General features: G+C 41.1%; 2 protein-coding genes across 2 annotated transcripts in view; both read right to left on the bottom strand.

The window, feature by feature from the left end:
* Positions 1-106, bottom strand: part of ARL4A (ADP ribosylation factor like GTPase 4A) — a 1,776-nt gene extending 1,670 nt beyond the window's left edge. The window contains exon 1 of the mRNA XM_009821493.2: positions 1-106. This exon is cut by the window's left edge and continues 1,670 nt beyond it. Coding sequence (XP_009819795.2) covers positions 1-27 — 27 coding nt within the window. The 5' untranslated portion in view covers positions 28-106.
* A 17,407-nt stretch (positions 107-17,513) lies between these two features.
* Positions 17,514-68,639, bottom strand: SCIN (scinderin). Its single transcript, XM_059818478.1, has 16 exons — positions 68,441-68,639; positions 63,883-64,037; positions 62,193-62,354; positions 49,798-49,947; positions 32,065-32,157; positions 29,439-29,571; positions 27,588-27,676; positions 27,171-27,386; positions 25,830-25,951; positions 25,555-25,645; positions 23,129-23,299; positions 22,449-22,626; positions 21,845-21,966; positions 20,039-20,116; positions 19,018-19,078; positions 17,514-17,647 (listed from the first exon to the last, which is right to left on the bottom strand). Exons 1-16 carry the CDS (start codon positions 68,637-68,639, stop codon positions 17,514-17,516), a joined length of 2,154 nt encoding a protein of 717 aa, XP_059674461.1.
* Positions 68,640-72,089: the final 3,450 nt, after the last annotated feature.

The following is a 72,089-nucleotide window of genomic DNA, read 5'->3' as shown; positions in this document are numbered from 1 at the left end:
CGTCTGGTCCGAGAGTCCATTCCCCATCGCCAGAAGGGAAGGTGACAGCAGGCTGCCACGAGCAGAGGCCAGCTCCCACGGCTACGCTCGCCGCCGCGCTAGGCTGGGATCCTGCCAAGGACACAAGCGGCGTTAGCCCACGGCTGATCCGGCTCCACCTCGGCCGGGCTTTCGCGGCCACAGCGCGCCGGCCAGCGCCGCCGCCTCGGCTGCAGAGGCGGCCGCAGGCAGCGCGACACGGAAGGCCACGCGTCCCCCGCCCGGCTCGGCGGGCTCTGCCGCCCCGCGACGCGGCGGCGGCCGCCACCGACACTGCAGCTCGCCGGGCACCCGCGCCCCTCACCGCCACCGCGGCGGCCGCCGCCGCCGCCCCGCCAACCGCCGCCCCTCCCCTGCCCTCCCCTACCGCTTGGCCTCGCCGGCGGGCACGTCCCTCAGCGCGGAGAGGCGAGAGCAGCCCGCGACCCCATGCCCGCGCGCCGCGTCCACCGCACGCGCCACCGCTGCTGCCGCCACCGCTCCTGCCGCCGCGACTCCCCCGCATCTGGCGGCGAAGCGCCTCCCAGCCCGCGCCTAGCCCCGCGCGCCCCGCCCCGCGCTCCCCATTGGCTCCGCCACGCGGCGGGGGCGGGGAAGAGGGCGCGCTCCGCCTCGCCGATTGGTCGGCAGCACCGGCCACTCACCGGAGAACCCGACTTTTACCGTCCTCAATCGAACGCTGGGGCCGAGCGCGGCCGGGGAAAGGGCCGCGGCCTCCGCAGCGGCAGAGGGGGCGCACCGCTCCTCGCCCCCGCCCTGCCTGAGCGACCCCACTCCTCCCTCCGCGGGGCGGCGTCACTGCTTCACACGGCCCCCTCGGGGAAAGCCGACGCTGCCGCGCCCTCCGCCCACGGCGCGCGGGCCCGTGCCCCAAGGGACGGCCTTAGCGCCCCGCCCCTTCGCCAGAGGCGCGTGCGTTCTTTGAATGTGGGTGCTGTCACTCTAGCCCCGCCCCCTAGCGGCGTGGGAAACGGCGCGGCGGCGCGCAGCCCTCGGGGGGCCGGCGGCAACGCCCCTCTCCGGCCGCCCTTTCCCGCTGAAAGTCCCCCAGGAAAGCCTCCCAGCGCGCGGCAGACGGGGCCTCCCCGGGGCGGCAAGGGGGCGCCGGTAGCGCTGCTCCGCTCGCCCGGTCGTTGCGTCATCCCTCCTCTACCACCGGCCGCTCCAGCAGGCACCGCGCGCCCTCCCGTCGCCTAGCAACGGGCTTCAAAGCCGCAGCTCGCGGGCCGCCGTCCCCCAGCTGCGGCCCTGCCCACGTGACCCGCCGCGGCCTGCGCTGGCGGGGCTCCGCCCGCCCCGCGCGCCGTCGGTCCGCGGCGCCGGGGAGGTGCCGCCGGGGCGCGGCTGTTTCCTCCTCTGGCGGCCCCCTCGGAGCGGTTCTGGGGAGGCCCGGGTGAGGAGCACTGCCCGGGAAGGCGGGGGTGCTGCAGTGCGGTCGGCACTGCTGTCAGAGCCTCAATAAATTGCCTTACAGCTCTTAGTCTCTTGGAGTGACGCAGCAGGTGTCCCCGGGTGTAGGCCACCGTCGCGCCTCAGCAGCAGTGGAAGAGCCCGTCGGCTGCCTCACCCCACACCCGGGACCTCTGCAGACACTGACGGGGGCGAAGTGAGAGGGGAGGGAAGTGCTGTCCGCGGGGTTTCTTGCGGTTGTAGCATAAACAGGAGCGAGTGGCCCGAGGCCCCAGCCCCGGCTGTGTGTGCTCACGGTACTCCGCTTGCTTTTCGTTCGTCCCCGGGAAAAAAGGCAAACAGTTCGGGAGGAGCTGGGAATAACTGAGTGGATTAAAGCGTCCTGTTAGACGCCTGGCACGTAGAGATAGCAGCAGTGCTCACGTCTGAATTAACATAAATGTCACCTAGCTTAGTTACAAGGAAGGTTTCCCGTAGCACAAGGATATGTTAAGTGATTCTGCATTTTAATATCTAAGCCTGATTTGAGCAGTGAAGTCTTTCAAACTCAGAACTAATTACTAGCATCTAATTAGACATTTTTGTATGTTACTGTTTCCAGAACATACAGGTTTTAGAGGAGGCGTATTTTAGAGGAGGAGTATTTTCTCTCAGATGTTCTTGCTGTCTCTCCATTGTTCTGTTCCTTCCCACTGCTCTCTTCACTTACTGCATTTGACGCTAGTTTTTATTCAGATGTGGCAGTGTAGATGGCTCCTTCTGCCTGTGTTGGATGTACACCAGCTCGGTGTAAAATACCAATAGCACACAAAAGGATCAGATATGCTGACTTCAGAGCAGGGCATACTAGAAAAGTCTTCATCCAAAACCCTTGGATAAAAATTATATAAATTAATCTTTTTGATAAAAGCATGCATTCAAATGCTAACTAAAGCTATTGTGCTACTGAAGTCTGCTGTTCCAAGTGTAAGTTTTCTCTACTTTGTACTACAATTAGCCAAGTCTTTGACCAGCTGGGCGCCAGGAAAAGAGAAAAGGGGGCATTTTCAATATTAACCTTGCATTTTTTCTAGCAGACTTTTAAAATTTCTTGATGTGGCTGCTGAAAAGGGATGAATTTTCAAGAATATTCTAGCAATCATATTTAGTTTCGCTTTGAAAACATTGTATATTATATTTTAAATCACAAAGAATTATGATGTATACAAGAGAAGTAATTTAATAGTAAAAGGACATTGTATAGCAACAAAAATTCCACAGTGTGTTGTAGGCAAGGTTTCATGTTATTAAAATGTTAAGATACTCATTATAGTTCTACTAAAAATAGCCAAAGTTTCATTTGCTTACATCTGAGATTAATGTTTCCCTGCTTTTATGTGTGTTAGTTATTTACATCCTGATCTTGCAGATGACTCTCTTTGGAGGAAGTGGCCTGTTTGTATAGGAAAGTGATTTTACATCTATGGAAAAGTAGGGGTAAGTTAGTACCCCTAAGGCCGACTAGTAAGGTTTCTGATTTGGCAGCATTTTACACTACTTTTGCATAGTAGAAAGAACTGCAGAGCATATAATGTAATAGAAAAGCATTTATAGTGACAGTAGAAGTGGGCCTTAATTATTCCATGGATGGTTTTCAGCAATTTAAAATTGGTGGAAACCAGATAGAAATACCTTGTTAAGGACTGTTACTAGAGATAATAGGTTTATTCATAAAACTTGACAAGCTGAAATAAATCAAATTGACCTTTATCTCAACCTACGAAATTATGTATTCCCTATTTTTAATGGAAGAATAAGCCTATTAGATATTACAGTCTTGTAAACTTTAATGTCTGATTGTTACCAGGATCTGTTCACACTTTAATACAGCTTTATAATAACATATATTACGATAAATTCCACAAGGAGGGATATGGGCCAGCTCCTAATTTCGTTGGGAGTACTTAAATTTTAAACGTAAAATGCGGAACGATTGCCTTTATCTCTTGCTCTGCTGAAAAGCAGTCAATACATAACAACAGATTTCGGTGCCTTTGAAAAGGGAGGGGTACGGAACTGATGATTTTCTAGAGTAGAGCATATCCAACACACTAGGTGGAGATTATAGATTATGTGTTTCTTTGGAATAAGAGTTTTACGATGTCAGGGAGATCATTTTAGGATTTGAGAGAAATTAACATCTTCAGCAAAATAAGCGTATCTGTATCTGTAAATATGTACATGAAAATGATCCACACTGTCCTGAAAAAGCTTGGAGACATAGATTGTTCCACTTCTGTTTCCTTCTGTACGGTTAATTTATTTCATCCACTTGTTGTAACTTGCTATAAACTGAATTACGAACTCTCTGGGGCAGGGACTATTTTTCATTGCAAGTCTTCTTAGTGTTTAGCACCTTGATCTTAATTAATGCCTGTAGGCATTTCTGCAAAACAGCTATTAAATAACAATCCAAGTTGATCAACTCCTCCCATGCACTTCATGCTACTTTAGAAGTCAAAGGTGCACACAGGGCAGGTGTTCCAGGTGTTATGAAGGCAGTAATGGTATCTAAATTAGTGGGAGTGTAAGAAAGCTTGACACATTCAACCTCTGATAATTGAAGGTGAGGGTGAAGCGAGGCTTTGATTATCCTGTAGAAGCTTTGAATGAAGGAGGTGTACAGCAACAAGTATACTTACTTTCTTTTCAAGTATGTAGCTAAATCGGGGGGTGGGAGGGCTGTTATTAGATGTCAGGTGACAATAACTGCAAGATACATGTATGAGGAAACAATGGAAAAAGGCTTGAGCCATGTGCACACTTCGTAATGCAAAATTAAGGAGGTGCCTAATTTCTGTGTTGGGGTTGTTTTGCCTGCTGATACTTTTCTCACTTCCTATCTAACTTGTCTACATTTCTGAGTTCTTTCTGGCTCAGCATTCCTTACTTCATGAAAACAACTGCAACCTCAGCTTCTCTGGGCTAAAAACCTTTTCCCCTTTCTTTGATACCAATTTACCAGGGTAAATGGTAATATATTATTTTCTACATATGTTTCATACATATTCTATATGTGTTTTCCACATAGAAAAGGTAGCCTGGGACAAACCTTTGTGTTTCAAGAGAAAGAAGCACCATCTGCATAACATGTGGCTTCTTCATTATGGTACAATAGGATTTTTTTTATTCCAAAATGGTCCAGGAATCATTTTGGTTCAGGGCAGGTTAAAGCTGCAGCCGTTATCTACCTCTGTGAAACATCATAGATAGTCCTTATTAGGGAAGTGGACCATGAAACTGATAGTGGTGAGAGAGAGGTTGAAAACATTGCCAAGAAAGAATCGTCATAGAGTGGAAAGAGAAGACTCTTGGAAATTTTAATATTATTACCCAACAGAGACTTAGGTTACCTTTTAATATGTATCACCTCATGTGCTGCAGGAGCTATCTCACAGTGCCCAGATAACAACAAAAACACAAAGGATCATCAAATGTCCACTTGCAAGGCTGCACGCGTACTTCACAAGAAATAGTCTTTCATATGAAAACAGCAATTCATGGAAATTAAAAGCTAGCAGTTCACGAGAGTTTCACTGTGGCCAGACATTAAATCAGAGCTTTCACTTAGTGCTGCTCGTTTTAAAGGTAAATTCCATTCAAGTAGATACGATTTTGTTGTTATACAAGCACACTAGTGACACAGCAGATGAGAAATTCTTTCCAAAGTGAAGCCAGTGGGCTTGAATTTCCTTGGCCACATAAGCACAATATTCCTTTTGTTTTGGCTAAATACCATCATTCTGTAGAACAGGCTAATTACATTTATTATCCAGTTCAATAACTAATCACCTTAGCAGTTATTTTTTGTGTGAGAGTTGTGTTGTGAATAGCATGCAAATCAAATGAAGAGTGAAACATAAGACAAACGAACCAAATCCCATATACGGCAGATGCAGAGGGGTATGGCCAGAAGTATAGAACGGTAAAGAACAGAAGCAAATATGAGCAAATGCAGAAGGAGGGAGAGGAAAAAAACAGCTGCATCACAGAGCTGAATTAGTTGTAAAACACAAAGGAATGAAGTCACAAGGAGAATGAAATCATTGCAAGGGCAATTCACTGCCAGCTACAGGTAACTGGCACGTAGTGATGGGATCCCAACACCCTGTCTTCATGAAAGAGACATGTTAGCCACCTCACACTACCAATTCTTGCCGCTCCGTGCGGAATCTGTGTAGATTTCTCAGTGTATCTAGAAAAGAAAATCAATTGCATTTCAGCACAATGACATGGCAGGCCTAGGCTAGGGTAATATGTACTAATGTATTAGTAATAATAATAATAATTATTTTTACAGTAACCAACTGTAGCTCGGTTGTAGATTTAAAATTGAAGTTAATGCTCTTCAACTATACCTTAGATCTAAGATCAGAGCTAAAAAAGTATTGCTTTGAGATGCTGTTATATGGTTCTAAAAGAAGATCAAGTTCTTACATAAAATACTACAGCAGTTTCACCATGGATTTTGAGAAACCCCTTGAAAATAAACCGTAACAGTGAAATCGCTGACAAATTGCAACACATGAAGTTCTGCTCTTAAGACTGTCTCTTAAATTGACATACAAAATGTTTTGCACAAAGAAGCCTTTTATCAGCTTTGCTACGTCTGCTGAATTCTTTTATGATAACTTACATGCTGCATGAATGATTTTGCTTTGATTATTAAAAAGTAGTTGGTGGTAGAAAATCTAATTTATTTCCTCACAGTAAATAACAAAGCTTAGAGCAGTAGGAGATGGAGTCACTGTGTTACAATTTAAGTTACCACTCTGTTTAGACCACTTAATTAAAGCTGTTTTCATTTCATACATACCTTCACATGAAGTCTAACATTTACATTTTACTGCTTTCATTTTCATAAATAAACATGTCATATAGCAGGCTAACAAACAAAAAACCTTGTTCTTTGATACTGACAGTCACACTGAGTTGCATCTTGAATGCTGTTAGGTGTGTTAGCTGAAAAAAAGCGGTACTAGCGCATAAATTTTCCTGGTCATACTGAGCAAGTGTTGTCTCAGGGTGACTAGAATTCTAATCTCCACCTTTCAAGTTCTGTGAATTTTGGTTGCTTCATCCTCTGGTAGGATGGCTGTAACGGCAGTGACTCCAGGTTTGCAGAGCACAGGGAACAGTCAGCACTTTCTGTACGTGTGATACTACGTATGAGCTTTACAGCCTTGGCTTGCATATTTTCTTCAATGGTTTTACACTGATCAAAGACACCTGTACTTGCATTCACCACAGCCACAGGTTCCCCCCCACCCCCTAAGTTCGTGACACCTTTTTTTTTTTTTTTTTCCTAGAACTGCTGACTCGAGTCAAACACGCTCTTTTGCTGAGAATGTTGGGCAGCTCAGTGCTACTGTTCGAAAATCTTGCCAGTTACAGCACTGGTTCCAAGAGCTTTTTTTCCCCAATATTTTTACCCTCAGAAAAGCCATGGGCACTTCAGAGCTTTTTTGGATGCCAGAGTTATTCTATATAGTTTAAAATTCTGTCAAGTTGAGATTTCAACATCAGCTACCATCTCCTCACAATGCTTCCTTTGAAGGGCGTTGCATAATTTTTAACTATATCACTTTAATATAATGGAAGCAGTTTGCAAGCAGATTAAAAGTACTACAATTTCAAATACAAGGCAGTATCTGTTGTATTTTGTTCCTGCATAGCTAGATTTAATACGTGAAAGTATTTTCCCCACTCCAGAGTAATAATGGAAGTATTAGTAGTAAATCAGATACTGCTGTTTGCTTTGCAATGTTGCTAGCAGAGTAATGGTGAAGAAAAGAGAAAAATACAATTAAATTTTTGCTTTTCTAAAGAACTTTCTAAATATTGTATTTAACATTTATAAGGGTGCTGAGATTTGCTGGAATTAGAAAGGATTGGATAAACAGACCTTGAACATCAGAACTAAGAAGGCTTATTTTTGGTGAATTTGTATCTCAGTTGACTGTAGTGGAAAAAGAAATGCAAGTTCTGACTGAGACTTCTGACTAAGTGTTTGTGGGATGAAGCATTCATTTAAGATAGTTATTTCATAATAATCCATCCACTTGCAACAGTTAGTTACTTATTTAAAAGCTAGGCTTTGTCCTTCAGGTACTGCATGTCTCCAAAAAGAAGTGCAAGGACGGAAGAAGTGTGTAGCACTTTGTTCACCGAGTAGGACTTGCCCTACAGTTAATGAAATACTTAAATGACAAGTACAGTGCGCTGAAACCTGCTATGAGAGAATTTCAAAGATGGTCACAAAAGACACAGCGCTGCAGCTCCACTAATGTACAGGGACCAGCCTGTCCCTGCGGCTGGCAGGGGCAGGGAGCACGTGCCTCTATGGTGTGTGCACAGCTAGCTCTTGGATGTGTTCTGACCCTTTTGGCGACGGCCGACTGAAGATGCCCATCCAATATACAGGGTCCACTGTCAAAACGAGCAGGCTGTTGATCTGTAATAGCTTTGTGTAAATCAAGTGCACACCTTGAAGAGGAAATTCAGTTGCTCATCTCTCCTAAAAAAGGCGTAACAGCAATAGAAAAAGATTTCACAGAGATTACAGTGTGTGGAAATAAAATTTTATGGGAGATATGCCTAAACTCCCAGGAGGACTGTGAAAAATCTAAAGTCTCTGCTTCAGTGTATAATGTTGTAGGTAGTACAGTGATAGTGTCACAGCTCCTTGAGCTTGGTGTTCGGAGGCAACAGCTAATCTAAGTCCCTCCTGAGACAGTGAAATAGAGCACAAATAATTTGTTTGATGTTCTCCAACCACTGTTCTGTGATTTATCAGTGCTCCTAATAATAGGAGCTTGTGAGTGCTCCTTATAACTCTTGGTCACCTACAGAACAAATATGTATGGAATATAGTTAGTATCTGGCTTTCCGAAAGCATCTGTTTCTTAGATGAGTAAAAAGAAGGACCTGCTGTGCCCTAGATACGGGGCAGGGGAGGTTATTTTTATTTTTTAAAGAAGGCAACAATTTATTATGGATTTTAGTCAGATAACTGAGCTCAGGTGTAGTTGTAATTTCTTTAACGAGGTAATTAATAGCTTAACAGTGTTCCTGAAGATAAACAACACAATATATACTTTAACAGATAAATTAACTTGGTGTTTTGTAAACCATAGAAAACACATAAAGTTCACTGAGCATTTGTGCAGTCCAGTGGTCTCATCCTCTGTAGTGCTTACTTCACTTCCTACCAGAAGTCTTCCCCAGTCACTTCATTTTAGCAGTATAGTTGTGAGGCATTTGTGAGGAGTTTTCAAAAACTGTGTCACTGGACAGATCTTTTAGTCTGTCTTTTGGTCAATAGGTGTCTGAAGTGCACAGAGGAAAACACTTCATCTAGCCCAGCAAAACAAAGCGTACATTTGCACTCAAATGATACATGGCCCAATTCATTGCTTGCAAGGAAGGACAGACTTCTGACATTCACAGATTTACTGGGGTCTAGGAGTTTTGAGCTAAGACTTATTTGCATTTTCCCTTCTTCCAAGCCAACAGCACTCGAAGGTGTAGCATGCACAAACCGTGATGTAGTAGCAACTGTGCAGGTCTGCAGCTTTTCCAGGTGTGTGGTAGCTGCATCCAGCCCCTGAACATGTTTGGATTTTGACCAATACATTAAATTCTGCTTTGGATCAGAAAGGTAGTAAAAAAAGTCATCTTTACAGGAGGGAGCGGAAAGAGCAAATATTCCCTTGCTTTGATTTCTAGCACTGAAAGTAGACTTCAGTCAGCAGGATATGAACCAGAGCTAAGCATTCTAGATGGGATTTTTCTCAAGCCTAAACAGAGTTGTTTGGCTGCAGGTGATAAGAAGTACAAAGTTTCAGCTCAACCAGAGGAGTTCTTTCCCCCAGGGTCATGGGCAGTTTCACCAGCTAGCCTAATTGCTGCATGAAGGTTTCAGTCTCTTACGTGAACACACAATGGGCATCTAATACTTGTGTAGTACTGGATATTTGTTGCAGTTTCTAAAATTTCAGAAAAAAAATGTAATTATTTTTCTCAGTCACAATAGTTAAGAGTTTCAGTGAGAAATCCGAGCCTATTGTTATGTGCTATATGAACATAGCAAAAGGAAAACCAACCCTTATCCTAGGGAACTCACAAGCTTGCATTATGGTTCGGTGAAAAAAGGAGGAAGAAACAAGAGAAAAGAGGAGGATGAAAGAACAAGGTTTCAGGAAAGACAAACATTGTGTGGGTGGGGAGCAGTAATTTCAGCTCATTGCTCAGCTGTAGTCTAAAATTTTTTAAGTCTTACCGGCTCACCATGTCTTCTTTTTAAGTTAACAGTAAATCTCAAAATTATTTCAATGAATGCAAGATTGGGCCACTGTTTGCTAAAGTTTAAAAGCTAAGTCAATTGAAAATTTATTTGAAAGCTGATCACGAGTGTGCTAGGCAGAAGGCTTTCTTTTGCGCTTCTGGGTTTCAATTCTTGGATGGAAACAACAGTAAACTCACTTGGAAGACCTTATAAAAGCTGTCTTTGCAAAATCATTTTTGCTTTCATCTCACAGAGAATATGATTCAAACAAACCACATTATACATTCCGGTTTCATAATATTGAAAAAGAGTAGAAGTCTTTCAGAGAATCTGGCACCTAACAGCTGTTGCCTCTAGAGTTGTAAACTCTACTTATGTAAAAACCTGCCAAAATATTAATTTTTAAATACATACACCTTTAAGCCTTAAGTTAACATCACAGCTTTTTATCAGAATATAGGTTTCCCCTGTTCTGGCTCTCATGGCCATGCCACGCTACTTAGCAGGCTTTGAACAAAGTAAGGAAGGCAGATAAACAAACTTTGGGAGGAACAGATTGGTTAGCTGAGATTTGAATCACATCACTTAATTCCAGTGGATGGAGACAATGCCGCAAGAGCCAGTAATTCTGCAAGAGTAAGCTCTGCAGTTCTCATCTCGTCTTTGAAGGCCTTCTGACTAAAGGCCCTCTACACCTCTGCCAGCACAGGACACAGAAAGAAGATTAAGGAAGAGTCCAGGCAGGACTCTAGGAAGCAGAAGCAGCAGCGGGATACTATAAACATAATATTTTTTTCCAATTTACTTATTCCATTCAAGGCCTCTCTACTACTGGGCTATAAAAGGAACATAAAATAAATAATACCTCTTTATGTAAGAAAAAAAACAAGCACAGAAATACTGTAAGCAGAAAGAGACTATTTAGGGAATTCTTCATGCTTTGAAGTCTTTGGATTTCAGGTGGCGAGTAATATGATAGATACATGATTCATACAGCCCGTGAGTGCATGCAACCCCAATCTGAATCTTCAAAGCAAGCATCAGAAAGCTTTAAAGAGGACAAACGGTTGCATCCCTTCCTCCTGTTTTAAATATGGAAGGCCTCTGAAACAGTAGGTCATTCTGCGAAAGCCTGTTACTAAGTCTTGGAGATCCTACCTGCTGAGTCTCTCTTCAGAGTCCAGCACTTTTGTTTAGGGACACCAACATTTGCACGCTCGTTCTTCTTAGCACAACCTCCAGATAGACGGTTTTTTATGTGAGCACCACTGCACACCCTTCAAATCACTGATCTTTGAGTCCTTGCTGAGGATTGATCGAAGGCCCAGCAGTCTAGCACATAAAGCATATACATCTTTCTGTGTTTTTCAGACCTGTGATAATTCAGAGTTGAGATGAAATGATAGCTATTAGCAGTCACCATGGAGTCCCTAACTCCAAGCTTTCACTGTTACAGAACTATGAAATTCTTCCTTTTATGTGAACCAATAGCAGCAGGCAGCAGACATTTCAAGAGTGGAGATACCATTAAAATGCAAAACCAAATCCTCAAAATGAACAAGATATTTGGCAGTTATCTTCATCCTTCCATCTGTAGTCAGCAGGCACTTGTCGGTCCTCTCAGTTCATATACTTTACTGTGGACAGGACCCCTCACACACAGCCTCTGGCTTGAAGCCATGTCGGCGGATGTCTGTTACGCAGTATAATTCAGTAATGAAAGGAGAAAGAACCGATAAATTATCAACAGCCACAGTCCTGAGTCTGAGTCACCCAGAAAATACCACTTGCCAGAAACAAAATGAGCTATACTGCAGAGAGGCCTTGTGTCTCTAACAACAGCAGCAGAAAAAATTAAGGACATGAGAGATCAGACAAGTGGACATACCTTTTGAAAGCGAATGTTGTCACTCTCCAGGTCAAAGTAAAGAGGCACCTGAGGATTTTGCTATTCCTTTGTAAACACAGCAGAGCCTTGTCTTCCCCTTACACTTAACTACCCCCAAAACAGCTGCTCCTGATCTGGAGAGGAATTCCTATGAACCTGATGCAGATGCACCTATAGTTATGGCTTACAGAGTGCTCTGACAAAGCAACCCTGAACTGTACTGCTGGGGTGGGGGACTATTTTTGCTCATACTGTGTTATATCGTAAAAGCTTTCCTTCTCAGCTGAGCTGGCTCCTGCCCTTTCTCTGCTGCCCCAATGCCACTGCTGGTGAAGCTGCACCCGTGCTTCAGCAAGTCTCCAAGACATTGCACTTGCCTTGTTGTCTAATCTTGCTCTGAGCAGGTCTGGACAGCTTGGCACTAATAACCCTGGCAGCTGTCTGGATTATGAGCAGTACCTACAAGACGACAGTGTTGAGAAGTGGCTGCTTCCCTAGGTCAAGCATTGTACAAACACACGGTAAAAGACAGCGCAGTTTAAACAAACAGGGAAAGGATGGAAGAAATCCTCATTTAATAGGTGGAGAATAGAAGCACTGAAATTCAGTGATTTACTTCAGGTTACACAAGGATGCACAGACCACAGGAAATGCAGATTACCAGAATCCTTGTTTGCTGCTTTAAATACAGGACAAATTTCCATCACCTTTTCTCAACAATCTTAGAAAAGATCACTTGGAGCTTTGGGAATTCACACATGTGATATGTAGTTAGTGGAGTGCATCTGCAAATGCTAGGATGGGACAGTGTCTGGCCACAGAAGGTGTGCGAGATACCTACTGTTGACTGGGACTATCTAGCAAGAAAGTAGGGGATTGTTAGAGTGGGCTTCTTGCCTGTTGTCCTTGCTGATAAGACATTTCACTGCAACTCCTGTTTCTTCTCCCTGCTGCAACAACTAACTTCTCGTCCAAGTCCAGTAGGAGAGCAGCTGGTTAATGGTGGGAAGGACAGCAATCTTTGGCACCAACAGAGGTAACTACAGCCCCACTCAGCTGGTTAAACAGGGGCTCAGCTGTGCTGCCATGCCTGTTACAGGAAACCTGTGACCTTTCTGACCCACCTCTGTAAAAATCTAAGCCTGGAGGGAAATTTGTCTTCGGTTCCTCTTAGCAATGGTCTATTTTAATCAGGATTGTTGCTGACTCTTCTGTAGGAAGGACATCAGACAACACAAAGCACAGTGAACTGTCAGGTAAGTGATGTTAAAATCACCTGATTGCATTCAGCCTTGATGTTAATATTGCCAACTGCTGTGAAATCACCCCAAGTCACTGCTGTGAAATCTAATGTTAAAGAGCAGCAGGGAGAGCAGTGCTCTTCTAGCACTGGTCAAGAGGCTTTGTTAGAATAATCAAAGCATTACTGCTGTTAAAGCAAACGTGCCTATCTCTGGGCCTTGTGGTGGGATACCATTCAGATCATCCCAGCCTTTCTGCTTGGTTTCCTGATGCTTTCCCAAAGAAGCACTGCACGTACCTTCACTGGCCCTACTTGTCCCCATCCAGGTAGTTTTCTGAGCAAATGATCTGTAGTCTACCAAACAATAAAAAATAATGTTTTCACTTGATACTTTCATTTCATTTGTGGGGAGACCCACATTTCACTGCTGACTGATTAAATGTGGTGGTAAAAGGTACAATCTTGTGGATCTTAGTACACTCATAGCATCCTTTTGAGCAGAGAGCACTTGCAGGGTGGAAGTGGGGATGCATTTAGGAAGAAGCTTGGGACAGGCTGATTCCCCTTCTATCTGCTCCCCTGGAGTAACTCAGTTTGCTATTATTTAGAAGAAAAATAAAAATCAGCTTATGTGTTCTGTAGGCACAGATTTATTTTTTTTGCCTGTAATGCAAATATGCCTTAATGACATGGAGGTGGAGAAGGGCCAGAACAGTCATCAACTAATTTTATGGCATGGTGGGCCTCCCAATTCCCATTGGTCTGCCATTCTCCCTCTTGCACCTTGGATGCTTTAATTGAACTGAGTGTAGTTTATTGATTTATAGCATAAGGTAATGTGTTAATAGTCAGAGGAGGTCAAAGTAACTTTAGGCCAGTCTAGAGAGGATGTAATGAGACATTAAGGACCTGTGGTGGAGTAAAGATCTGACTGTGTTTTCAATGAAATCAGGAGTTCCTTTGATTTTAGCAGTAAAAGTCCTAGTCATAAGAAGGGAGAAGTGTACTATTTCTTTATCTAAAGACAAAATTATTGTCTTTAAAAAAGAAAAAGCAAGGATTTGGAAAGTCAGCACATTAAAGTATTATCTAAGTGTGGTTTTATGAGATAATTTCTTTGTTTTACATACTTACATTTGGCTCAATTAAGCCATAAAAACACAACTTCAGTGGGGTGTTTAGTTGTATTCTAAAGCAAAGTTTGAAGGTGTTTTTCAAGCTTTCCTATAGAGAAGTGGGCTCTAAAGAGCAATTTCAGTCCATGGAAAATAATAGGCTTGTTTTGGCTTTTTTTTTTTAGCCTTTTTAGATTCAGTAAAAATGAAGACTACAAGAAGTGTTCCTGTAGCCTATAGAGATGTATGAGAGCACCTCCTGCTATAGTCTCATGAGCAAAATATTTTCTGTATGATTTCTTAGTTCTCCTGTGAGGGATAGTACCACAATCCCACTGTCTACCATCTTCATAATTTTCTTGTTGTTGCAGGTGAAACCTATGTGAGTCTGAACTGGCAAGAGATCAAACTGTTCAATTGGTTTTAGCCACATTTAACATAATCATTTACAGCAGATCTGATGCTATATAGCACTATGTGCTGTGGTCAAAATGGATATTTAGAGCAGTGATTCCAGAGGCTGGCTCCTCTCCTGTGTACAATCTGTAGTTATATTCTAAGATTATGCTATTTTATGTGAACTACCAATACTATGTACTATTATGATGCCCTGTTGGCTCTAAGGATTCCTAACATCTTTCTGTTGCAATGAAATTCTATAAAACAAAGATGAAAAATGAAGCTGTATTTACAACCAATAGAACATATGAATACTTGCTGTTTGGTAGCATAATGAAACTGCTGACTCAGGGTCTAATTTTGCTATTACAAATAGAGTGGTCATACTATTACTGTGGGATAATAATGCAATATTGCAATATTCTTGACTGAACTTGAGTGTACTGTATAAATCTGCACATTTTTTTCTATTTATTCTGAAAACAAGTCAGATAGGTTTGCTATGTGTATTCATAAAGTTATGTGCTTAAATATTTTCTTAATCTTTAATACTTCCAAGCACTCATAGTCCATCCTGTCTGTCCTCCATCGCTCTCTTCTTCAGAAAGAAAGAAAGAAAGAAATACATCTGTGTGTGTACTGCACATATATGTATAAAAAATAAACTTCCTTGCTAGCAAGTAAAACCAAGAACAATGTTGCTAGCAGCTGTTGTGCTTAAAGCCCAGTTGAGAACACTGTTCCGTTATGAACTCTCAATGCTGTTCTCAACATCAGTAACCAATGTGCCAGGACAATGTGTTGTAAACCCAAATGCCCAGGCCAGGAGACCACAAAAGCTCCTCTGTCTTGTGTGAGGGAAGTGAAAAGAGGCTTTCACAGTGCTGCAGAATATGCTGGCAGACTGTGCCAGTTCAGAGCCCGGAGTGTTCTGGAAGATGTTTATGTACAAGGAGGGCAAATGTTGTCTAATCCTTGGTTAAGAAGCTACTATAACTCTTATTTTTAAAAAATTAGAAGAGTCATATGTATGTGTCAAAGACAACCATCAGATAATTACAGGCTGCTCAGTAGCTGTATGAAGTGCAGTGGCTGAGGAACTGTAAAGGTCTTTGTGCTCCTTCCAGCAGGAGAAGGACATCTCCTTATCTCCTTTTATCCCATAAATAAAAAGCAAGACCTATCCTTTAAAAACAAACAAACATACACTTATTTCCTCTTATTTTATAAGATAGTAATTTCTATAGTAAATCATTTTTGCAAGCAGAAAAGCCAAAGAGTTTGATAACAACAATGGTAGTTTTTCTTAAAGAGAAATCATAAGCTAGCAAGCACCCAGTTCTTTGATTTTCACTTGGGTTTGTGAGTTGTTGGGAAGAATTAGCTTTCCATTGGGTAAAGTGGCATGAAAGTAAAAAAACAACAAGAACTTCTCATTGCAGTGTCCATCTAAAAAGGAAGGTATCTACTGGGGTTTTTAGTAAGTTTTCCTAGACATCAGTGGAAGTACTGAGCAACAATATTTTAGAGAGAGGAAGTTCAGCTGCGTTTAAAATACTGGTTTTTGTAATTTTATTTTAAATGAAATTACATTCAGATACAGCCCAGTTATATTAGCAAAGATTTAAACAAATGTTTAAAGCTAACAGACTCTCTTAGCTTTACCATTCTTTTGTCATTGATATTGATTATGAGCTCAGACTAAATTCGCTCTTTTGCATTACCCAGATTCAAAATCACAATGTTAAAAAAAATACAAAAATGTCTAAAATTTCACTTTCTGACTCAACTTGTAAGATTAATAAAACTGTTGAAATGCCTTCATTAAAAAGCCACATTGACATGATTTACAGCTGTACAAATTGTTGTTTAAAACAAGCTTTATAGGATAAGTGTTCAAAGCAGCACTAAAGATTTGAAGCAGATTTTCCCACTGCCCTTACGTAGCCTTTTCTGGCTAAACTAAAAATAAAACACACTTTGAAAATGTACTCTTAAATTCACCAGAATAAAAGAAATCCAAAATAACTGTGTCTGAGAGAAAAGAGGTCATCTATGGTGTCTGCTCACCCTTCAAATTCCCAGGATGTGGAATACTACTGAAACAAGGGGGTTCTTTACACTTGATGTACTTGATATTTGACTAAGACCTACATAGAAAATGAGTGGAAACACGTCCTGTACCTAACAAGGTGAGCAGTCTGCATGCTGGAAAAGAACTACGTACTGCCGAGTAAGGCAACCAAGACAAAGTATGGCTTAAGTGCAGTCTGGTTAAGGCAGAGTACGTATTTTTGAAGCTGTTACTTCTTCTGCTTCCACTTAAAAGCACAAGTGCACTAGAATGTGTTTAAGAGCTTCGGTTAAAAAGACCTGGTAGAGCTGGATGTGGTTCACAGAGATAAATCTAAAGAAATCCATTACAGTGAGCTAGACAGTCTCTCAAAAAAACCTTTGTCAAATTTATATTCTTACAACCATTCTATCCAAAGCTCCAAATACATGTACTAACAAGACAAATATGTTAAGCACAGCTTTTTCAAAATACCCATCCCTTATTTGCCCCCTGCAAGACAAAGTCGCCACTCTGGATCAGGCATCATTTGAAATTTTATGTGAGTTAGTGTGGCAATATTTTGGCTTAGCAAGTAAATCGTGTCCAGTCCTACCCTTGCAACAGATGTAGAATTAGTCCTTTATCAGGCCAAATTCTGCACAATATGATGCTGACCTTAATCTAAAGGAATTTCTTTGGCATTAGTTTGGATTTTTAAGTGAAGGCAGAATTTGGCCCATTTTAGCACATTAAAATAAACACAGCTTTTGTTTCAAGAATCAATAGATAAAGTATTGGTAGCACTTGCCATGTTTACTACATGAAAAGCCCTACTCACCCCATTTGACCAGTTTACAATTAACGTTTATCCTTTCCAGTCCTAAGAATTTCTAGGTTATTCACAGAAATATATCAAAGCTCAGGAAAGTGTAACAACAGATGCATCATATTGTTGCATAAGCTTATGCTTAAAAATACTAGAAAGTAGCTGGGCTCTGATGATTCTTTGGCTTGAAGCTGAAGCCTCCTTGAGTAGATCAGTTCTTCCATTTGTTGGAGTCCCAAGCCAGGAACCAGCCTGTGAATGTCGGGGGTTCGTGACCCTGCTTCACGATTACAATGGGGGTCCCCTTATCTCTGCCAGAAGGATCTGTTTCAATATAGCGTTTGGCTAAAAACAGAGAGGAAATAAAACATGTAATATATTAGTTCATTCCTCTGGTATAAAAAAATACATTAAAAGCCGTAGTGAAAGAACCTAAGGCTACTATAATACAGTATTCAATTCAATTATTTCAAAGGCAATGAAATGATCAGGTAATTGCTGATTTCTTCCAGCTGCCAGTGAAGGAATTTTCCACAAGGTTAAAACAGTGGGGTTGTTGCTCTGATCAGTTCATTGCCATACAGCTGGGTTTTGGCTCTTGAACAGGAGAAATAATTTGCTGGTGCTGTGCAGTTGCACAAGCTTCATTCCCATTTTTCCTATGTAAAAGCCAGTATAGTTTCCCTTGACGTCTCAACATGACATCAGTACATATCAGAAACACAGCTAGGTAACCCTCGCTGCTCCAGGGAAATATCTGCAGCTGTTTTTAGCATGAACTTTGTCAGAACAGCTCAGCTATGTGAAATCACACCAGACATGACACATGACTTTTCAAAGAGGTGCACTCCATGTGAGTTGTCTTGATTTGTTACAGAATCACAGAATGATAGGGGTTGGAAGGGACCTCTGGAGATCATCTAGTCCAACCCCCCTGCCAGAGCAGGCTCACCTAGAGCAGATTGCACAGGAATGTGTCCAGGCAAGTTTTGAATATCTCCAGAGAAGGAGACTCCACAACCTCTCTGGGCAGCCTGTTCCAGTGCTCTGCCACCCTCAAAGGAAAGAAGTTCCTTCGCATGTTTAGATGGAACTTCCTATGACCAAGTTTGTGCCCGTTCCCTCTTGTCCTGTCACTGGGCACCACTGAAAAAAGACTGGCCGCATTCTGCTGACACCCACCCCTTAAATATTTATAAGCATTAGTAAGATCCCCCCCTCAGTCCTCTCTTCTCCAGACTAAAAAGACCCAAGTCCCTCAGCCTTTCCTCATAAGAGGAAATTGTTCTGCAATTGGAACTTCCTTCTCCAAATTTAACTCAGTGAAGGATGGCAGTGTATGGACTTGAGGATTTTTTGGCATTCCTTTGACTGTAGTGTAGAGTGCAGCTCACTAGGTATCTCTTTTTAAGCTCTCTTTTCAGTGCAGTTTCTCTTCATGCAGCTCTCCGATATATTCTTTAAAAAACTCTGCAGCCTAGCAATGCTATCTTGATTAATTTTACCCTTCATAAACTTACAGAGAAGAAAAATACCATGAGTTTTAAAGCACATTTAAAGGAGAAAATAGTCTTCTCCAGGTTTAAATCCTAATAAGCTCAGTAACCCTTTTAAACACTGTAAACGTAACAATTTCTTCTACATCATCTTTTTCACTTCTTTAAGTAATATTGATGCTACTTCACTCAGAATTCTGCCAAATTTATTTGATTTACCAGATTTAACAGATTCCTGTCGCTCAGTTTCATTAGCATCCTTCCCAATCCAGACAAAAACCTGCAAACAAAGGAGAGAAAGATATAGGTCCCATGTTGTTACAAGGATGTTATGTACAGCAGGTAAAGTACAAAATAATTGATTCCACTAGGAGAAAGAATATACACTACAAAAATACTGCAGAGATACACAGCAGTCACAAACCACAATTGGTGATTTTTTTTTCCCTTGCAAGAGACTGTAGTCAGCATATCCCAACTACTTTCCATCCAGCCCTTCCACCCACCTTCCCCCACCACTCCTTCCCACATGGACCTTGGACATTCCTTCTCATTTCCAAAAACCTCAGCCTTTTTTTCCTTAAGGGTTTGGCTGAAGAAGACAAATAAAGCATGGGATCTATGTCCTCTTCCCCTCCAAGGGGAGAGGAAGGGTAGAGAGAATATACTGTGATGTGCCCTCCACACCTGCAGTGAGTTTGCCTGTCGTCCAAAAAGCTCTCAACATTTTCAGTTGTCAGTGAACCTGGGAGAATGACGGAGATTGTTTCTGTCACCCTCCACCCAGTTCTTCTGAAGAAATCTGTATAAGGGTCTAGTGTTTGTCCCCTTCTCTGGTAAGACTTTTTGTAGGTGCTGCTGCTACATGGATTTGGTGGCTTCTGAATACCTTTTATGCAATAACTTTCTTTTTTAAAATTAAAAAATTCTAGTGATAAATTCAAGAACATTACTGAGAGCCTTTCAGAACACTGCAGGGGCTTAAACTCTTGCAGCCTCCATTGGTTTTAATGGGAAGTGCCTGCTGTGGTCTCACATTATGCTTGGAAATTCAATCGTGTATGTTCACACTAGCACATCATATAGCTCAAAAAATACAGCTCCTTCTGGTATAACTTAAAATACTCAAAATCTCTTCCATTGTCACAAAGATGATTTTTCCTCCCGTCTTATGATCTAAGTGGTTAAGAATAAATTATCCTTGTTACCACAAAAAGCAGTGGTCAAGTACATAGCTTACCTGCTCCCAAGCATCCAGCAACATGACATCATCTTCAGCCAAATCGTCCTGAGTGAATTCTCCTGGGACCTCCTCAATCTAAAAAGGATATTATGTTTTTTTTTTTTTGTTTTGTTTTTTAATGATTTATCAAGATATTCTGATTTTGCATAGACCAAAGACATTTTTAAAAGGGTAAGTCCAGAAGCTGGTGTGCAATTCTTTTTGCTCCTAAAGTATCAAGCCCTAAACTGATTGATGAACGTGTCAAGGGTGTTTCACTGAAAGGAAACAAATCACATATTTGCATGTCCTATAAAATCAGCTCTCAGTTTGTCAGAATTGATAAGATATCCTCAGGAGAGGCAGAGGTTTACGTTGTAATTGTGACTGTTATTAAGTTGGGACCGAGGTCTGCCGGAAGAAAGGGACAGGGAAATTTCCATTGGCACCTTGTGCCAAGCAAACTAAATCAATCAGCTGATAACAGCTGATATATTCATGCAGCTTACATTCATTAATAAGGGAAAGAAACTGCCTTGGTTTGCAGTGGGTGAGCTCAGTGATGAAATACACACCCAAGTAAGCTTTCCCGTCACTTGACAATGGGACATTACAGTTGACTAAGCCATCGAGGATTAGTCCCCAAAGGAAAGGCAGACTGCTTGCTTCTTCCAAGGATGTGCAAGCAGGTAGGAAAGCAGTCTAATGTTATTCTGTATGAGAAGGAGAGATAATAATGTAGCTAGTGGTCAGCCCTACTTTTAAAGGACTGTCAAGGGTTTGGCTATGCTTGGTCATGTAGGAGTGCTAAAGGGATGGTAAGCAGACAGTGCAAAAGATATTTCCTTTCCCCACCCTGTGTTACGATGGCCAGAAGGTCAGAGTGATCTGACCTACCTCTTCTGGTGAGCTCTAACAGTGGTGATTCTGTTAATAGAGAAATGCTACAGGAAAGAGGGGATTTGGAGGGAATTTAAAACAAAACCTAAACAAGTGCATAGCTCCCAGCAGACTATTATAGAGAGGTTAGTTCCTATTACTGTATTTCACAGGAGTGTTTTAGAAGCTTGTTAGAAGAATAGACTTTACTACTATCATAAGATTTTGAAGTCCTTATTAAAGGATACTATTTTTTTTATCCCTCTCCAAATGAATGGGCTGTGCCTTAAGGAGACTGCAGAGATGGTAGCCAACTATGTCCCCTACCTAAAAATTAGTGCATCCTTGCCAAACTGTGACACATCATTGCCCTCCCAGAATACGGTAAGTAATTAAGCCTGAATCACAGGCTTAATACCCAGCACACAGCTGTGGGTATTTCTGCTAAGGAAATAGGTCTTCCTACCTCCTTGAGCACAGGCCAATACCTTAGAGGCATAATTACATGTCTTAAATCTCTATGGAAAATTTCAGACTGCTAGGGACTTTTGGCAAGGGACATTTCTTTTCCTCACCACCACTATCAGACATGTAAGGGGCAAGGCACTGACCTGCACTTTGTCAGCGAAATGATAGCAGTCTCACAATGCTCTGCAAGAATACAATTGCTTTTGACTCAGCAAATGCCTTATCTTTTTGCATCTGCAAGACTCTAGTCCCAGGCTGAAGCAGGCTCTGCATGCAGATGTTTGCAGTATTAATTCTTCTGTCCGTCCTTCGCATTTGGATTGATTTAAAGCACCAAACCTCAACTCTCTCGTTTTTGCCAAGTACAGCTCATTAAGCCAGATCCCTAAATTCATTTAATGTCTGATGATTCCCAAGTCAAAATATACCAGAAAATATGTAATTAAATGGAGAGGGAAGTATCCCTCATATACTCACAATAAATCTGCCAGTCTTATTAGAACAACCATACAAGCGAGGGGGATGATCTTCAGCCTTTGTCAAGAGTTGTGATGAAGTTTGATATTTTTTTTTACCTCCAAGTGCTTTCCAGAATTCCTCTGAAATAAACAATATAAATTTTATTTGGCAGTGGATTTAACATTTGATATTTTAGCTTGTTAGATACTGTTTCAAGAATCCCCAAACAGTATCTTCTTTTCTGTCTCAAAGATGGGTGCATTTTCTTATAGTTCTTCCTGAAGTTTGTCAGAATAACAATAAAGATACCACTTGCAGATCTAGAAAGAGCAATGCACTATGTCTTTCTCCCCTCCTAGGCACTCAGGATAAAGAAAGGACCACATTCTTCTGCAGCTCCTGCTACTGTCCTACAGAATTCCAGGGCATCGCACTGCCTGTGCATCAGCCAGTTCTGGATCGATCTCCATGATAAAATGTCAGGTTGGATTTTCAAAGGGAGAGAGTGAGTATATGCTTCTGCCTACAAAATATATGATCGCAAAAACCGTTTAGACTGCATTTCCATGCAGTTCTGTGTATTCTCTGCTGCCTATTAGCAACCACGTGGCCTCCTACTAACCTGGTTCCTGGCCTTCATTAATCTTAGCTGTCTGGCATTTAAGAATGCTGGCAATGTATTGAGCTCCTTGTTCCTCTTCTTTCTTTGCTCCTTTTCCTACCCAGGTGTAGCCAGAGTTGTTTGGCAGTTTCAGAACAAAGACATCATTAGAGTTTAGTGACATTGCATCAACATCAACCTAGATCAAGAAAGAAATTGTTTTATTCTTCATTTTTTCAAATAATGTGATCGCTATTTTGCATGTTTATCTAAAACATGTAGATAGATGTTAATCAGCTATGCTTTTTTCCTTCAATTTTTCCCTGGATTTACACTGATACAAATTAGAGAAGGACTTAACTTGAGACAGGGAACTGCCTTGAAGGGCAAAAGTTAGGACTATTTGGCAGTAGGAAAGACTATCTCATAAGGGTTGCTGATTTCTTGTCTATTCTTTGTCAGCTGACTGTTCACTACATGTTTTCTTACAGTATCCTTTGAATGATGTAGATTGGTTGCAGCCAGTTACAGCATATTCTCTGCCATTTATTAGATGGGTTGGTCACAGAGAGCAGTGGATTTGATTTGGAGTTCTGCATTCCTACCAGATGTGACTACCCAACAAGATTAGTTGGAGAGGCTCGTGGCAGCTATATCATTTTCCATGGGGAGTAGTTGGTTTACTTAGCAGGTGTCCTTACCTCCGCAATCCTGGTAATGGCTGCCAGGTTCCTGCGGATTTGGAAGAGTCGCGTGGGAGGAGCAGGTTTCTGACCTTCCTTCTTGGATGTCCCATCCTTGTAGACAATAAGTGGTTTGTTTTTGAACAAGCTCAGTAAATGTGCAGGCTCTTTGCCTTGGCTGACTCGAATCTGTATATACGTAAAGAAATGCAATAAAAGAAACAAAAGGACACAAATAGTTATTTTTGGTCTTTGTTGAATAGCATATGAGATGTTAGCCAATAATGCTAAGTATGTTAGCAAGAATGAGAAGTGGCAAGCTGAGAAGATCTAAAAATATAGTTCCAGACACATTAAAGTTAGAGCATTTGTGAGATTTTTTGTCAATCATGCTGACACAAAGACAAGATTCAAACTTCTAACATAATGTTTAGCTGATTAAAATGGCTGCTATCTACTGTAATAAGAAAATTACTCTTTTTCAAAAGAACTGTCATTTCATAGAGTTTTATAGAGTGACTTAATTCCCCTGAAAAACTATCTTGGAAGTTTACGTGTCCTGTATTTAAGCAGAAGAGAATGGTTATTCATCCTATTCATTTATTTCTATGTGTATTTTACCTGCAAGAGGATGAAAAAGAATGAGCATAAATCTATGTTGCAGAGGATAACATGGCTGACAAAAATGAACTTCCCTTACAGATGCAAAAGACATTATTGCAATCTCAGAAAAACATTGAGCTATTAAGAAAGACTATTTTTAGGTTAATGGGTGATAAAAGTTATTTGTATACAACCATTTGTTCTTCCTTTATAACAGTACCACCCGCCAAGGTGGAGGACTGCAACTTTCACTCCCGGAAAGAAAGGGGAAAAAAGGGAATGAGGCATGCTGCATAGCCAGCAAAGGAGAAGTGGAGAGCCCCAGCCCTTTAGCCCAAAGGGGCGGGGGGGGGGAAAACAAACCCAAAACAACAAAAAAAAATGCTGAGAGAAAGCTAGTCCTACAAAACAAATAGGGAACGACTTTTCAATAGTCATTTGTACTGTAGTGCCATCTAGTGACCACAAAATAGTACTTTTAAACCTTTCAAATAATACTAACACAGACGCTGAGCTCAGGGAATATATTCTAGGTAGCCGTGTACACGCATACAAATACTAACATGCATATATACGTGTGTGTGTATATATACACATACATATATATACACATATATATTCCTAAATTCATTGCAGCCTAAAGTACTTTTAAGTATCATGTCCATTGCAGTGAGATGGATGTCCTTCAGCTTTAATAAAAAGGCTTTTTAAGTGCATTATTATTGCAGCTATTAGTAGTAATATTTTTATTACTTTAGTATTAGTATTGGCCTTAGTTATAAGGCAGGACCATATTGTGCTGAACTCTGTCCAAATACAGAACATGTGTTAGGAATATTTCAAGGAATAATTACCTAGAAGTATTCTAATCCTTCCTTAATATAGTTTGACTCATAAATCATAACTGATTAATAGCTAAAAGTATGGTCTGCTATTTAAATTAACTGTACCTTGGTGGGTGGGGGAAGCCCTTTAGTTTGGTCGTTAAGAAATGGAAAGCACGGAATTATCTCCTGCTGCGTAGAAAATCACTGCCTGTCCCTAGTCATCTTCCAGCTTTAGCCTTTCTGTGAAAAGAGATCTCTCACCTCTCCACCTACCCACCACTCCTCACTAGTGATGGAGAGCACACACCCTAGTCATGCTAGGACTAGCTTATCTCCTCACACCTTTTAGCTGCCAATTTCCTGCGGCTTGCCTTGCACACCCAATTTCTGCAAGTGAGGATGCGTCTCCTGCTTTCACGGAGCTGCAAGCGCTACGGAATGGGAAAGCCCAAGTTATGTTCCTCACTACGGCAGGGGTAGGCCAGACCCTGCAGCACAGTTCCTGCAGGCTGTCCCCTTCTGGCTGTCATGTGGCTTTTATGTCTCCCTGTTTTGGCCCGCTAAAAGTCAGGCATCTTGTCTGGGCTAAACATCACAGCTTCCTACATAATCAAAAGGAGACAGGGGAGCTCACACAGGGCTATCGCCCTGTCAGACATGTGCTTCAGAGTGAGTTGCCCTGGGAGGATCGTATCCTGTGGTCTCCATTGACTAAGTACAGAGTCTGTAAGGCTAGGCAGGACTAAAACCTAATTTTTAGACAGTGAAAGGTGAAGGAAAGAAAAGGCAGTTTTAGGATGTATTGTATCTGTGTTCTTTTGGACATCTACATTCAGAAAGGATGATTCAAATGGGAAATCTCCAGTGACTTTAAAAGGAGCCCATGGTGCTTGGCTTGATACAGACCATGAGCAGCTGATATTCCCAGTCTTCAAAGCTACCTCCTCCTTTCAATTCTCAGTGACATTTGCATATATTGCACGCTCTGTTGAATTTTATCCAAAAGACACTAACCTGCACGGCCTGACCGTTCAATAACCGATCCAGCTGAACAGTCAGAAATGCAGACGCAGTCAGTTCATCTTTTGTAGTATGGGCTCCTTGCCTGAGGAAGACAAGGAAAAAGATAATGGTTAAGTCCAGTTTTAAAATGATCCAGAGCTTATACTGCATGACAAATGCACAGCAAACAACCTTGCATTTATGTGTGGTTCTACTCAGCAGGACACAAAGTCAGCATAAAATAATATCCATGTGCTGGAGGTCTGTGCTAAGCCAACCAAACATACCATGTGTAGATGATCTGCCCTTTAGGGTAAGTGTAGAGGATAATGTAGCAGTCACCACCATAGAACTGTCCATACGTCTCGGGTCCCACGGGAACTCTGCCACTACTTTCCACACGCCAGATCTGGGGAAGCAGAGAAACCACTGGAGAATGCTGAACATCATCCAGAGACTCTTAAAGAAGCAATTTACTGTGTCATCCCTTGAGTGACCTTTGTTTCTGTTCCCAAGTGTTACGGAATAAAAGCGGGAAGGATTCTTCATGAAGTAGATAGATACAACCTGCGCCCACTGAATGAATGAATAATGACCATCAACAAGCCTTTGCAGTATACTTTTCTTTGTCTTGATGCTTTAATGCCACATGATCACCTCATAATGCTTTGTTGAACTAACTTTCTTAACATCTTAAGATGATAATATGACATGAATGGCACAGTATTATGATTCATCATTGAACTATCATATCATTTGGGAGAGGCACACTGTAGTCAGATAACACAGTTAGGCAGATTTCTTCCTATTTGATTCATTACAGCCCAGTTCAGTTAACAGCTGCTCTCCAAAAACATACTGCTAAACTTATACAGCAAAAAAATGCTTCAGATCTAAGCTGTTTTGGCTCAAGCCTACAGACCATCCCAAGTATGAGGTTGGAAACCCTGAAAATATACCAATGAGACTGTAGGTATTTATCCCTCTTTTTTCTCCCAGAATCCCAGCATGCAGACCTGTATTCAACAGGCTGTGTTGGTGCAAAGCCAAACCAGCCCTGTGTAGTCCAAAGATATTCCTGCATTGGGATATGGATAGATCTAGAAAGACTGTACAGTCAGTCATCTTTTTCTCTCCAAATCCAGGCTACATGAGAGACACACTAGGGACAAAGAAGATTCCTCTAGAAAGCAGATTGGATGCATACATAAAGACACAGAATGAATTTCGAACTCCAAGGGCAAGCTTTCCCATTCCCGATTTCAAGCTGATGGAAGCTAGAAGTTTTTCTTTAGGCTAAGGATCATATTTAAAGTATATCTTTAAGAAGTATTGTGTAGAAGGAGAAATGTTTCTGCTGTTTGATTTCTATTGATGACTGGTACAACATCTTTCATAAGCACCAAAAAAACATGACCCAGCATACAGTTTACAAGGAGGTTCACTTTCTACTTCAAAGTACCTTTTCTGATAGTAGAAGTAACACTTCTACTATCTACAGTGTAACTACATTACACTGTTACACTGTTTACACAACAGCGTAAATGGCAAAACACAGAGTAGCAGCTTATCCCCTAACAGAATAAGCTAAGTAGGTAGAATACAATTTAATACAATGCAAAAATTACCTCTACTTTCCCTGAACCATCATCTACCATGTTATGCTGGGCAGCCATTTGTGGAGACTCATGTAACTTGGTAGCATCAAATTCAATCTGCTCAATTTTAGCCACTCTCTCTGTAACATATACTTTGCCAAAGCCATCACTTTGATCTTTATCCTTCCAGTCTTTGAAAAATTGTTTGAAAATTGGTGTTTCACCTCCTTCAGGAAGGACTTGAATCTGAAATGAAGCAAGACACATGAAATGGAAGAAAACCAAAACTGACACAGTTACTCGAACAGGAACTTTTCTGAATTAACTGTTAGTGAAACATTGCCCTTATGTCTTATAAGCCCTTAAAAATATTTTTTTTCTGATTTAAAAACAAAGTCTTTAACAGAGCTCATGCTCTCCTGGTATCATCTCATAAATAGATCGCACCTGTGTGTTGGCAGGATAATTCATCTGCTGTACAAATTGTTCAGCATTCTTCATGGCAGCTTTTCTCTCTTGTGGGTTAGCATCTTTGCCTGGTTAAAACAGAAGGATAACAATACATGGGAAAGGGCAATGAGCTCACAGATCCTGCAAAAACAAGATGTCCTTGAGCCAGGTTGTCTTTGACATTGCTCTTGACTCAGTCTTGAACAAACACAAACGCTGGACACAGCATGAGCAGTAAGATTCACACAAAGTTGAAAGGCCAAAACAGTACCTCAGTGGCTTTGAAAACAGTTAAAATAAAATTAAAAAAAGAAAAAAGGGGGCATTGTTTTTTGCTTAGTGTGTGTGGTTTTATCAAAAAATGCTGTCATAATATCTGCTTGGTTCAAGGTACAAGAACACCCTGGCTTTTTTTTCTGAATCTTCCCTTGCTGGGCTGCAATGTGGTAAATAAAGCTGCTGTCCAAAACTACCTTCACTTCTTCAGGCAGTGCCACTGTCCAAGTAAAAGAAACTCCCATTTCGTCTGTTTGGGCTGTGCCCCATCCATTGCTCCTTGTTCAGCCTTGCACAGTGTTAGACATCTCTGAAAGTCTCTGTGAGACGATACTGTGTATCAGGTCTATGTCCCAGCTGGCTGTCAATGACTATACTCCAAGGACCTCTTAGTTTAATAAGATGCTCTGATAAGCTATTCATTGTATTCCATTTTGAATGAGACTATTAGTGCAGTAATTCACACTTCTCAGCTTAGTAGTCTGAAGATTTCCAGCAGAGATGATAAGTGCAGCCTCCCAGTGCGAGGGTGAGACTCACACACAGACTGATGGGGTTTTTCCACACATTATTGTTACCAACAGTAGCAAAGTGAGGATGCACAGAGGAGCACATAGGGCCACATTCAAAGGGCCTAAATTGTATTTTATTTATTTTATGCCTGATCCTCTTGGCTTGGTTCTTCTAGGAGCTGTCAGGTTGAGAGTGAAAACCAGGAATCAGGGGGTCAGATAGACCTTACGCCATCTGAGCACAATGCTCCCAAAAGACTCTCTTTTAAAGGATGTTTCCCTAACTGCAAATGAAGTTTTCAAGCAAAATGCTTACAATGCTTCCTGGACTGACTTTAGCAGTTTGACAACTGCATCGATTAATTATTTGCTATTGCACATGGTAAAAAGAAATGCAAATGCCACAAAATAATTAATACACTGCCTCAGATGAAAAAGGGGAGATACTTAGCACTGGATGTAATGGCAGCACCGCAACAATCCAGCTACAAGGTGTCCAGACCTAATTCCCCAGTAGTATTCTTCTCCCAGGAAATGTTCAATCAAAGCAATTGCAGACACTCCTGCAAGCATTGATGGTACCACAGAAAATTATTCAAGGAAAAAAAGAAGCATCAAAGTATTTGCAAGCTTATGCTTTTAGTTGACGCCTGGGACACTCACCTTTCAGTTTCACACCTCTGTGGAGCAATGTATGGAAATATAGTATCTACCCATTATCAAACCTTCAGTATCCACATTTTGTCCCAGAAGATAGGGATTTGATAACAATATATAGAACTTGCAGAATTGTTTGCTTTGTAATTGCCACTTAGATAGGCATTTAAGCACCCAAGCTTACATATATCTCAAAAATAGTCAGGATCCTTAGACAAGACTTGGTCTTGAGCTCCTTACCCAAGTGAGCAATCCTTGTCCACTGACCACACCAAGGAAGAACTGTGTGCAGGGTACTGTGTCCAGCCAGTATTAAATTCTTGCTAGTGTCTCAAACATGTTGTGTTGACTCCTTAGATATGTCTGTGTAGCTTCTGCATTTGCAACAGAAGTCATCTCTTACCTTTCCATACAAAGATCTTCCTTGCAGCACCATTGTCCAAAATGAAGCACTCCTCAGACAAAAGCATAGCCATGGAGAAGGGGTTTTCCTCTGCTACCACAGACACCTTCATGGATCCACTTGCATCTGACACCTAAGAAAGCGATCATTGCAAATTTAGATCAACTCTGGCTTCTGTAACCAAATTAATTTCTGCTCCCAAAATTACTATAAAAATCACTTGCCATTCCTATATAAATGGATATATGAAATTTGTGTGCTGCTGGAAAGTAAGGTAATGATTTTTTTGTTTGTTTCATTTCATTTTACATCCAATAGAGGGAGATGTAGTGTTAGTTTTAGTGAGTTTGTTGGATCCCTGTCTCACAACTTCTTAAAATAAATCTATTTCTCTTCCACTTTCAATTCAACTGCTCATTCAGTGAACATCTCACAGTTAAAAAACTGTATTTTCTGCCCCTTCTACATGCTCAGCTGAACTGGTGGAGTCCCTAGGTGTCATCTTCTGCTACCAAGCAACCCACACTGAAGCCAAAGGTACATGTACATGCTGAACAAGAGCATTTGCAATTATATTAAAAAAGTCCTACACTGCTATTAACAACTGAAATACCTACATGTATAACCTACAGTTATTTAATTGGAAACTGTAGTATAAGACCTATTGCAGAATCTGCTTTGTAACCTCTACCACCACTGTAAGTTCATGTAGACCTTTAAAACCTTTTAAAATTCACTCCTGCATGGCTGAAAAGACCAGTTATTACTACTGAAAGTAATTACTATTACTATTGTAATAACTTTTCTAGCAGTCTTTCTTTCCTTTCATAATTAAATATTAATTTTAAATACACCATTATGTCTTATATTGTATATTATGGAAGCACAAGATGGAAATTTCCACTTCATACAACAAATAAAAATCAACTACTATACCTACTGTGAGGGCTCACTGTAGATCTGTGTCCTGACTTTTACACTCACTGTTATATTGCAGCACATTTAAATTTAGCTAACAGAGCTCTCTTAGCCGGACCCATGTACTTAGAGGAATTTACTAGATATCCACAGAATTTTCTGAGCGTTCTTAAGATTCCAAAATTCACTGCAAGCACTTTTCTCTAGTATTGTCTTACTACAATGGTCCTGATCATACATGCAGGCCTTCTTAGTCTTTTTTTTTTTTCTTCTAAACCCCTGCTATAAAGATAAATATGCGCCAGATTTTTTGGCAAGAATGGAATGATTAATGGCAACTAAACACAGCACATAGACAACAAGGACTAAAAATGACCTTATAACAATGATCACCTCATATAGGCTTCTTGTAAACCCCAGCCACACACATGGGTAGGGGAAGTATCACCTAACAGGCAGAAAGGGAGGTGGCTCCATCCTTCGGTGGTCTGTGGGATGCAGGAGCTGTGGAGGGTGTGACTCACCCTCTCTCACTCTTCACAGCAGCTTCAAAGCTACTGGAGATGACACCTAAAAGATCACACACATGGGGATCCAGTAGCACTTAGTGCTGTCAGTGTTGCCACTTGTTGACCAAACCCTTCTTGTTAAGTGACTACGGGGAAGGGAAGAAAGTACATGGTATGCCAGGGAGATTCTTCTCTATCACACAAGGCAACCTCATTGCATAAGCCAGAGTGCAAAGTCCTGAAGACAACAGTCCAGTTCTCAATGCTAATGACAGCTTGTAAAAAAAATACTCTCCTTGCAGTCTTCAGAAGAAAATAATCTTTTTTTATTGTGAGGGTGGAGGATAAAGTCTTTTCTAGATTTCATTAAAAACATCCTCCTTTTCCAAATACTTTCTCACTTCTTTTCTCGTGTGGGAGAGAATGAAAGAAAGGGGAGCCGTGGAGGAAAAAAAAAAAAAGAGAGAGAGAAAATACAGGCCTGGCAATAGTTTCGTTTTTTTCAGAAAAAGTAAAAGAAATAGTTGTGTAGCCTTGGTAAGATACTGCCTAGGTAAGATACTGTATTGTTAATTCAAAGAATAAATTCCATGCCTTTCTTAGGAAAGAGCAGTATGCCTAGCATGACATGAGGAAAAATCATAACTTCAGTCAATGTAATCATAAAACTCCTACTGATTTAAATGGAGTAAATATTTAATCTGTTTTGTTTATAGGCAATTTTTCTGGCAGTGGCACTGTCCTAGTCAGTCTTAAGCCATTGCAGGTGAGGAAGGAGGAAAAGGACATTGCAAAAGAAAGGAGTTTTGCATTCAAATTCTTTTGGATTTATATATAAAATATAACGTAACTGTCCATCTCTCAAACTCTGCTAAGAATAACTAAATCATATGTGACTACTAAAGCTCTCACTGTTAAAATCAAGAAGACAGGAAATATAGTTTGATTTAAGACCAGTTAATTCTTCTTTGACCTGTACTGAACATTTTTCCTGAGTAAGCAGGACTGTAGTCCATTTTTTTTCCCCTCAAATTACCTGGACTGTCTTGATTGACATCCTTTAAGAAACTTGTCCATTGGCTGCAAATCAACTAACACAACTGCAGTTCTGTAACTAAAGCCACAACTCCATATAGAAGGCACTACGTGCTTGAATACTATTGAGTGTACTAACTAAAAAAAAAAAAAAAATTACTTACCATATATAGTTTAGCGCTTCTCCTGTTTGTAATATCAGCCAGTTCATCATCATCATCATCACACTCGGGAAGCACTGGCTTGCTCCCTAAAACCTGTACAAGAAGAGAATAACAAATTCAATGCAGAGAGAGAGCAGGTTCTGTAGTATAAATACCTAAACACTGTAATGTGTTGTCCCAGTAATCGATTAATCAGGATCAACTTTACATATAATCCAATCTAAATCCAAACTCATGGGTGACTCATTCACAAACATATGGGTAATTTTAAATAACTGTGTCAGATCTCCAGCAGCCTTAGATCTACATGCTGTCTTCCCTGCAGGCCAGCTTGCTGGTATTCTATAGACTAGGATAGGAAACGATATATAGAGAAAAGCTTCAAACGATACATACACACAGAAATACACAGAATAGAAAGGTTTACATGATCCTGCTCTATGTGTGTGTTTATACGTCTGTATTCCCCTTTTCCTCCCAGTAACTTCTAAAGTGTTGGCAAGCACATCTTACAATTTTTGGAATGACATTACTCTTAAAATGTTTAACAATACTAAAGTTAAAGCAGACAAAGTGAAATACATGAGTTGAAATTATCTTTTAAAATATTTCTATTGACAATATAAAATATCAGATTATGAGTTCAAAAATCTTAAAAATTACAGATTCTTAATCCCATTTTAAGGGGGAAAAATTAGCTAAGGTCTCGAAAAAAATTTATGGGGTGAGAAAAACATTTTCTTGCTCCACCACCAGAATACAAATTTTAACACTGTGGTTGTTTTACATCATAGTAGTTTTACACCATGGGTAATGTTATAACAACTATCACCACAAGAAAATTACCGAGGTTCATCAAGAATATGTTATGGTCAGGTAGTCATTATTAGATCCCAGTTACCCTTTCTTAATGATCTTTCCTTAATGATTCATGTATGACCAGATCCAAATGTTACATACAGAATGTTATGGATTTCTATGAAATTATGTCCCAGAGTGAAGGTAGTAGTAATTGATACATCTGAGTAACTAAATATTAACATCAAGTACAAGACCAGTGCCAGCCCTCCTATTGACACAGTGCATTTGCATATAACATGGAGTCACATGCAAAAACATTGTAAATATTTGATAATAGGGAAGCCTGACAAAGCATACAGCTGCAAAGAATTTGGAAAAAAACCAATATAGCCTAAATATTTAATATAAATCTGCCATCTGTGGAGTTTCCTGACCTGCTAAAGCCAGTAAAATAGTAAAAAACAAAAAGCCATGTTAAGTGTGATTGCTGCAGATTAAGCTAAAATATTTTACTTGTGACTTGTTGAAGACAAGAAAGTAATGCCCTGAGTGTTTAAGAAAGATGTTACTAGTAGTTCTTCAGTAGCTGTCAGTCAGCATTTCCTGAATTTATGCGACATAGCTGCAGATTTACTAATGTATATGTCAAGTAGGGCTACATGCTCGTAGCAGAGTGCCACCATGCTGGTGAATGGCTAAAAACAGTGGGCATATGTGGCATATCAGCACAAGGTTTCTGGAAATGTTTCCCTTCCTAGAATTTCACTCTAACCAGCAGCTTACACACAAGCCATAGAGCACCAAGAATAATGTTGTCTTTGTAATGCAAGGGTCAGAAAATTGCCAAATAACAGGCATGCATCTCTACCTGAACAGGCACTGAATAGGTTTGAGGGTTTCATAACATCTGACTTTCAGTAACAATTAAGAGGGTAAAAGAGTCCTGGTAATAAAACTTCCAGAAGTCCATACTCACTAGTTCTCTGCTTAATTAGGTATTTCCAGCAAAAAAATACACCCCAAAAATACACAAAAATTGTGATTCCTCATACATTTTAAGTCAGCATTTTCCCTTGCAGTGCATATAGAATACCTGTGGCACAACAATTATTTTGCAGCTTTGTTGTAAGTCACTTAAAGTGATATAAAATAAATTGCTCTTAAAATTTTCTGCTTGCCCAGGGGTCTTTGAGAACTATGCGAGTGCCACTCTGAATATTTTTAAACAAGGCTAAATAGTGCCTGTTGGTGTTTGTGAAAGCATCTTGACAGAAGCAGCCTCTTTATTCAGAGCATAGTCTAGGTGCTCCACTCTGGTGGCAATTAAATCAAGCAGCCTCTGTAATTCAAAAATTGGCCTTTAAAATTGGTCCCAGCACAGTTTAGATTGCTGGCCTGATCTGTTGGTGTCTTAAACCTGCATTTAGAAATGTTTTTCTCAACGAGGTAGATAGATAGAGCATTATTATCAGACTCTTTAAGTCTTATCTTAGGCAATCTCAGTTCATCAGTACTGGCATAGAGAGAGGGGTCAAAACTTCCTTTGTGCAGGTGTAGTTACAGGTATGAGATGAACTCCCCCGGGAAGGGCAGGGATATTCTGGTTCTGGGGAAATCCATTCACAATTCACTAAACAGCAGCTTGCACGGTAGCTTCTCTGGTCAAAGCTAGCCCTGTGCTTCAGCATAGGCAAGCAGAAAAGGAACATTACTCATTTTTGTAATTCTTCTGCAGATTCTCAGAGGAGCCCAAAAATAAATGGAGAAGGGTCTTGAGGGAGCCCCCTTCTCCTGCATTTGAACTCACAGTTGCTTGTAGATCCTGGGATTTTGGTGACCCTTGTTAAGAAGAGACAAGATGTGCTTCTCCCACCAGATGAGAAAATCCAGGACATGTGAGGAGGGCTGTGCAGCTAACACACCCATTAGAATAAACCTTGAGCTGAATCACTAACGGGTATGTATACCTGTGTGTGTTGGTATCAAAATCAGAAGATGATACAAGGTTAAAATGACCTACGGCATGTGAAGACACCAGTTGTGAAGAGATGCAGCGTGCACTATATATACTCAATATATGAAGTGATAAAGTATGAAATACATACAGTCGGTAGACTTTTGTATTGCTCGGAACAACTTATGTCATTCCCAACATGCATTAATTTCAGCAGTTGGTCTTATAGACTGGAGGATGAGACAGATCACAGAAGGAAAAAATCTGTGCTTAAACAGAAAGCAATTTATGCTGAAAAAAATGTTAAGCTCTGTCCCAAAGAAATTCCTTCCAGAGAATTTGTCTTTCCTCCTTCTAAGGCAAACTCCCGTGCTATGGCTGAGTCCACATGCAGCCACACATATGCCTGGATGTTATGACAACTGATAATTTCATCAACAAGATTGTGAAGTGTGTATTGAACAACAGCTAACTGCTATGCTGGAATTGGGTTGTATTGTTACATAAGCATATGGCTGGCTGAGTTGCAGCTCGCCAGGGCACCACACCTTTATACAGATAATTCTCATGTGATGCATTAAAAAGAAAACAAATCATACCAGCTGAGACTATAGTCAAAGGCTCCCAAAGCTTTTCAGCAGGGATACCCAATAACATGACTTAAACCAACACAGTTTAAAGGACATTGAATCTTCTGATTTTTAGCTACACATATGCTTAGTTTCACACAAATCCTGTGGTAGCTATATACACAGGACCTTGCTCATATAATTCTCCCTAAACAGACAGTCAGGCTGCTCCACTGCGTCTTCATGTCTTACGACCCAGCATACTGACAGCCGGAGGCTGGCTCTCCTGTGCTGCTCTGAGGTTCGAGACCCTGACTTGCAAACCTGCCAAGAATTCAGACCCAAAAATCCACCCTACACACCTGAAAATAGCAGTGCTCTCTTGGGGACACAAAACAGCCTAACCACACTTTTCCCCGGACATCCAACCATGTTGGCAACTTCAAACCATACCTCTCATAAATACACAGGTGCACACCCAGGTTTTGAAACCACTTTTAAAATCATTATTATTATTCTTTACTGCAGTAGAAATAATCTAAAGAATACTTAGGGGTCCTGAATGCATACCCATGCCCGAGCTTCTTCTTTCTTTGGGCTTAGCATCTTTCTTTGCAGCTCCCGATTTCCAAACCAGAGACTCTCCGTATCACTTCACCTTATCTGCCATTGACAGATGAACGTGTCAAACCACCCCTCGCTCTGTTGCTCTGCCACAGAATGATGCTTATCCTGCCCCCACCATTGCTTCCTGTGTGCATGTTTATCAGAGTCTTGGAGAAAAGCATGAGGAACTCTGGCCTCGGCGAAGGTGCACACAGGTGTAGTGCCGCTACTCTGCAGTGACCACCGGTGTGCACACTCTCACCTCACAGTATATGTGAGGCTGTTTAACCACTCAAGGCTTAATCTCCTTCACAGCTATTTCAGAATAAGATGTGCAGCAGCTGGCTACAGTAGAGCCTACCTTGCTTTACATGGCTATAGCCTAATGCCAGCTTACCTCTCAATGAGAGCATCAGACTGTCGAGTTAGCGTTGTTTTAGCAAAAGTATTCATTAACTCCACACCTTTAGATCTTGTCTATGGGGAGCATAACAGGAAGTCAATCTGCATTAATTTTAGAAGTTGTGGGTTTTTAAGTTCTGTTAAACCTTTGTGTTGACACTCTTAGGGTAGCACAAGAGTATCATAGTGGAAACCAACAGAACATCAGTTCCTCTACAATAACTGCCCAAGTTCCCTCTCATCTTGTGGTAAATGCAATGTAGCTTATCCTGCCTGCAAAACCATAATCCACTTTCATATTCTTATGTGCACGAGCTCTTCTCTGTAAATATCTGCACCCCCTCAGAGAAGTGCAAATTACAGAACCAAAGCTTTTACTGACAAATGAAATTCCACTCCATTGCCTTTAAAAAAGAATAGAAGAAATCACAGACAAAAGATTTCTATAATCTGCAGGAATATGATAGGGTAAATAATTTAAAATAAACTTATCAAAAGAAGAAATTTAGCAAACATTGTCTTCATAACTGGAAGCTCTGCATCATAAAATAGTTGATTTTGATTTAATGGGAGCAGGAAGTTTAAGGAGTTCAATGAGGCTGAAAATCCAACAAGGAAAACAATACTTGAAGAACATGTCAGGTGAAGGTTAATTAAGAGAGAAAACCAGTTTTGTACAGTTTAACTTGCGTACACTAGCACTGTGTTTGTGTTTCTTTTTACCATACACAGTTTGGATTAGGTTTCTGGGTCTGAAACTGAAGTATTTGTTGTGGCTCTGATCCCAAGTGTCAGATCTCAAAAACACTCAAATTCCCCTCTTTATATGCTAAGAGCAATAGAAAGAAAAGCAAGACATTTACATAGCTTAAAGCTGTCTTGTGGGCCTGACATTTTATTACTTAATACTTTTGGAAAACAATCAGGATTAGTAGCTTACTTTACTTTCTTGCACACTCTGACATAAGCAAGTATATCCTGCTCCTGCAAACTCAAGGTACACATGTACGCTGTGGCAGAGAATAAATGCTCTGTGCAGGACAATAGGTCTGAACTATAGGCACGTCGTGAACTCATTGGTAGATAAAGGCTTAGATTTTTATTAATCTTCAAAGCAGAGAAGAATATTACAAGGAATGTCACTCTGAAATAAATATTGCCTCAGATATCTACTCCAGTAGCCAGTAAAAGGAAAAAATCCAGCAGAGAGAGGAAGGGATGAACATGATGCAGGCTAGTAACCACATGGCTGACCCTGGGTACCAGCACAGACATATATGCCCATCAGGCAATGGTAGCTTTAGGGCTTCGCTGCTAAAGTAACCGGCCACAGTTTTATTTCTAATCATTTTGGCTTACTGGTTCTCCTGCCAGAGCACAACAACTGCAGAGGATATTCTGGTCCAAACAAAAACCACTTTTGACAGTGGTCAGATTATGAATAGCTGAATATGCATATTTCACTGGTTATTGTAACCTGGAACTCTTTCCATCAACCTAAGCAAAAATTCATACTCTTACAAAAAATTATACTCTCAACAGGAAAAAGAAAAAATCCTTTCATTAAACTGCTCCCAGGTAGCTAGCAGGATTTCTGCCTGAAATTACCTCTCACTAGCAACTCTAGCAACAACAGATGACATTACACGCTCATCTTGAGCAGAATACCTCCCAGCTGCTTGAACAGAGACTGAAAATAAGATGGAAACAGCCATGATGTACTGAGAAGCGGACACAGGATGTTTTATGCTAACAAACAGTTCTGGCACACTGTTAATTTTTTTTTTTGGTTTTACTGTGTAATTTCTCAAAAGGACTTTCTGATACTAAGGTCTAAACCTCATCTGCATGCATTCGGCTTGCTATAAAATAGCAAAACGCTTCAGTTGCTCATGGCACTTTTGATGCATAAATTATGGCCTACATTTTTAGCCAGTTTCTGTTGTTTCAGGAATTTCAAATGCAAATCATCATTTTATTCATAGCTCTATGCTTAACTTCCTAAAAACAGGGCATTAGGCTTTGGCAGTTTTTCATACAATATTTGCAATTTTGCATATCTGTCTGGGATAATTTGAATATAAAACCTTTACTAGTATGAAAATTATATTCTAACATTAATTTTACACTCTGTGAAACAGGCCACAGATAACATATTCACAAAAAAAGTATCTAGATCAGTCCCGAGAGTATGAATATGATGTTTTTCAATAGTTTGCCTCTGATGTAAAACAAGCTTACCTTCTGTCCTGCTGGGACTGCACAGCTGGCAGTATCTAAGCTAGCTATTTACACTGAGATTGGGTATGCTACTCAGGGCACTGAAATATTTTCCCAGTGCACCACTGGCTGTATTCACAAGCTCAGAATTTCCAGTCCCATACAGCTCAACAGATCAGGTATGCTAGGGGATCCTCTCTGGTATGACACCCAAACTCTTGCATCCAAGGCAGAGCACAGATTTGGACTCTAATGTTTAAGAAAGAAAATCAGATAGTATTTTGATAGATTTTCCCTAATGCCTCTTGCTGAATCTTGAAATAAATTAAATATTTATTAGGAAAGAAAAAGAGAGAGAGCAACAATGTTTGTTTCACCTGGTTGTATAGGAGATACATCCTGCTTAGCTCTTTGAAAATCATTTCCTCCTGCTGGTTTAGGTGCCTTCCACTAATGATTTCTGTTTTTAAGTTCCTACATCTCCTCAAATTGTATATGATCAGGTGACCCGCCTAGTGGATGACGGAAACGCTGTGGATGTTGTCTACTTGGACTTTAGTAAAGCCTTCGACACTGTCTCCCATAGTATTCTGCTGGAGAAGCTGACGACTCGTGGCTTAGACAGGTGCACTCTTCGCTGGGTAAAAAACTGGCTGGATGGCCGAGCCCAGAGAGTTGCGGTGAATGGAGTTAAATCCAGTTGGCGGCCGGTCACAAGCGGAGTCCCCCAGGGCTCAGTTTTGGGACTGGTCATGTTTAATATATTTATCGATGATCTGGATGAGGGGATTGAGTGCTCCCTCAGCAAGTTTGCAGATGCCACCAAGTTGGGTGGGAGTGTTGATCTGCTTGAGGGTCAGAAGGCTCTGCAGAGGGATCTGGACAGGCTGGATGGATGGGCTGAGGCCAATTGTATGAGGTTCAACAAGGCCAAGTGCCAGGTTCTGCACTTTGGTCACAACAATCCTATGCAACACTACAGGCTTGGGACAAGTGGCTGGAAAGCTGCCTGGCAGAAAAGGACCTGGGGGTGTTGGTCGACAGCCGGCTGAAGATGAGCCAGCAGTGTGCCCAGGTGGCCAAGAAGGCCAACGGCATCCTGGCCTGTATCAGAAACAGTGTGGCCAGCAGGAGCAGGGAGGTGATCGTGCCCCTGTACTCAGCATTGGTGAGGCCGCACCTCGAATACTGTGTTCAGTTTTGGGCCCCTCACTACAAGAAGGACATTGAGGTGCTGGAGTGTGTCCAGAGAAGGGTGACGAAGCTGGTGAGGGGTCTGGAGCACAAGTCTTATGAGGAGCATCTGAGGGAACTGGGGTTGTTCAGTCTGGAGAAGAGGAGGCTGAGGGGAGACCTCATCGCTCTCTACAACTACCCGAAAGGGGGTTGCAGAGAGGTGGGTGTTGGTCTCTTCTCCCAAGTGACTAGCGACAGGACAAGAGAAAATGGCCTCAAGTTGTGCCAGGGGAGGTTTAGGCTGAATATTAGGAAAAATTTCTTTACTGGGAGAGTGGTGAGACACTGCAATAAGCTGCCCAGGGAAGTGGTGGAGTCACCCTCACTGGAGGTGTTCAAGGAACATGTGGACGAGGCATTGTGGGACATGGTTTAGTGGGCATGGTGGTGTTAGGTTGATGGTTGGACTTGATGATCTTACAGGTCTTTTCCAACCTTAGTGATTCTGTGAAATTTTATGTAAAGGAGCCAAAATGTTCAGCAAAGGGGCTACGAATTACAGCTCTTAGAAGTTGCAGCATTGATTACTGCAATATTTAAATCCATCTTACCTGATTTTATCTACCTCCTATTTTTACAGGCAAAGCCAGATAGTATCAAAGTCATAGGCAGTTATGTAAGCAAAAGACCAGGCCCTAATAACCTGCTTTACAGTAAATACAATAATTATATTTACATATTTCTTCAGCATTACACACTCGGTGGTGGTGGAAATACGGAACTGATCCCACAACACGTGGAACAGTTTCTTCTATACAGCTGTTCTTCACCCTTGCCCGTAAGTGAGAGGACTTTTACTCCAGTGTTATAGGGGCCGGATAGGGAACAGCAATCTGTGCATATGCAGAAGCCTCTGAAAAAAACCTACAAAGTTTTCCTCCCTGAGCGCTTCCTGCACTGCAGAACCTTCACTAAAGAAAATTCAAAGGCAACCTTGAGCACCGATCCCTTGAGAGTTGCTCTGCAAAGGGGCTGGGATGAGGCAGACCTGGGGGGGGGAATTCCTTTCAAGGTGTATTTGTCTTGGGAAGACGCGGGATTCCAGGAACAGCATATCTCTGAGCTTTTTAAAGAGCAAGGAAACTTTGCCCTTTCAGTTCTTCTCCATGAAATTGCCCCATTGCTAGAAAGTACATGGAAATAACTGCTAACAACTCCTTGTGGAGGCAACTGCTAACAACTCTTTTCTTTGGCCCTGTCTTCTTAATTATGCTCATTTAATAATTGAAAATTATAGTGGTTTTTCACCAATAGATTTCTTGAGAGTCTAGTATAGAAAGGAAAAAAGCCATTACAAACTCTATTAATGTTCTAACGTAATTATAAGATTACAATTGACCAATGTGGTAACCCTGCAAGTGCTACAGCTGCTGAAGGAAAAACCATAACAAAGATTAGTGGTTTTCTCACCTACAAGAATGCAAACAAGATACATTATAATTTAATTGCAAGCACTTCCAGAAATTCATTATCATTTTAGAAATTCACTAAAATACCTAGTATAGAAGCATCTTTCCTAGCATAAGAAATTAGGTTTTCAACCATCTATTATTAGAGCTGTTCATAAACTATTTCATTCATGCCATACAGTACGATATGCATGAACATTTTCCAAAGTATATTTCTAATGCAGGCACTGAAATTTGTATTTAGAGACTTAATTAAAAGCCTGACTTTCAGATGTACTTGCCACCTGCAGCTCCTATTCAGTTCACTGTCATTTAAGTACCTGGTTTCAGGCAGCCAAGATTGAAAACTGCAGCTTGAAGAACATTATGGGTAAGTCACAACGTTGCTGAAGAGTCCTCCTACTACCCTCTGCCATTCTTGGGAAAAACCCCTGCTGATTTTCTACTTGGGCCTGGGGAAGACACTGGGCCAAACGCTCAGCTGGTGCAAAGCAGCTAAGCTATACTGAAATCCAAGCCATGTGTGGTTTGTCTGAGTACAGGTTGCATAATTAAGTCCTTTAAATGGAAATTTGTATCAAGAAGAAGGACCGTCCTTAATGAAGGAGATACGCTCAGTAATTAGAAAGAAAACAGGATGCCCGGTTTTGACAGCTTGAAACTGGCTCCTTGCAGAGCAAGGGGTTTGTACTTTGTATCCACATTCATAGCCCATCAAAAATTTTAATTAAACAGTGTGATGATTAATAAACTTCCACTCCTCAGACTGGACAGTTGTTGCTGTGATACACGCACGAACATGTGTAGTATTTTTCCCCTGGACTATTTTGAGTTCGTATCCTACAAACTCTTACTCACTGTTCAAAATGTGAAGACCCAAACTGTGTTCTTGCTGACACCTGCATATATCCAAAACCATTCCAGTGAGGAAGTGTATTTGTTTTCCTGAGGGCTAAATTTGACCCATAGTTTCAAAGCAGCCTGAGAAAGTTGTCTTTTCATCTGAGTAGCTTGTGCAACTGCAGCTAGTAACTACAGCTACTAGTTTTGCTATTTTCTGCCCATTAGTTTTAAGACTTTGCATTCTCATGAAAATGTAGTTAACTTCTCTGTGTGTGTGTCTGACTGCATAGCTGAGTCTTTGCGCTGGGAACTGGTACAATTTTCATTGTCCTCACCCCTCTCTCAATGCATTCATTTATCTTTGTATATGACTGTTCAGTACTGCCTCTGCCCTGGGACTGAAATTAATTTCTAGTATTTATTTTACAAAATTCCCTGGAAGCTTTTCCATTTTTTCCAACTGTCTCAATTTAGATAATAAGAGATACTACTTTGGCTTACATGTTCCCAAAGCCACGCATGTTTTGGCCTAATGTGACTTCATTAGTGTATTTTTAGATTGGGCATTTTCTTGCTAGCAAACAGGTCAGGCTGGACCATAATAGTTACATGCAATTCATAGCATATGAATTCATAGCATTTGAGTAAAACTGTGTACAAGCTACATGATTAAAGAATTGTTTAATCCCTAACAAATGCCTGGAATTTGATTACCCCTCCTCCTCTTCCTCCTGCGTCGCCTTCACCCCCACTGTTCCTCCACTCCTCTGTATACAAAACAAATAAACCTCTCCTTAGCATGACTTGACCTCATAATACAACCAAAAGCAAGGGAACAAGAAGAAATGCAAATGTTCTGTGAGCAGCAATAGCAATTTTTGTTTTTACTGGGTTGTGATGGCAGATCCTACTCTTGCTGGCTGTGGGAAAAGAGCAGGTACCAAACTGGCGGGGCGGGGCACGTGCTGCTCTTCAAACCTTATGCAATGAGCCATGTGACAGGACCAGAGACCACAGGAACCTGTCTAGCTCCTTCAGAGAAGCATGCCCTTGCACTGTCAAACCCATTTATGCTAGTCACAAGTCACGGCAAGCCTTGGTTTTTCCCAGCTACCTCAGTGCACTCTGTGCTGCCCTTGGAAATTATCTTTGTTCTGTAGCAAATATTTTTTAGGGGCTTGAATTTAACAAGAAAGGAGGGGGTGGTCCTGCTCTTCTGTCCATATGCCCAGACACCTATCCAGCTAATGTAAGGTTTACTGGAGCTTGACGTTGTGGTGATGTTTGCATTATTTGGGTCTCTAAAGAAGCGGCCTCTGTAACTTGCATTTGCAATGGGCGCTTCTTAGTTTCTGCGCTCTTGAGATTTTATCCACATGACTGAGTTAGCACTGCATAGTGCTACCAGTCCCTTTCCAGTTACTGAGGTGGAAAGGTGTGACTGGCTGTAATATGATCAAGCCATTCCCATACCTCCGTGTGTAGTATTTATTCACACCACATGCAAAAACAATCATCACTGAACACAGTGGCATTCAGGAATTCTCAGGATTATGCATTTCTTAGGAGCTTAAAAGAAAAAGGAGGGAAGAGAAAGGCTGTGTTATCAGAAAGGAGGAAGAGGTTCCTTTTCTTGCTCAATATGTAAACAAATATAAACTAGGTGAATATTTACACAAGTATCTTATGAGAAATGAATTTGCACTCATCTGTTGTAAGGCCACTAGAACTCTAAGAAAACCAGGCACACGACAACTGCAAATGCTGAGTAAACAAAAGTTGTGCTGTTTTTTGTTTAAAGGCAGAAGACTGATTTCGAAAATACGTACTAACATGATCCTTCATTTTCTTGTGGTTTTAGACCTCAGCAGTCATATTTCTCAGGTTTCATTGTTTCAGCCATGACATCAAAAACCTTTACAAAACAAAAGCCAAAAGCCTCAGCAATAAAAACTGCAGCAATCACAGGCTACCAAGAGCTGCAGTTTTAGAGAAGTCATTTATGGGGAAACAGCAAAACAGTCCTAAGAATCAGACAGTTTTGACTGCATAGAAAACAAGAACCATCCTGAAAAGTGTTAGCTGAACACTTCATGATTAAGTAGAAGGGACAGATGCAGGCTCAATACTTGGTTTAGTTAAAACTCAGATTATCTTACTTTTTCATTATACCCTGCAGACAGACTGTCATAGCTGCCCGAGATACTTAAAATCTATCACGGGGAGATGAGTCTATGTAGTCAGAACAGTACTGTCAATCTAAAAATCTCTTAGGGTGTCTCATATTTCAAATTACATAAATACACTAAATCAAATATACTAAGACTTTCTCTGCCTCTCCTATGTCATTTCCAGAGGTATGATACCAGAACAAGGTGCTGGTGCGCTATGCATGGAGTATTGGATGCTTTGCATCTTTCCCTTGGGTAACTCAGAACTGAATTTCTGTGTTTCCTCCATTACTGCAAGCAGCTTCAGCTTGCTGACCAACTAGAAAACAAAACCAGACATTTCTGATTCCTTATTTCTCTAATTTGCCATTACTCTGAAAGCAGAGGCACCGCTTACACATTCACTAGCCAAACAGTGGACAATTAACTTCACTGGAGAAAGGAAACAGGGTACCTCGGTCATTCACTCATGCCACTCACCATTTCCCATAATGCTAAATAATGAGATCATGGGAAACTCTTTCTAAAATTTAGCTTCCCCAGTTGTGTCCTCTCTTCAGAATTAGAGCAGAGATTCCAACTACAGTTAGAAAATTGTCCTGACCACGGCTACCTGTTAAGGTGGCTGCTCTCTCAGACCTCGGTGACCTCAGTGATCACAGCAATGCTGTGAGATCTCTGCTTACCACTGCAAGCAGTTAGAAGGACAAGAATCAGTGTCAGTGCAGTTGGCCCAAGGGGGTTTCCGGCAGGGCTAGAAACTGACCCTAGAAGATTTTGGTCCTAGGTTAGCTTTGAAACCATATATTTAATGTTCCTTATTTAGCTTTAACCCTAACATGGTCACTCTATAGTGACCAAACTGACTCAAGACCTATTTTTTGATTGATCCCATGCAGATGAAAAATTTCCTGTAACACAATTTGAACATTCAGGCCTAAGATTCAGCAGAATGAGTAACTCTATTCAGCTGTTTACATGAGAAAATCAGAGCAGAGTTAGCATCTGGTGAATTTTACTATGGGCAGCTGCGACTGTGGACACCAGTCACAGTTACTGAGCAGTAACAGCAGCAATTTGTCCAAGGTGGTCAGTTTATTTTTTAAATTTTCAAGGCAACAACCCTATACAGCACTGCTTATTTAAACCTGCCAGCCAGTACCTCACCTAAAGTGCAAACACGGAGGTGAAACTAAGTAGATTAAATACCTTTGATGTGCTTGCACAGAAAGTTTCTGCCTCGTCTTTGCAGTCAAAGAGTTCTAGTGATTCCTGCAGCACCTGATGAGACCTTCTGTGCACTCACTGCAGGTCTGAGCTTTCCAGACATGCTGCGTTTTCTGAGTGCGAGCACAGGACAATCACTGTGTGTTCCCAAGTGGCCCCTAGTCACTACAGCAGATAATAAAAGGGCTTGCTGCTGTCAGAACTACTCACATACCCAGCTTTTAGCCACTCTCCTTTCCCAGGGCAAGCAAGCTATATCATGCTGGCTTGCCACAGCAACGCATCCAGCCCTACAGCATGCTCCAGACAGCTCTTCTCCCATGAGCAAATTGTTCAAGCAGTGCCAGCCTGTTGCCAAGTCCTTGCTAAAAATGGTGTTTGGGAGCAGAAAACTGCCCTTGTCAGACTAATTCACCTCACCCACAGCTCCCCAGCTCCCAACGGGAAAGCAGGCAGGCTGGGAAATGCCAGCCTGGCACAGCCGCTGATGCCTCTGCTAATCCCATAGCAGGAGAGAAGTCTGGCGGGGTGTGTTGAATCAGCCTATGTGTCAAGCCTCCGTAGTGGGGCATAGGCACAGCAGTCTTGGTTTACTGATCAGGAGACACAACTCTGTGCTTAGAGAGTAAGGATAAGATCACTGTTGGCTCATTGGTACTTATTGTAGGTATGTCAGCCCCTGCCTGGTGAACACTTTTCTAGCAGTGCTGCACAAGCAAGTTAAGCCACTGATACAGAAGCAGATATCCAGCTCATGGGAGGGGGAATCATTCCTGACATTTATCAGAGGAGATAATTTTAGGAATTCTCATTATGATTTCAGTGGTATACTGGATGACAAAATGAATATTTAAAGTATATAATTATTTTCCCTAGAAAAAAATTCAACTTTTTTCTAAGAACGCTGGAGATGGCAAAAATCCATCCTTCCTGATGCAGAGGGAAAAAACAAGCATAATGCTAGTTTCAGAGCAGTCAGCCTGGGCAAGTGCTACAGCAAGTTAGAAACAATTTTATGGCAGCAAGGAGAAATCAAAATGAAGAACACCAGGAACTGGATATAATTTGAGCAGGAATAGGGATTAATAGTTTTTATATGTTTGTGAGGTTAACTACTCTTCTGGCTTATTAGCAGCACATTTCAGAGCTTGGACTGGGACAGCCACGGCCGAGCTGCAAACCCCATTATGTGAGCAGCACTTTCAAAAGCAAGGCTACCCAGCATGATGCAGGCTAGAAGGTAAGCCCTAGCTGCTGACAAACTCACTTGAATCAGGCTCATTACAGTGCTGGCGATAAAAGCCATGAACCTACTTGCATTGAACTACCTATTTTTCTTCCCTCTATATTCACAATCCAAAAGGAAAAGCAGAAACTTCTTCACACACTACTGAACAAATGAAAAAAAGATTTATTCCCTAATACAGTAACAATGCACTACAGGATCAAAATGCAACCTTGGCCTTCTTCCTGCTCTTAATCATGTGTCAAAACAACAGTTGCACCCAGCTGAAAAAGTCTGGCAAACAGATGCAGGGGCAAGGCCAGCATATCCCTGCTGCTCATAGCCTGTTGGTGGGAGGAGGCAGCCAGCCTCCTGACAGCCATTCCTGCGGCGGTCCCATGTCCTTGCTGTGCCAGCACAGAAGTCTGACTTTGCATCTGTACCTTAGTCAGAAAAGAGGTGCAAAGTGCAGCTGTTCTGATCAGTGCTCCCAATTCACACATGAGCTTCTCGGAAGCCCTGTGCAGACACTTGAGCAGTAACCCCGGGATGGGCTTGGCAGTAGGAGGCTCCTGCCAGGGGACTGTGCCAGCAGGCTCCCACAGTGCCACGCAGCTGTGGCCCACAGTGGGCTGCAACCAAATACTGTGATTCAAATAAGGAGCAGGAGGTTGGGCTCTAATTGTCAACCTGTGCTCTTTTCATAAAAGTTATAGGTGTAAAATATGTGCCACACCAGAGCTGGTGTGAGAAGTCTGTACAAGGAAGTAAAAAGCCAGAGAGAGGACTGTTTGGGGTTTTTTTCCTTCAAAAATCTCCAGTGCACTGTGTGCCACCTCCCCTACTTCTGAGCACAGCCACATCTGTACACAAATCCACAGCCAAAAAGTCTTTGCAAGCAGATGGACAGATGTATTGGGTTTGCATGGCAAGGTTTTGGTAGCAGGGGGGGTGGCAGTGGTGGTGCAGCTACAGGGGTGGCTTCTGTGAGAAGCTGCTAGAAGCTGCCCCTATGTCCAGTGGAGCTAATGCCAGCCGGCTCCAAGACAGACTCGCCACTGGCCAAGGCCAAGCCCATCAGCAACAGTGGTAGTGCCTCTGGGATAACATATTTAAGAAGGGGGAAAAAAACAACTGTGCAATGGCAGCCAGAGAAGAGAGGAGTGAGAATATCAGACTGAAACAACTCTGCAGACACCAAGATCAATGAGAAAGGAGGGGGAGGAGGTGGCCCAGGTGCCGGAGATTCCCCTGCAGCCTGTGGTGAAGACCATGGTGAGGCAGGCTGTCCCCCTACAGCCCATGGAGGTCCATGCTGGAGCAGGTATCCACCTGCAGCCCATGGAGGATCCCACGCTGGAGCAGCTGGATGCCCAAAGAAGGCTGTGACCCTGTGGGAAGCCTATGCTGGAGCAGGCTTCTGGCAGGACCTGTGGACCCATGGAGAGAGGAGCCCACGCTGGAGCAGGTTTGCTGGCAGGACTTGTGACCCTGCGGGGGACCCATGCCGGAGCAGTCTGTTCCTGAAAGACTGCACCCTGGGGAAAGGACCCATGCTGGAGTTCATGACGAACTGCAGCCTGTGGGAAGAACCCACACTGGAAAAGTTCGTGGAGAACAGTGTCCCGTGGGAGGTACCCATGCTGGATCAAGGGAAGAGTGTGAGGAGGAAGGAGCAGCAGAAACGATGTGTGATGAACTGACCACAACCCCCATTCCCCATCCCCCTGTGCCACTTGGGGGGCAGAGGTAGAAGAAATCGGGAGTGAAGTTGAGCCTGGGAAGAAGGGAGGGGTGGGAAGAAGGTGTTTTTAAGATTTGGTTTTATTTCTCATTATCCTACTCTGATTTTTATTGGTAATAAAATAAATTAAATTATTATTTAAAAAATAAATAATTTCCCCAAGTCAAGTCTGTTTTGCCTGTGACAGTAATTGGTGAGGGTTCTCCCTGTCCTTATCTTGACTCATGAGCCTTTCATTATATTTTCTCTCCCCTGTGCAGCTGAGGAAGGGGAGTGATAAAGCAGCTTTGGTGAGCACCTGGCATCCAGCCACGGTCAACCCATCACAACAGATCATCCAAAGTGGTCACCACAGCTAGCATGGTCAAGGGCTGGTGGCTCAGCACCTGGCATGTTCTGCTGCTTAGGCAATAACTAGTTATAGCCCATGTGACAAAACTGAACGTAAGCACCATCAAAAATAATGGCATACTTGCATGCACCATTAGCATTACTTCCTGAAGTTAATTTGAAGTACAAGATAATATTCTAACTGTACATTTTCTATTTTATTGAAGGAGTGCTTTATGACGCTGCTTCCCTCATCCTTCTTTTTAGAGAATGAATGGGAATAGCTTAATTTAGCACACAAATGCCAAGTGACAATGGTTTTATTAGTATGTGACCTGCAACAATGCATCAGTGCTCGTTAATTTTTTCAAGATCTGAAAACTCCAAAAATTGAGGAAATTTTTTTTTTTTTTCTTTTACAATCTACTTTGATCAACTCAGTTATGAAATCTAAATTCTGTTTTTAAGTAAACTTTCTAAACATGCAAGGAAGGGGCTCAGTAGGGTTACTAGAGGCTAGGTGCAGAACAGTTTGTAATAGAAGTGGTTATGCAAAGCAGTGTGCTTGGCCCCATGCATCTCCATGCAATTTGCTATATTTGTTGACATCCTAGACATAGTAATTCTGTGTCTTTCCTCTTGTTTGGTGCTGTCCTACCTCGATGCTGCTCTTTCCTCATATGGAGCAGATAGTATGGTTCAGGTATGAGCTGTGCTGTTAATTCAGTCACCCTACCGCTAATTCGAAAAAGCAAACACTGAGTTCTTGAAAAAGTACTCTCAAATGATTAATTATCTCAGACTGTACTGCCCAATAAACTTAACACTGCTTGGATAAGAAGAGAAAAGAAGTATAAACTGGCCTACCGTAACCTAAATCTGACTTCCTGGAGTCCTTGAAGAACATAAGGTTTGAGCCCAATCCTAATTAGTTCCTGAGGTGTAAAAACATTTTATTCACAGCTATGTCAGTAACTGGTATGCATATTACAATACCTCTATGAGCTGGTCTGGTTCACTCCCTTCTTCCACAGTAATTAATTTAGACCTTCCATTTCGTTCATTGTCCCGAATGCCAACAGCAACTTGAGTAGCCTTCAGCCGCTCGTATTTATTGCATGATGAGCCACACCATTGATAGATTTCCTAAAATAATTAAAAGAACACACACATTAGCAGTAAGATTCAACACCAAGCAAAATTATGAAATTAATATTTTATTATAATTATCTTACTGGATCTAAACCACTAGAACATCAGTGAAGCCACATCTTTCAGAAATACTTTCCAGAAGAGATTTGCTAAGTCACCTGTATTCGTAATATGCAACATATTTATGTAATGTAATTTAGCATCTACATATTAGGAGATCGCTCAATCTCAGAATAGTCAGAGTTTTGGTTTGACTGAGTTTTATCCCAAGTACAGATATATCTTCAGTTATCTAAAGAACCTGAAACTCCTAAATTTGCTACTACAAATTATTTTTATTTTATATCTGGCAGTTCCTCTTCTATGCTACTTCAGCAGTGCTGGTTCTCATCTGTGACAAGAAACAAAGTTATTTCAACCCTGACTGTATCTGCTACTCAAACGTAAAGTTAGATCTTTCAATCCAGTTTTTATTTTGGTGACTTTCTGGTGTATAATGATACTTGTCATGCACTCTGCTGCATTAAACCACAAAACCAGCTCAAGTGCAAACGGATGACATAGGTGTTTTCAATAAAAAGTCTTCTTCACTGGAAGATTTTTCCTTAGTGTACAGTTGATCCAATGCTCATTACTTCTACAGATTTACAGATCAGGAATACGCAGTTTTTCTGGTCAGTTAAATCACCAAGCTCCTCCCCAACAGATGCTGGACATATACCTGGTCCCCCTTCCTGCCTCAGGAACTAAAATAAAGACAATAGACATATCTGTAAAAGATGCCTCCATTCAGGAAACACAGCAGATAGGAGTAAGCTGCTGCCACAGGGGCAATCCACCCCATTGTGGTTGCCACCTTTACAAGGAGCTCCTCAGACACCACAGCAGTGGCTCTTCATGTTGATGAGCAAGTGCTCTGGTGGCAGCAGCCCACTCCTAGATATCCTCTTACGGGCCTTCAAGGCCTTCCTTTCATCTGGCTGAATAGGTAGTGAATGGGTATGCCCCGCACATGACAGGGAAAGCACAATTCAACCAGAATGAAGCATGTTCCCAAGGCACCTCTCAGGAAGGAGGGCCACCATAACCAGCCTAAGACAGGTCACCTAATCCAGTCACACCACAGACCAAGGACACCCCATTTTTGCAAGTCCCATTAATCATCCTGAATGCAAAGCTTTTCAGAATATAGAATTTAGGTTTCAGTCTTGACGAAAATTACTAAGAACAGGCAGAACATAAGCTGCAGAGCTGCAAGAGGCTGAGCTAGAAGGAGCTAGTCAAAGGAAATTAATCAGCCTGGCTGGTTTCTTTTTTTCCCCCTCTCCCTTCTTCTGGAAGAAAGTAATTTGACTCTTCTTCACATGATTCTATCAAATAGCCCAAATAATACAGCGATAAAGGTATACAGTCATTTTCAACTTTAAAAAAAGGTTGAACTGGTTTGTGTTCATCTACAATGCAAATAAAGATTTAATCAGAGCCCTCACTGAGTAAATTACTAGGGTCTTAGTTTTACAATGTATACAACTGTATAAAACTTAGGTTTTGTTTGAAAACCTGTTTCATTCAAAAAAAGCTTTTTAAGATATTTCTGCTGACCACTATTGTTATTTAACAGTCCTTGAAATGGTGGCTTGAGACAAGTGAGAGATGAAGTACAGCTTCTCAGTACTAGGAGGTGCAAACTTTTATAAGACAGCTAACCTCGATGCCATCTGCATGCGAAACAGCACTGGTAACTTCTGATATTTACTTTTCACCAGCTTGGACACAAAAAAGAAACAAACTCAGTGATCTCACAGCCAAGTTCCCTTCCCTTTGGAAGCATCCTTCAAAAATGAAGTTTTAAGCTTATGTCAGGATTACAGATTCCTGGAACTGGATCCCTTTCAACTTGCAGATGTTACGCAATGAAAGCTGGGAGGTTTTCAGCTTGCCTTTACCAACTTGACTGTAGGCTTAAGACAAGAAAAAAAATCTGCTTCCAAGTTCTGGTTTGAATACTGTCAGCTTACTAAGTATCCAGAATCTGGAGACATACTTGTCTTCAGGTCTGAACCTTATCTTAAATCTGACTTTTGACATTTCCACAGGAAAAAAGATATCTGTGCATACTTGGGGAAACAGAATTATCTAAAAAATTAATGAAAGACTACCTTGAGTGTGTAGAAAGTCAAACATTTCAATTTTAATATAGTTGTTATAGCCATGCACTGCTTCAGCCATCTTCTCCCAAAATTTGGGAGACTTGCCAAAACACAGACTCCTTCAGTTTCTGAGAATTTCAGCACTCAAACTTACTCATTCTCATCTTGGCCTACCTCCTACTAATTGTGTTTATTTTAAATTATGTGAGAAAACAGGAGTCACTAGATATAGCAGCAATAAATAGGGATTCTTTATTTTCCCACAGTCTATAGAAGCAATAAGGAAGACAACATGCATAGAGAATTAGCAGAAGAGGTTAGGCAGCTATTGCCTTATCTCAGTGTGTATGCTGCAATTCATGGACATCACTCATTCAGAAAGGTTAAAAGTTCAGTTTCAATTGTATGTGTCAGCCTCCTCTTGGTCTTTTGGTAACTGGCCATGCAACCTCAAACAAGCACTCTCATCCACAAAATTAATAGTATTTACTGTACTGACCACAAAGGATATTGTGAGACTTAAGTTGTCACTGCAAATTGCAAAGACCTTTACTTCTCAGACAATAAATTCACATTTTCTTTTCTTAGCATCTCCTAAAGGTCCCACTGCACAGCGCACCCTGACTACCCCACATTCACAGCATATTCTCCCACTTTGCCTTCAGTCAGCAAGTGACTGAACTGAGCTCTCCTACAGTCCACTGGCTCAAGGCTTCAAATCAGCCTGAGGAAGGAGACAGACCTTTAAAAATCTAGAGTAATGGATTTAATATTTTTTTTGATTTGCAGACTTCATTTTCTTTATGGAGTCCATCTTCCTAAACAACAGAAACATTCCCACAAAATAATGTGGCCCAAATACTTTTGTCCTAAACTAAAATAAATAAATATGAAATTTTGTTAGCTGCAACCTTGAGAAACCTTATGTAGTAAGGTTTTCTCCTGCCACATAAAAAAACTTGAATCAACAAGCAGTGTCTGAAAACATCCTTGATCTGCGCTTCACATGGACAAGCCATAGCATTCCAATAAACTCCATCTTCGCTGGTTATTTAAAGAAAATAGTAATTAAAAGCTAGAGAAACAAGAATCTGATTCTTTTCAGCACTAGGGAATAAAGACAGTATTCTTTACTAAAATGCTGAAAGCTAAACTTCACATACTGTGTAATTTAATAGAAGGAAGTGAGCAGCCACAAGTCATGAAAGTGTCCCAAAGTGTACAATATTTTACTGTATTTACTATGAGCACTAAACAAATAACTTAAGCATTCAGTGCTACAAGCCTTCAGGAGGTTAAATTCAGTTAATTTTCTCTTCTGAAGTAAAATCATCTTCTCAATTATTTTTAAATGTATCTAATTTTGAGGCCTCATGGTAGACATTCAGCTGGATATTTACAAGTTTGTCTTCCTGATATAACTTACCCATTTCAATCTCAAGGCAGATTGGGTTTTTAACAATTTAAAGCCAGAAAAAAGATTTTTGAGTTAAAACCACTTCTTGACAAGGCTAATATTTAGATCTAGCTGCCTGTGTTTCAGGTAAATCCAGTTATCTAACTATGTCCAACAGACCATTGAGCTTTTGGCTTGTATTTTATTATTCATGTATTTATTTTTAGACATATCTATATAAAGGGCTTAACTAGGGCCATAATATGGTATTTAGATTTAGCTCACTCAGTGCTTTCACAGTTTCTTAGCTGTACTACACCTTCACTATTTTTAGGCTTGTTTTGTTAAACTCATTTTGAATTGGTGGGCTGACCAAAAAATGTTTCCATTAAAATGAAAATAGACTTCAAGTGTTCACTCCCCTCAAAAAAAAAGAACTTCATTCACCAGTAATTCCTGGGCCAAGACCAGTTTATTTTCAGAAGTTTGTACTAGCAGTGTTTGTTTATTTTTAAATCTGTTTAACAGAGAGAGATGCTACAGAAGAGAGCTATTCTGCTACCTGATATTAACAGTTGTTGATATCAATATACTTGTCAGATCACAGTGGGACAATTAGCAGCTGAGAGTTAGAACATGTTATCATGAATAATCACAATGACCACCCCAGAGCTCCTGAGGGAGGTCGGGAAGGCAAACCAGGTCTGTGCCATTCACACCATGGTCACAGAGGTCTCTCCTCATCTGCATGTTTTGAGGGATGTGGTTTGGTCTAGTTACAGAGCAGCAGGATTCACTGCTTTTATTCCTGATAGTTTCTGGCCCAGAGTAACCTTGTGAAAGTCACATGAAATTTCTACAGCACATTAAAAATAACCCAACACTTAGCTTCTGTATGGAAGCGTGCACCAGGATGATCATGTATGGCTTGTGTATCTCTGAGTAAGAGTACCTTGGCACTTTTCCCTGTATGGAGAAGGATTGTGAAAGTACACCTCCTGCCTTCCTGCTCCAGCCCCAAATGGCATGTAGAGCACGAGAAGGAAAAATAAACAAAAAATGTGCTTATTTCAGAAGTGTCATAAAACCAGGTTTTCCTTTCTAATACACAGCCACCTCTGTATTCAACTGGCAGCCTGCTCAGTTTGGAGGCAAATGGAAATACACTGTGTCCTGGTGTCTTTTCTATGAATTTTAGCCAGGACTATGAAAGCAAAACCAAGAAGCTTAAATCTGAAGAACTCACAATTTTGTTTTAGTTACAAACATGTCCTGAACCTATAGGATTAAAACACTTATCTTTGTTGAAGTACCTATTAATTTCAAGGCCCATACTGTAACTGCTGATTTACATTCTCTTACATGAAGAGACATTAAAAAGCTAAACAGATTAAATAGGTTTCAAAGCTTATTTGAAGCAAATTTGTTGCAAAACTTCAATTTTGGTAGAAAATAACAGTGAAATGTTTAAGGGATTAAGTCTCACTAATCTTAAAATATTAAAATAAAAATTTAAGCTTTCATTAAGGAAAGACTTTAAGCCAAGTATCACAAGCTGGTGTGCCTCTATTCTTTGTTGGCAGGCCCTGATGAACCCTACGCCTGTTCCACCTTTGCCTGTATCTATACCAGAACATACTCCCAGAATGTAACTGCACCTCAGTTAAAAAAATTACCACTCTTAGTTTAGAGTCGGCTAAATCTACAGTGTGGATAGTGTCATGTCAACATGACATACCTTATGCTGACTTAATGTATGTCAGTCAGGATGTTGTCTTCTGTTCCTCTAAAGCACAACATTAGGTACAGAGGCATAGCTATGAAGCAGAGGGGCTTAGCACCACAAAGACCTTCAGCTAAACCCGCTCACTCATGTGAAACACCATACCACATTCTCTTTACCCCCACAACTCATACATAAGGGCTGCTTCTGTTTATTACATAGAATCAGATCAGTGCCCAGGCAAATAACCACATCACACAAAGCCACTGTAGTGGTTTCATAGTAGGTAGGTAGAAGAAAGGCTGATGAGGCTTGCAAGGAAAGGTGGGTCAGGAGGAGAGGAGCTGTGGTGCAGGAGTGACTAAAGGAGTCTGCACTCCTAATGCTCACATGTGAGTGAACCTAAGATACCACTTCCTGAGGGAAGTAGAAAAAACTAGCAAAGCTAGAGGGAGACTGAACATGCACAAATATTGGCAAAGCTTTTATACATATCTTATCATGCTCCTATGTTAGTATCAAATTAACTGGGATGCACTCAGCAGATACTCCATTCATTCTCTTCATGGTCATTAATAAACAGCTGTTCTGATAAGGCAAGAGTTCATTTTAGCTGAAACTGCTCTTTGTTAAAGTCTAGTCTCTTAAAGTTAACAGATTTAAATGAAAAATGCCAATACAAAATACAAATAGACTTGGGAAAAAGTTTTTATATGAACTGCAAACAACAGAAATACTTCCAGTGCCTTCAGTTCTCCGTAAAAGTATTTGTAAAACAAATGCACATTACCTTGGTGTTTATAATTCAAACACCAAGTTTTTGGAAACTAAATGGAGAGCCCTAAAGCAAGAGTGTGGAGCTTTTTTAAGCAAAAAAAGAGTGCTAAATCAAGAAAACAAAGTCCAAGAGGTAGGGAAAATAACAGGACAATAAAACTGAATAAAAGTGATGAGGATACAGCACTTTGTCAGTTCACTGACATTCAGTTTTTTTAGGAACTGACATACATATTGAGAAGAATGTTTGGCTTGAACCAGGTTAATAAGGGCTTCTGGAGACATTTTTCTCCTTAAATTAGTCAATGTTTTTCCTGTCTTGACAGTTGAATTCTTGATACAGGCAGGGAAAAGAAAAAATCATTTCACATATTCATCAAATCTGCCTTTTACATTTGTTGAATCTAATACAGTGAACCATTGAAAGTTGTGGAGTTTTGATAATCCAAAACAAACTCTGAATTCATTCAGCCAGAATACTACTGAGGCCACCACAAGCCTGGCCCTGGTATAATTACAATAGTATCTTTGTAAACAGTCTTGGAGTCTCCCATTCGATTAAACTGGAACAAATTGTCAGAATAAAAATAAGTCAGATGTACCACAGTCATATACTTACTACATTCACTATTCTTCTCACACCTGTTTTGCTAGTATGGCAACAGCTATTCCCAGAATATACCACAGCACATTAAAGGGTGAGTACCAGGAGGATATTCATTCTAAATAACAGATCAAGCAGCAAAACATCTGGATTTCCTACAGCATCAGGAAGAAAAGTAACTGAATCCTTGTGCATACATATGTGTTCTGTCCACCTGAAGCTTTAATGATGGTCTGTGTTTCAGCCACTTTTCTGCATACAAGTGGGAGCAAGGGGGAGCTTTCCAGTCCATAGAGTATGAAGGAAAACTACCTACCCTGAATACTCTAACTGAAGTGTCAGGAAAAAAGGCTAATATTTATTTTTCTCCATCTGATGACTTTGGGACTATTAACAATTCCCAGAATGCTGATGTTCATACTACTGGAGCTGTAAAAATGATTGGTTCAGATTTACTGAAAAAATAGATGCTTGCTTACTAAGACACACTGTGCATAGATTAACCACATTTTTAAGCTGTTAGTAAGTCCATAAAGTTAATGAAGAACTAAAGCAGTTTAGTTCAAGCTCTGCTACTTGTTTGGCAAGTCCCTGCCACAGCACAAGCAACAGTTTAACTCTCAGCTGGGGGAAACTAGGGAAGAGGTTTGTTGTAGGAGAAACATGTGAATGAAAAACATGGAAAAATGTTGTTAGTGCCAGGGAAAGCAACTAGAAAGAGAAACTTACAGTGATGAACTCCAAAATGCAAGAATCTGCTTTTCCAGTCCTGTTTATACACAAATAGTGACTTTAAAGCAATTAATATGCTGAATGTGAACTGGTTTCTCTAAAGGAAGATAAGCAAAGCCACCTAAGAAGAGATAGTGCTGGCAAGGAGATTACAGAAGCAAGCAAAACTACAACTGTGCTTGAGGTTGCAATGTGATGCTGAATCATACCCCATAGTCATAATCATAAAGCAAGTATCAGTCCTCTTGGTCTTTTACTGTTAAAAAGCAGAAGTTGATTTTCTTTTTGTAAACATAATTTAATCTATAGCAAGTCAACGGTTTTTATGAAAAGCAGCTGTCAAAAAAGCTTGATATATTTTTTCTAGTGTCTCTGCAAGACAGCAATCTTTTTCCTTTTGACATACTTATGTCAGGAGTCCAAGTAGGAGCATACTCACAGATACATGATCACAACAGCTTTATTCAGTCTCATACTTTTGAGTTCTAACATCACAATTTTCACTTGTGATTCATGGAGCCCTTGAAAAGTACATACATTGATTGCTGGATGGTACAACAAGTTGTTTTTAAGCACACCGCAGACTCTTAAATTTCAAACCAGCAATCTCTTGGCTGTTTATAAATCAGTTTATAAGCACCACTATAGAAATAGAAAAGATGGACAACTGAGTATGGTTTACCTTCAGTCTTCACTTAACTTGAGATATAGTTGTCACCTCACTGCCTGCATTCTTCCTTTGGGAAGAAGGGTAATGTTCCATTAACAGAACTGACAAAAAACTTTCCAGCCTCTATCAGGCCCAAGCTCGTAACTGCCTGGTACTTATCACACAACTGTCTTCTAATTTCTTCCAGAAGGCTGAGTGGTACGCAGCCCTATCCCTGCTCTCTGCAGTCACTTGGCTCATAGCACTGATCCTGCCTCCCATCAAGAGGGAAGTCAGAGAAAATAAAGTCTTATATTTTACAAAGCTCTATCTGAACAAATGTGTAGAGAATATTTTTGCGGGTCACTAAGGATACAACTTCAGACAGCCTTCATATCACAGAACTTCCCCAACTGCGCTGAGGAGCTTTCAGTAAAATCAGCTGATCACTTCATGTTGTTTTATTGTATTGCTACTCCCATTACTCCTGCTCCAAGTTTGGTAACTACCCAAATTATCAACACATCTCAACATTTTGTACATCACCAGTGTACATAGGGCAAACTTCACAATACTGGTAAGTTTCCTTCCCACTTTAAACCAATCACTAAGAAAACTGACAAAAGAGATTAAAGTCTTTAGCACATTTTATCAGAAATCTACATATATGAGCTATATTAACATATGCATGGATAATACTCAAATAGCCTGGTAAACAGCATGTATGTCATTCCCTGAACAGCACAATGATTAGTCTTTTTCTTCCCTTCCGTGGTCATTTTCCATGCCCTCTCATGCTCCTTGCTGTTCTGAGATTTTTTTCTTCGTGATGGAGGAAGAAAGAGTGATATGGCTGGGGGCATGGCTGGAGAATGGGGTGATGCAGAGAGCTGCATCTGGAGGTAAAAGGGACAGTACAGAGCAAGGCCAGACAGTTTAGGGCCACCAAGAACAGCCCAACCCTGGTGCCTCTCAGGTGGGACACCAAGAAAAGCTCAGCACCCTCCAGCCAAAAGGACAGGATGGGAAGTGTGGCAGAAGTCCATGGCTTCTGGGAAGGCTTGAGCAGAGCTGTGCCAGGACAGGACATGCTAAGCAGCACCTGACAAGATAAGGTGTGCTTTACTCCAGGTCCATACAAAGCCTTATCAGCAACTGCCTTGCACTTGTCTTGCCTGCCCTGTCCCACAGGCTCCCTTACAGGGAGATTCCCAGGTTCATCAAGGAGGTGTCATGGAAATCCCTTGTAGAAAAAAAAATCATAAATCAGGGTCTGGCACCCCAGGCACCCTCCTGGATCACTCACTGCACTGGAACATCAGTCTGGTGGCCACAGTGCTCACGTCCTAGTCTTATAGAAGATTGTTTGAATAAAAGGTCTTTGCACATTACCCACAGCTAATGACTCCCCTCATATCAAAAACAGTGTTTTCTCTGCCATCTGCAGCTATTTTCTGTTCCAGCCTAGAGAGTTTGAAGGAGGCAAGATAAGACCTGGGCAGGATATTTGAAGTGCTGTAAATGTGGTTTAGTAACATATCTAGGTATGAGGTAACCATCAGAACCTGAACTGTAAATATGCGAACCTAGCTGGAAATGCACACAAATGCTTTTTACTTAAGGCTTTATCACCAGGAGGGAAACCTTAGTGACTTTAATGATTTTATTCCTGATAATTACTACCTTTCTTAATTTTCCCTTATCTGTTCAAACCACAGGTTTAAAATACTGCTGTAATTGAGCTCAGTGGGAAAACCAAAATTTTTTTTCATTATATTAAATAAGTGGCTTGATAAAATGTGACAGGAAATGGACTGCACAAGGAGTTTTGCAGTGACATGGAAACCATCCTTCTGGTTAGCTAAGAGATTGAAGAAAGTAAGTCTTGGAAATTCATCTTATTTGACATGCTACAATAATTTGATATTAAAAGCACTGACCATAAGCTCATTATTTTATGCAATTACAGCCCATTATTCTCAGACAAGGATTCAGTAATGCCCTGCAATAAATCCCAAGACTCAAGAGCAACCCTATTTAAGATTCATTTTATTTCAATTATTAAGTAATTTACTTGAGCCAAAATCCTTTTTTTTATTTTTTTTTAAAGGACCTCTAACTTCAATTAAGAGCTCACCCATTTACAATAGACCTTTAGGTCATGGAAAATTTCAATCTGAAATACAGTTATTTCAGCTTGAAATATAGCTCTTATAAAACTTGCTCAAGATTTCCACTATGGCAGTGTATTTTCTACCACACCTATTTCTCTGTAAGCACTTCACTAGACTTACATATCTTCATCTTGAAGTATGTCACACATTGCCCTTTCATCTCCCACAAGAAAGGGCCAGTTTACATAACAACCTATGGTGAAATTACTACAAATGTCTGGATGCCAAAACACTTTTTTCCTTAACTTGTTAATACATCCAAGAAAACGCATCCCTGGTATACCACTGACATGGCAAGACCAAGAACTGTTATTAGTCATGTGATTTGACTGACATTTCCCATAGCGTGGTAAAGAAGAGTTCTAGATGTTTTTCACATCTAATCTTTCTTCCTGCGAACGCACAGGGTTGCGTTGCTGCTTGACCTCTGTCTTGTCAAACAGGAAATCAGAAACCAGAGTGATGCTATAGTAAAAAATAAAAAGGCTTACAATGTACATTCAGTATTAGAAATCAAGACTCAAGCCGTATTACATTCAAATTGCTTAGCGACAGTGCTCTCCTCTCAACACATCTCAAAGGGATGAACCCTAAGCTATACATCTAACACCACTATTACTCATAGTGTGTTTCATCAGTGTCATTGCCATATCTGCAGTGTGACCTGAGTAATTACTTTAGGTGAACTGGGTAACTGTGGCACAGTAAGGGTCAGGACAAGTCAAATTCATGGAGTACATCCAGTTCCACAGGGTGTCCATAGGCAGTTAACCCCAAACCAGAAAACTCAAGCCCTGTGACAGCCTGACTGCAAAAGCAGCACTTTCTATCAATGTTTAGTTCCAACTTTCCCATCTCCCACAGGTTAACTCTGAAAGGGAATAGATGATTTGAGTCTTCTATGCATCCTAAATACAAAGTGACATTGAGAGATAGCTGTTTGGATACTGATCACTTGGCTGTTTCAGATGATTAGACCACAGTGCTTTAAGAGGAATGGGATAATGTTAGGAAAACACTAGTTGTTGTTCTGTCTGAAGGCTGCTAAGCATGATAAAATTCTAACAGACACAATCAATATAGCTACTTGATACCAATAACTTCAATTACCGCACCAGGCGATGCTTTTCAGAAGAAACACCCAAGCACATAAGTTCAGAACAGCTCTTCTTTCAAACGTGTCAGGGAACTCTTCTCTGAAATCTTGCTGAAGTAGCTGACCACTTCCTTGAAGCACTACAGTTAAGACCAACTGCAGTTGCTGCCTTGCAGATAATTAGTTTCTTTCATATGCTCTTAATTTTATACAGGTCAGTATAACAGGCATGGGAATAATTTCAAACTGATAACTAGCATCTAACTAGCATGCATCCCAGCTGCTACTTTTTGAATTCATTTTAAGACTTTTTGATACTAAGGTGACAGTACTATACTTTAAGTCATCCGAAGCAAAATTATCTTATCTGTCCATACGCTTCTGCACTAAGTCTTTCTACAAGGCTTTCTGCTGAAAGCCTTGAAGTATGGGATTGCTTCTCAAGTGATCTCTTGAAATACTCAAGTAGTTTTACAACACATTGTATGACAAGTTTATTATGACAACTTCTTTTGCAGCTATTTCTTCAGGGTGAATTGTCACAATCAAAGTTTTATGAATATGAAGAAATGCTCTTGAAAGGTCCAATCTGTTCTGCTCTGAATCCCTGCACTGATCCCATTCAGCTAGTAGACAGTGTCAGACAGGACTTACTGTGAACAGCTTAAGGTTCAAACATCCAAAGTAAAAAATCTCAATGCCTTGAGTGGAAAAGAACTGTTTCCTGAAGGATAATCTGTGCATACTTCAGAAAACATTTAGAGCAGTTTTGAACCTTCAAAGTGTTGTGACACTAAAACTGATTTTCTAAAGCAGATTCTTTCTGTCAGTTTGGGTGAGTGACAAAATCAGTTGTGCATTGTAGGGGATAACTGAGGCCTGAGAAGGGATGCTGCACCTCTCACTGTTCAGCATGTTTTGCTCTAGGAAAGACTTACAGTTCCGAGGTCAATAATGAAACAATCTCCTCTGTTGAAGCTGGTCCAAGCCAGGGGGACTTCTGTGGCTCTTACAACTCTCCGGCCCTTGATATGCAGAAGCCTCTGAGCACTCAGATCATTAGTAACAACATGATTAAATCCAGAGGCAATACCACCTGCCTGAATAAAACAAAACAACAAAGCAGCAAGCTTTATTTCAGTCTGATTTCTGCAAATTCACCTTTTTGCTACAGCTGATGAGCCAGCAGGGTTAAAAATAGTTTATGCAGCGAGACATGAACCAAAATAATATGCTGTTTACCAGTGCTGACCACAGATCAGACAGACTTGGGGAGCACTGCTGCTGAACTCTCAGGTGTGAGCCTTTATCTGAGGGAGCAGATGTCACCCTGCTTCAAAGGGTTTTCAGATGAATGGGGAAAGGGAGAGCACAGGATTTACCACACTTTCCTGCATCATCCAGAGGATAAGGTAATGCTGAACCACACTGTTAGGACAAAAATCAGTAGGTTATCAAATAGAGACTGAGGGAAAGCAGAGGAATACGCAGCTCTTGTACAAGTTTTCACAGCTTCCTTAAATTCAGAGGTCTGGGTGGTTTTAGTGCCTGGTTATGTGTAGAGGCAGGAGTCATTCCACAGCAGCTCTAATTTTTTGACAGGAATATTTGCAACCTAGCAAAGAGCACCAAACTGGGGGAAGCAAGACCAAACTATTGGTTTATAATCTGTAAATTGTAAGTTTAAGCATAACTTATACCTGTAAACTGGCTAGGCTGTCTGCCTCTGTGAGGCAGCATTCTCCACTCCTCCAGGAGACCCAGACCTTGCATTGGAATAGAAAGTATCTCTTGAAATTACAAAGAAAAAAAATGTAAAAGAGTGGGCAGGTCACTGTCAAGCTCTCTTACACAAGCAGAATTAGAAGCTTCCAACTGGTTGTGTAGACTGTGACAAGTTACAAACCTCCATAAAGGGAAAAAGGCTGACTGAGCAATGGCTCCCAGAGCTCCTACTACAAGGAAATTCTCAGGAGATACATTACTTTATTCTTAAAAAACACAGATGTCTCAAAAAGTTTCCTTCCAAAGATAATGCTTCTGGAAGTGACACAACAAGGAGGCTGACACTACAGCTTTTTAAAATATAAAATTTTCATGAAAAGTATTTGGGATTTTTTTTTTTAACTGCCTCAGAGAAAAAACTGCAGCAGGACTGCAAAAGCACCATTTTTAGTCTAAAGTGAGGTTTTGGTCTTTTTCACTCTGTTCATGTTTTTAACTACTTAAGCACATTGGGTTCTGCATTTGAACAAAATGATTCAGTCTACAACAGAGAAATAGTTTCTCTGAAATTTACTGCCTGCCAAACACAGTCCCTACTTTGAGTGCCCTCAGACACACAAGTATGAAATCTCAGGATATATTGATTTGGGGGAGGTGGGGGGGAGAATAAATCACTGGGACAGTTTTCAGTTATTGGAAGAGACACTGGTAAACAAGCTGCTGCTTTCTGTACAAGTACTGGGACTCCTATAGTTTAGGATAGGTAATTCAGATCTAAAACCACTAAACATTACAAAACAACTTTTAAACTTTCAGTAACAGATACAAAGCAAAATATTTTATTTTACTTGGGGGACAATGTTGCATGTATTTTAGAATATATTTTGACAGCTGGCTCTTTACCTTGTATTTAATTCCTCCTTTGAAGTAGGCCACAAATTCAGTAGACTCATATCCTTGAATTTCTCTACTCTGCACAGGCTTTCCTCCTAAATAGTCATCCATTTGAACAGCGAAGATAGCTGCAGCTGTGCTTTCGTCCTGGGTACATTCTTTCCCTAAATGAGATGAAATATTATGTCTATAAAGCACTAACATAACTTTAAATTCTGTTAGTGAAATTGTTTCTGTGACAATCAGGCACTGGCTTCAGCAGGTTGTACAGCCGATGTATATGTTGCAACAAAGCACATCATAACCTTTTTCACCACCAAATGCATGAACATCCAGACCATTTCTTAACTACTTGTAGAACTGCATTCGTAAGAAAAAGTGAAAAATAGCCAAGTTTGTCTTCTCTCAGCCTCTTTGAACAGTAGAATATTTCAATTCAGTGAGTTTAGAATTACAAGTGTGTGCAGTAATGATTTTTGGACTTTGAGTTGAAGTGCACAGACCAAGGAAGTTCATGTCAAAGGACTGATTAGATGGTAAACCATATATTTATGCTAAGAGCAACTTGCCAAGCCATAAAGTTAAAATAACTCAAGAGCAGTCCTATTGACACTATAATTCAAGCAAAGGGTATTTGCTTAGATATCTTTTATTAGATTGCCTGGTACAGCTGGGAGAAAGAAAAGCAGCTTTGGGACTCAACTAATGCTTCATGAGGTCACACTGTTTTGTACCTTTCAGAGATTAGCCTCTTCTCAGGACTTTGGGAAAATGGCCTCCTTAACTATGTGTTGATGTTGAAGTAGGCTGTATATTAAAACAAAACTTTTAGCATGGGCTCATACATTTTTGGTGAACATCTTCAGCAGTTTTGATTGTTTCAAGAAGAGCACAAGTAGGAATAAGTCTCAAAAAATAGGCTTCTCAAGAACTTTTGAAGAGTAAAGAAAAGTGAGGTTTTCCATTTAGTTTTTATTTTTTCTAAGTAAAAGGGAGATGCTGGTATACAAGCAGTAGTTCTCAAGAGCAGCTTCTCACTTACATTAACTATTTCCTTGCTTCTAGGTAACTGAGTTGAAAAATACTATAGAGCTCCAGACAGTCCAGACAGAAATACCTTTCACAGGCTGTGGGAGAAGGGGAAGTGTGTAGTGAGGTCTTGGTGTCACCTCACAGTGTAGTGAGTCATTGCTGTCACAGGAACCCTGTCAGTAAGGTGTTAGGAAAGAATAAAGCATGGGAGAGGGGGGACAGGAATCCCTAAGGGGATCACTGACCTAGCTCCTTTTAGGAAGGAGTGCCCTATTCATGGCCCAGGAGTGCAAATGCCACAAAACAACTCCCCTCTGCCAACCAACTGTGCTTCTCCCAGGACGAGTGTCACCAGTGCCACCATCACAGCTTTTGTGGGGACACAGGTACAATGAAAGCCCCCAGAAAGCAGCAAGGATGAAACAGGGAAGGGATCCAAAGAATAATGGAGGCATGGGGAAAACAAGAGCATGAGGCCTCCCTCAAAAAGGTGAAAAACATTACTGAAAGCAGGACATAACAAAAATCTCTAAAAAAATTCCCCATCACTTACTGATAGAAGAACTTGCTGTGTAGCAACATGCTTTCTCAGACCTGGGTACCACATTAAAGTTGGTGGTAAAGTTTTGGGGTTTGTTTTTTTTTTTAAATAGGGTTATTCATGTCCATTAGGACTAGATCCTTCAGATTTCTTGCTTGCAATTACACAACAGAAAACTAGCTTTGGACCAGTGTTAGAGACAAGAACCACTACCAGACTTGGTCTCAGACCTGCTATGCAATAAAATACTCAGTGAAACCCTGTTTAAAAAAGCTAGTGAGCATCAATCCAAGTGTAGGTTATTCAAGCTTGTATGAAAACCAAATTTACCTTATAGTCTGATGCACAAACAGGTATAAATAAGGCAGAGTATACAGGAAAAAGAACAATTTTTTTTTACCAGACTAGATACTGGTTCACATGGTCTTATTACTTAATCTCTGGGGACAAGGGTTAAAAATAGTTTAAAAAACCACCATGCATAATTTTATTAAAGATACTAAGTGGTATATAGCCAGTCTTGCTCCTGCAAGTGGCCTCATACTGGCATAGTACATGCTGTTTTCACTAGCGATAGTTTCAAGTCAAGACAGCTCCCTTAGCATTAGTAGTTTAGCTACTAAGACATCCCTCAAGTGCCAGTGCTGACAACTGATTCAGGATCTGAGCAAAGTCAAAATGGATACAGCTACCTCAACACAGATCCACATTGATTGCTTAGTCATGACAACATCATAGCAGCACCTGAGTTAACTTGTTCAGAAGTTATCCGACCTGGACAGCACTTCGCCATATGTAAGATACTTGGTAAAACAGTGGCTTTCACATAGGAAGCTTCAGGCCAATAGAGCAACTGTTTGGTCACTTTAACCCTAGGATGCCAGTCACAGCACAAGATTGTCAGCACATCAAGGTCACAGACTATTCTCCCATGGTCTACACCTCCTTCTAACCCCTTGGGTATGCCCAAGCAAGGTATTAGGAGCAAGTTTTCCACTATGTAATACGAAAATTCAATGCTCTGCTTTTATTCTGAATTTGGGGTATTTTTTGTGAAGTCAGAATCTGTTCATATTCAAAGCCACCGTATGAAGCCCACACAATAACACATGCCACAGATGACAGGCAGGAGCAGGACCATATCACCACATGACAAGACCCTTGTAAGTATCTAAGCCCAAAGTCTGTAGGCTTTCCACCAAGCTAATTTACCAGAGTTCTTTCCATCCCAAAGTCTGACTGATAATGACTGCTGTAACTGTTCAGAGACAGCTTATGGGAAGTCTTCAGAAAGACCCTACTGAGGTCTGTCCCACAGGTTATACAGTCTTTGCTCATGAGGGAAAGTTTGGTGTACATAACCATGGTGAGAATCACTCAGCAAAAATACCAAAGTGATTCAAACTCTTGCCCTGAGTGTGACTGCCCTTCCCCATACACCTTGTATGAAGTTCTGGTCTCCTGTTGCTATTAAGCTGGCAGCAGTGTTTGAGCATCTCCACCCCACTACTGGAGTATCTTGCAAGCAGTAAGGGATTTCCCAGCAGTTAGTCACCTGCTGCCAACCTGCCAGCTGCATAAGAACAATGTGTGCCCAGATTACCTGAAGCTATTTACAATATCTGGATATCACCACATCAGCACGAGATGTGCATCAGCGTGTACAACTAAAGGTCTTTAGCCAATGAAGAGGTTTTAATTACTGCAAATGTCAGTCACTGTTTTGACTTCACTTGAAGTTGCAAAAAGTCCTTGCATCTTTCCCTGGCAAGTGTCTACTATACTGTAACTACTACATAAATAGTTCTAACTTCATTAACAAAGGTCTAAATAGCCAAACCCTGCTACTAACTAGCAGTGCTGTTGAAATAAGAACATCTGCCAGAAATTCATTTACACTGCCATCTATGGTTATTCTCTTGTTAGAGACAGACACTATCCCACATGCCAGCTGGATAACTCATAACACATGCAAAACTAAACAAGCTTCAAACATTTATGCAGAGAAATCCCAGCTTTATCTGCTATTCTGTTTCAATGCATCCAAAAGTACAATGAGAACCACAGCAACTCAAACATATTAATGTTAATACAGCACACCTGTCTATGTGCATTCACCAAGATGATTGCCTACAAAAACAAACTGTGTGGCAGTGAAACAAGAACAAAGTAACAGATCTCAGGCAGCTACACAGCAACCACTTTGGTCAGATGACTTCGTGACCAGACAAGGAAGTCTCAAGAAACCTCCAAAAGATGAGGAAGTCCCCTAAAATGCATCCTTATGTCAGACTTCTATTTTGCTGTAAACACTGTGCTAGTCAAGGTTGAAGGCAAAAGACATCAGTTCCAGGGTTCTCAGTTGCTTCAGGAGCAGCTTTACTAGGCTTTCAGACTGGTATTAAAGAGAAGAGGTTCTACAGAAAACCTGGTGACTTTGCCTCCAATCTCTCTATCACCAGAAAGCAAAATTAGTCTAGTGAAAAAGGCAACATCTGAACACAAAGCAGTGCAACAATGCCACAGGGAGATAGATGGCTGAGATGAAATCTTCGTCCTAGTGGAAACAAAGGCAAGAAAACTCTTAACCTGAATGAAGGCAGGATTTCACTTGTGAATCTTGCTTGGATGCAGCCAAGACTTGACTTCAACCTTTCAGCACTTTCCCAAACTAACATCACAAAGCAAGCAAATATTCACCTTTCTGTCATACCACACTTTCTCATCCCCGGAGCCCCTTAGCACCGCCGCACCAGAAGCGGTGAGGCTTGGCATCGCCCAGATCCTGGGCTGTAGCCCTACTCCTGTTACTTAAGTGCCTCAACTCGGCAGCTTCACACACGCAGGGCTTCTGAAAAGGGAGGGGGAAAAAATTAATCTCCCGATCCCCTGAAGCCCAGCAAAGCCTCAAGAAACTTCAGCAACGGCAGGGCACGCACCGCACCCTTGCGCTGCCGCCCGGCCCCGAGAGCCCCGCGCCACCCCGCTGCCTACCGAGCCAGTAGTGGAGGCGGTAGGCGGCGGCGGCGGCGCGGCGGACGGTGTGCAGCACCAGGTAGGCGTCCCCCACGAAGAAGTCGCCGTGGCGGCTGGGGGGCACCGGCACCAGCTCCAGCCGCTCGACGCGCCACACCTGCAGCCCGCTCTGCTGCCCGGCCTCAGCGAAGGCCGGCGGGGGCCGGTCGGGTGCCATGGCGAGGAGCGGGAAACGGAGAAGCAGCACGACTTGCTCGACCTCACCGCCTTTATAGCGCTTGGCCCGGCCCCCCGGGCGGAGCGGGGCCAGCCCCGCCCGGGGTGGGGAGCCCGGTGAGGGGAACGGCTGGTCCCTGCGGGGCAGCGGGACGCGCCTTGCCCCTGCGGCTCCCGCTGGCGGCCCCAGTGCAGGCTGGCTGAGTTTATTTATTAGTTTTTAACATGCCCGCAAAGCTCACCCGGCATACCTTTTCTTTCTGTGCCCCAAAGCCGTTGCAGAGGTCTTATAAATAATCAGCATCCCTTGCTGCAAACGGATAATTTTTCTCTATTCTAAAATGAGAAGAAAAAAAAAGTCAAGAAAGCAATGCACAACTAGCCTAACCGAGTAGCTACGGGTGTTATAGTGCTGTGCATTTTGTTTCTATAATTATCACATCTGCCTTGTTTTTGTAAGCTGCTCGTATCAGAATACAAAGAGTTTTCATAGCTTGTGCTTGCTGATGGACTCTTTTTTTACTCCAGATTGGAATGGCAGAGCACAGCTGTCATTCCCCATCCAGTAATTTCATTTCATTTGTTCAATATTGCCAGGAATTTTCTTGTAGGGGGAAAAAATCTTGTACCTTTTTGAAGATTCCAGACGAAGTCCAGAATTTATATAAATTTCCCTTTCTCTGAAAATGAAAAACATTGCACTGGTGTTTTCCAACACCATGCAACAACAACCCAAAAGTGTTAAACCCACTTCCTACCTGTCCTTTATAAATGGTTGGTACGTCATCCTGGCAGGTCATGACAAAATCAAAATTATAGCAAATCACTGCTTTCATCTGATATTGATAGGTGGTAGATTAATCTGGATAGGATACAGATAGGTACAGCTCAAGCTGTCAGTATACCAAAAGATACATTTCAGAGAGGGTTTCGCTTAGGTCCATCATCTTATACATCTGGAATAATTTTGAGGCTCGTGATTTCCCTGCTAGTTTGCTTTAGCAAGTTAATACAAGCAGAGTGCAAGTATCCACCTGCAGGTGGATCAGGGCTACCTCAATAAGGAGGGAGAGGCACAGCTAAACGCAACAAAGCAGCTGGAGAGCATCTTCTCCAGCAAAAAGTTAAAAAAAGCACGACATCTAAGAAATCCTTGTAAACTACCTTCCCTGCCTTCTTTTCATACTGTCTGGTGTACTGTTTAGCTATTGACAGAAAAGATGCTGTTGCACAATGTGTACCTACTGCTACCTCCCATTTTGGTAAGCATCCTGTCATCAGCTTGCCAGACAGAGGCATACAGGCACACTAAGCTCTACCCCCACTGTTTAAGAAAGGAACCTGCTTTGTCCAAGGTCCAGCTGAACATGTTACAGCTCACCTTCAACAGTTCACGGCCAAGCATTTTATCCCTCATTCTGCTAGGGCTGAGGACTTGGTGAGGCTGAGCCTGCTTGTTAAAGTACTATGCCTCCCAGATGAAATACTTTTCTCCAGACTGTTCACCATGTGAAGAAGAAAAGAAATTTTAGGAAGAACAACCAAAAAATTCCAGCAGTTCCAGTTTCAATATGGTATCAGATGTTTCAAAATATTCGTAAGTGGTTTCTCAGATTTACCCTTCCATCTATGCGAGTTGTTCTTCTTTTCACTTTTACTCAATTACACCAAGCAGTTTTTCTTCTCATTGCATGCCTTTTTGCATTCTCGTGCATTAGTTAGCTTTAGTCAGTGTATCACTTACCACATACTCTATAATTGTACGGGTTTACTATTTCTTCCAAAGTCAGTGAGTTGCACTCACTTTGGAAGTGTGCTGGGTTTTGCCCATACATGAGCTCAAACCAGCCCAGTGTTAGGCAGCCTCATGTCTCCTACCTGTTCTGCCTGTCCTGCCAAGCTAAGATTGTGCACAGATTGCACAGGCCAGTTGAGTCAAATTTACGTCTCCTTATTCTAGGTTTAAATTTTCAATCAACAGACCAAATACTACTCTCAGCTGTATCCCTTTTGCCGTCATGAGATGCATGCTAATGCTATTTGTTCAGCATTGACCGTGCCCAGTATCACAGACCAATGGACAAAGGTTAAAGACACAAGAGCAGTTTGATTGTTTTGTCTCAGAGTCCGTGATACTGCTCAGACACAGAGGATGTTAGTACTGATGGCAGAGTTTTCTCATGCCCAAGTTTGTCTTACTAAGATTATATAATAAGTAATCACTTACTGCCTGATAGCAAAGAAAACCTGGGGTTGAAGTTTGTATCATAAGTGCCAGGATATTTGTTTGTACTCTTGACCATTAATTTTTTGTCTGTTTGCAAATCTTGCTTTTGCAATCTCACTCCTTATGAAAGTTATATTTTTTGTCTTGATCCATTTCCACCTATTTTTTGTAGAAAAAATAAGCACTGACATTGTCAGCATTATGCAGATTTTCATAACATTTTAAGTAATCAAAAGCTTTCTAACATGCAATTATTCAAAAGTGAAATTTTGAAGAAAAAAATGAGAAGTATCCTAGGATTTGCACATTCAAAAAGACTATTTAAAATTACTTTTTATGTGCTTTTGCATGTTTTTTGGTGTAGTAATTGAAGTGGAGAGGACTACAGAACAACATTATTTTTGTGACACAGAAGTCCAGGGTCAAATTTTAATTACTACACTAATTCAAAATTGCACTAGAATGGAATTTTAAACTACCTTAACATTTCAGAGAATTCCATTTTAACTTCCTAAATATAATATTTGGCTCATAAACTATGGCTTTCTCAGAAGGATGGCAAAGGCCTAATGCTGTTTTAACTTTGGAGTAAAAAAGGGAAATAATTTTGCCTCACACCCTTTCCTCAGGGGGAGGGAGGATATAGCAATTGGCTGCTGTTGCAGACCAGGAGCACAGTCATGGAGTAAAGATGCGCAGATTTCTACCTGCTTGACTGCAGCATTTGAGATATGGCCATCTTTAAATGCCTGATTTTTTTCCAAGTCCTGAGTACAATTCTCTAATAAGTCACACAGGGGTGTCAGAATGTGTTCCTGCTCCTCATCTAGTCCTTAAAACAGCAGAGATTCAAACTTGTATTGAGATTAAAGCTTTGCTATGACTCAAAGAATTTGGGGATTTATGAAAAACTTTGCCATTTAATTTTGCTAATTTACTTCCAAAGTTTTTTGTTGTATTGATTAAGGAATCTTTCTCCTTTAAAGTATTGTTGTCATACACTGCATACATGCAGGATGTGAGTGTGTATACACATATGAAAAACCAGAATGCAATGTACTGAGTTCTGATTTTTATACCTATCAGGACTGCAACAAAACAAGGTGGTGTTTCCAGGTGATGCACGCAAGGACTCCCAGAAGCTGAGCTCCAATATTTTTCCTAGTAGGAATAACTTTCAGTATGGATTGATTAAGTCTAAGGTTTAAGTCCTTCTACAAGGCT

Source organism: Gavia stellata, chromosome 6 (genome assembly GCF_030936135.1).
Source record: "Gavia stellata isolate bGavSte3 chromosome 6, bGavSte3.hap2, whole genome shotgun sequence".
Classification (NCBI taxonomy): Eukaryota; Metazoa; Chordata; class Aves; order Gaviiformes; family Gaviidae; genus Gavia; species Gavia stellata.
The sequence above is the reverse complement of the archived record's forward strand: the minus strand, read 5'-3'. Positions and strand labels throughout refer to the sequence as shown.

What these genes read in the sequence shown, in the direction of transcription:
- SCIN (XM_059818478.1), bottom strand. Translation starts at nt 68,639, where the DNA reads ATGGCACCCGACCGGCCCCCGCCGGCCTTCGCTGAGGCCGGGCAGCAG. An exon ending in AACCAGACCAGCTCATAGAG is followed by an intron (nt 32,158 to 49,797) that starts GTATTGTAATAT and finishes CTTCTTGTACAG; the next exon opens with GTTTTAGGGAGCAAGCCAGT. An exon ending in GAAGCGCTAAACTATATATG is followed by an intron (nt 29,572 to 32,064) that starts GTAAGTAATTTT and finishes TCGCTTTCTTAG; the next exon opens with GTGTCAGATGCAAGTGGATC.